At 39.6% G+C, this 70,193-nt stretch overlaps 7 protein-coding genes and 2 long non-coding RNA genes across 13 annotated transcripts in view; 3 read left to right on the top strand and 6 right to left on the bottom strand.

The window, feature by feature from the left end:
• Positions 1–1,773: 1,773 nt before the first annotated feature.
• Positions 1,774–2,976, bottom strand: LOC104443644 (ethylene-responsive transcription factor ERF105). The gene has a single exon (XM_010057145.3). It carries the CDS (start codon positions 2,919–2,921, stop codon positions 1,935–1,937), a length of 987 nt encoding a protein of 328 aa, XP_010055447.2. The 5' UTR covers positions 2,922–2,976; the 3' UTR covers positions 1,774–1,934.
• A 9,366-nt stretch (positions 2,977–12,342) lies between these two features.
• LOC104443643 (ethylene-responsive transcription factor 2) lies at positions 12,343–13,514 on the top strand. The gene has a single exon (XM_010057144.3). The coding sequence runs from the start codon at positions 12,492–12,494 to the stop codon at positions 13,329–13,331; it is 840 nt and encodes a 279-aa protein (XP_010055446.2). The 5' UTR covers positions 12,343–12,491; the 3' UTR covers positions 13,332–13,514.
• Positions 13,515–15,092: 1,578 nt separating this feature from the next.
• LOC104443642 (ubiquitin carboxyl-terminal hydrolase 3) lies at positions 15,093–18,938 on the bottom strand. 2 transcript variants are annotated; one of them, XM_010057142.2, is made up of 9 exons: positions 18,708–18,938; positions 17,824–17,955; positions 17,673–17,711; positions 17,275–17,380; positions 16,567–16,625; positions 16,318–16,392; positions 16,103–16,151; positions 15,829–15,905; positions 15,093–15,511 (listed from the first exon to the last, which is right to left on the bottom strand). In XM_010057142.2, exons 1-9 carry the CDS (start codon positions 18,783–18,785, stop codon positions 15,416–15,418), a joined length of 711 nt encoding a protein of 236 aa, XP_010055444.2. In that variant the 5' UTR covers positions 18,786–18,938; the 3' UTR covers positions 15,093–15,415. The 2 variants fall into 2 exon arrangements, with proteins under 2 accessions (XP_010055444.2, XP_010055445.2); XM_010057143.2 differs by lacking the exon at positions 18,708–18,938 and adding an exon at positions 18,332–18,662.
• A 1,089-nt stretch (positions 18,939–20,027) lies between these two features.
• LOC104443640 (polycomb group protein EMBRYONIC FLOWER 2) lies at positions 20,028–29,933 on the bottom strand. The gene is made up of 16 exons (XM_039313224.1): positions 29,769–29,933; positions 29,187–29,343; positions 28,647–28,708; positions 27,862–27,926; positions 27,132–27,184; positions 26,463–26,516; positions 26,320–26,379; positions 25,521–25,567; positions 25,285–25,418; positions 23,958–24,186; positions 23,771–23,819; positions 22,840–22,923; positions 21,917–21,996; positions 21,646–21,735; positions 21,359–21,522; positions 20,028–20,531 (listed from the first exon to the last, which is right to left on the bottom strand). Exons 2-15 carry the CDS (start codon positions 29,310–29,312, stop codon positions 21,384–21,386), a joined length of 1,272 nt encoding a protein of 423 aa, XP_039169158.1. The 5' UTR covers positions 29,313–29,343; positions 29,769–29,933; the 3' UTR covers positions 20,028–20,531; positions 21,359–21,383.
• Positions 29,934–31,007: 1,074 nt separating this feature from the next.
• LOC104430253 (ethylene-responsive transcription factor 5-like) lies at positions 31,008–31,493 on the bottom strand. The gene has a single exon (XM_010043005.2). It carries the CDS (start codon positions 31,491–31,493, stop codon positions 31,008–31,010), a length of 486 nt encoding a protein of 161 aa, XP_010041307.2.
• Positions 31,494–32,254: 761 nt separating this feature from the next.
• Positions 32,255–34,400, bottom strand: LOC104443641. Of its 2 annotated transcripts, XR_001987583.2 has the most exons (4): positions 34,347–34,400; positions 33,580–33,735; positions 33,043–33,103; positions 32,255–32,313 (listed from the first exon to the last, which is right to left on the bottom strand). It is a non-coding gene; the product is annotated as an uncharacterized LOC104443641 (long non-coding RNA). The 2 variants fall into 2 exon arrangements; XR_005551113.1 differs by lacking the exon at positions 32,255–32,313 and having other exon boundaries at positions 32,578–33,103.
• Positions 34,401–38,553: 4,153 nt separating this feature from the next.
• On the bottom strand, positions 38,554–40,343 carry LOC120294160. 3 transcript variants are annotated; one of them, XR_005551657.1, is made up of 3 exons: positions 40,086–40,343; positions 38,851–38,949; positions 38,554–38,616 (listed from the first exon to the last, which is right to left on the bottom strand). It is a non-coding gene; the product is annotated as an uncharacterized LOC120294160 (long non-coding RNA). The 3 variants fall into 3 exon arrangements; XR_005551655.1 differs by having other exon boundaries at positions 38,851–38,944; XR_005551656.1 differs by lacking the exon at positions 40,086–40,343 and adding an exon at positions 39,936–39,975.
• A 22,713-nt stretch (positions 40,344–63,056) lies between these two features.
• On the top strand, positions 63,057–64,961 carry LOC104443638 (phospholipase A1-Ibeta2, chloroplastic). The gene has a single exon (XM_010057132.3). The coding sequence runs from the start codon at positions 63,107–63,109 to the stop codon at positions 64,769–64,771; it is 1,665 nt and encodes a 554-aa protein (XP_010055434.2). The 5' UTR covers positions 63,057–63,106; the 3' UTR covers positions 64,772–64,961.
• Positions 64,962–68,098: 3,137 nt separating this feature from the next.
• Positions 68,099–70,193, top strand: part of LOC104443637 (pentatricopeptide repeat-containing protein At4g16835, mitochondrial) — a 3,127-nt gene continuing 1,032 nt past the window's right edge. The window contains exon 1 of the mRNA XM_010057131.3: positions 68,099–70,193. This exon is cut by the window's right edge and continues 1,032 nt beyond it. Within this exon, the coding sequence (XP_010055433.2) occupies positions 68,308–70,193 (1,886 nt within the window). The 5' untranslated portion in view covers positions 68,099–68,307.

Below are 70,193 nucleotides of genomic sequence, written 5' to 3'. Positions count from 1 at the left end.
TGTTTTACAACCATCAATACCACTCTCTCGAGACTTACATGAATAGCAACGCTTGCCAAATAGAACAATCTGCGCCACTATACTAGTAGCTTACCTCAATCAAAGTTATTTACAAACCTCAAGTCACTTGTACTCTCCCTAACAAGTGTAGCATCCTTAGCCAACTATGCTCCCGTGGTAGCTTGCCCACTAGGCTTGTCATGATCTCAGCGGACTTGTTGAAAACCTTCTCTTGAGTTTTACCCATGATCTAGGAATGTTTTCCCAATTTGGTAAGCAATTTGGTTCATTTCTTCCCCTCTTCCTTGCCATCCTTGAAGCTAGACAAGAGCCGCACCTTGTCTAACCCCTCTTAACCATGACGATCACTTCCCTCCCCCAAAGGACCGAGTGGACTACAGGCTTTCCCCAAATCACCCATCTGCTAAAGGGATCTTGCTTTGATACAACTTATCACGAGCCGACAAATTTTTGGCTGTGGAGTAGCCTATTCAATGCATGGTGAGCCAAGAACACCAGGTCAACTTTCCTTCTAAAGATTATACCTAAGTTCAGTATGACGAATTGCATCCTCATATCAGATTGTTCCACATCTAGTTTAGCTTAGGCATCCAGTCTCTCAAGCAAGACATACATTATATTTCGGTACTAACAATTTTCATATGAAACATTCCACAAATTTTATTTGTTGAGCACATATAGGTTTATTTTTTTATAATCTACGGTATAGGTACTACATGTGCTTTTGATTATCATAAATGAACTTCTTAAATTAGATAGTATATCAGAAATGAACTTCTTCAATACCCTATTGCTGGAGTCAGACTCCATAAAGCAATACTCATGTATGGATGCCCAAGCGAAGTAAACCAAGTTGAGAAGAGACCGATTTGAGTCCGGACCGTTTGCAAGGACCTTCGTGGCTGTCGTTGAATTCTCACATGCGCGAAACACCGACATGGTAACAAGAAAGTCAATGTTTTGATTATCAAGTTATAATGACATTCAAACCACATGTACATCTTTCGAGTCAAGATAATCATTTGGGTAAAGATCAAGTAAACATAGCTTTCAAGTCATCATAAGTTCTTGAGACAGTTATTAAGGTTCATTTGTTTAATGAAAAATCCATGTTTTGGAGAACATTTTTTTTTTTCAGAAAAGAATGCTAGTATTGCTTACAAAAATGAATGAACGAAAAATATTTTCATCATCCATGAAAATGTTTAGGTATAAATCGTTGTCGATGATGAAAACATTTTTTTGTTGGCTAATTATTCTCAACAATATAACCAATTATTTTTAAGAAAATAGTTTTCAAATCATTTATTTTTCATGAAATAAACACATAGCAAGAATTGCTTGGTTAGTAAATCCCATATGTCATAAAAGTGGTATAGTCTTTTGTGCATCCTCTGTACGACTAGATTTGCTCCACGGAAGGGATTGACCAAGCAAGTCTTTTTCACTTCCTTTACCCTTTCTCTTTCTTTGACTAGACAATGCATTGATTTATGTCGAAAATTATTAAGTTGGCATGTTTCAACTTTATTAATTATATGCATGAGGAAAGCCGGTGATATATTTATGTATGATATAATTAGTGACTCATATTATGAGGAGAAATACAAGGGGTAAAGAAATATTTACAGAAGCTTTGTGTGTATTTGTCGCTGCGATACGCGGTCGCCATGGCCTTTCCACAATGCGAAGACTACAATATTTGGTTGGATTTAGTTCAATCCCGATAATCAATTTTCCATTTTTAACGAGTGTTTCGATGGATCCTTAATTTTAGCCAAAAGATTGTCATTCGCCATGCCATACAATGCACCTCAAAGTGATCATTCATCTCAAAAACCATCTTCTGAGCACCTAGTCCTAACATCACCAAACTATGCACACCGTTGCTCCATAAACAAAGAAGACACTTCTCATTTGACCATCAGCTGCGGAAACCCTAACGTCGGAATCGGAGATAACGGCGGCAGCAGAGGAACGTCAAAGATCCCCATCGTGTCATCAGAGTCCCAGGTCCCCTTCCAACAAGACGGCGTCAAGGGAGCGTCCCTCCACATGCCGACGTCAGACTCCGCCATCTTCTCCTTCTTCACGATGACCACGTTCTCCTCCTCCTTCTCCTCGCGGGGTCGTTTCTTGCCATCGGCTGGGGCCACCAGCGACCTGGGCTTGCCGGCCTCGAGAGGGAAGTTGAGGATCGCCTTTGACCCGCGGAGCTTGAAGGCAGCTTGGTCGTAGGCCCTCGCAGCTTCGATGGCGGTGTCAAAAGTTCCTAGCCAGACGCGCGAGCCCTTCCGGTTCGGGTCTCGGATTTCCGCCGCGAACTTCCCCCAAGGCCTCCGCCGGACTCCTCTATAGTGCCTCTGCTCGTCGCGTGCTTGATTCGAACCTCCTTGAACCATCGGATTCGCCTTGGAGAATTGCAGCAACTCGACTTTTCTCGGCACCGCGATCTTCAGCGATGGCTTCTTGCTTGATTGCGAGGTTTTCGAGGCCGTTTCACCGATAATTACCGGCTTCGCTTCAAACCCCAAGAACGATTCCGTTTCGGAGCTCAACGATGAGCTCGAACTCGTCGCCACCGAAGGGATAAGGTCTAGCTTTTGAGGTTTCGCTTGGAAACTGAAGCTCTCGCTCTGGTTTTGCTCGAAGGCAAACGAGCTGACATCGAACTCGAAGAGATCTTCATTTGGGAGGCAATCGAAGTCGGAGAAGGAGACGGAGGAGAGAGATTCAGAGCGAGTAGGCTCGACTGCGGGTTCGAAAGGGATGGAGTAGGAGGATGGGGCGGGGGCGAGATGAGCCGGGAAGGCGGCGTCGGTCGGGGAGAATTCGCCGAGGAGGTGTTGCTCGATGAGCTGAAGCCTCGTCGACACTTCGGTGATCGATGACGTCGCCATTTCTGAAGGAGCTCGGGGCAGATTGAGCTTTTGAGTTTGAATGAGTGGGCTAGAGAGAGAGAGAGAGAGAGAGAGAGAGAGAGAAGAGAGGGATGGTAGATGCCGGATGAGAGTGGAAGAGAGAGTAGAAATGAGTACTTATAAAGGGAGGGAGGGAGGGAGGGAGGGGTTGAATTCAGACGGGGAGGAGCCTTCCTCGAGTGGTTCCTGCGCTTCTCCTTCTCCTTCCTCTCTCCTTCTTATCCTCTCTCTCTCTCTCTCTCTCTCTCTCTCTCTCTCTCGCCCTTTGATGTATTATTGCCGTTGGATCAACTCGTTTGTTTGAAGTCAAAGGGACCCTCAACGGCGAGGATCGCTATTGCATTAAACGCCGAGCCCAGGTCTTTCTGTCGTGTACTGTGCATCGTTTGAGAAAGAGCGTAATTGCGGTCGTCTTTTCTTCCTTCGCGGAGTTGACAATTCATGAGCCCTTTTTTTTTTTTTTGTCCACTCATTTCTACGGTGGTAATGCGTTCGACAATTTAAAGCAATGCAAGTTGCACCGCCTGAGGGTTCTGACTTCTGATCCGGAGCAAAATGATTACCGATTGGAAATCGCTTTACCTATTATCGAAAATCGTCTTACGAACGTGCTTGACAATGCCAAATGACAATATATCGACCGCGAATTTCAACTGTCCATTTAATGTTAGAGTCGGTTAAGTCATCAGACAAGTGTTGCTCTTATCTGACATTTGAAAAATACATGTACCTATGGACCTCTAGTGTGTGGTACGCAGTTTGACAGGTGTCTAGTTGCCAACGTCTTTTCAAGTCGACAAAAGCTGGGGTGACAAACTTTGGTTATTTTAAGTATTAAGATGACTCGATTGGCACTAATCAAGTTAATTAGTTACGGATTATGGTCGTATAGCTAAGTTAATATATGAACGCGTGTAATATAAAGATTATCAGTAGATTTATTGTCAGCGTAGGAAAAATCTTTACACGTTCATTATTGGACGAATGACAAGTGTTTTTGGACGGATACAAACCATTCAATGGTGAACGTGTTGCTTGTTCATTACATAAAACATCTGATAAGAAAAAATATATATATCTCGGAAAACGACGAAAACTTATTGAGGTTCTAGAAATACTTGGTTATGGAAAAGTAAGATATTCACATGTGTGTGCCCGTATGCGTACGTCAACGGTGGATAAAAGAAAGACAAGTCCACGATGAAAGGGGCAAAAACGAGAAAAGAAAAAGGGATGCATGCAATGCCTGCATTATTGATGGGGAGAGAGGTCCATGTGCGCGTGAACAAGAGATAAGGTAAAGGAACACAGAATCGAATCCATGATTTGGTCACGGACCCAAAGTAGTTTCGACTCACAGGCCACGTTATCTCCATCTCTTGCAAGACTTTCTATATCTTTATCTATTTCTTCTAGAAACAGTCCCTATCTAAGCAACTTTCTAGACAATGCGTGGTTTAATACAATACCCTCCTCCCAGGTGTACGAGATTCAGGAATTTGACGTAAGGTATAAGGAATTATAACGCATCATCTATTCACTAAAATCGTACCAAGCATCGATCTACAGTGCCATCTATCTAATGGAAATCGATGTGTTTAACTTGAGTCAATATAACAGCCCGGGATTTTAGGTGGATGGCCCAACAAATGGTCATCTACGGGAATTAGTTCATTGACTTCCCAAAGAGTAGTACAAGAATGCAATAAACTCCATCTCTTGCAAGACTTTCTATATCTTCCTCTATTTCTCCTAGAAACACTTCCTGTCTAAGCAACTTTCTAGACAAGGCGTGTTTTCTTACAATATCCACCTCACGGAAGTCCGAAATTTAGAAATTTGATGTAAGGTACGAGGAATTATAAACCATAATCTATTTGCTAAAATCACACTGAGAATTGACTTGCAGTGCTATATGTCTGTCAAAAATCGATGTGTTTAACAAGAGTCAACAAAACTACCTCGAGTTTTAAGTGGACGGCCCAACGAATGACCATCTATGGGAATTAGTTTATCGACTTCCCGACCAGTAGTACAAGAACCGTACTAAACAATCCCCCCCAACCCCTAATTGTACTTGCTCTCCCATGACATTACACGTTTTGGTTCGGGCATTAGCTCATATGATCACACTGATATCTCAACCGTGTGAGCGGACTTCGCGTGCCGAAGAAGAAGTACCATAAAAGTCAACTTCCCTTCGTGCAAAAGCAATAGAAAGCTCAACTCGAGGGTTTCTAGCTAAGGTGGAATTTTATTGGCAACAGAGAGGGAATGCGAGGACCCCTTTTGTCAAAATGGAATATTTCAAGAGCCTCTCCCAATGTGAAGCCTGTAGTATTGTACTGTTCATCGCTTTTGACCTGAGATGTCACGAAAGGGTCTTCCGTTGAATAACGGGAACAGAACAAGAACAAGCTGCGGTCTATTCCTGCTGTCGTATATTTTAATGATTGTTTCGGTCCACGATCTCCGACGCCGACAGCTCTCTTTTCCTTCCTCCAATGGTCGATTAATAAAATGACGTCGGAGGTGAGTGCATGATTTGGTAAGCTGTCCGAAAGCATCTCGCCATCTAATCTTTTGTCCCGTTATTGATTTGACCATGTCCCGCAAAAGCAATTGAAGCGAAGGAAGTCACGTTCGAGGAACGTATAGGGCTTTGCAATATTTGTTGGAGTCTAGCTAATAGGCACATAACCGTCCGAAAAAATTAAAGGGGCGGATACGGCGCATCTTCTTTTGTATGATGGTTATGACTTATATCTCCAAAAGAGTAAGTTTCCCGAATTTGGCACGGACCCTTTTAGTCCAGTCCTTACTCATCACCCTGAAAAAAGCTCGAATGAATTGCCTTTGATCAAATGAGAAAGGTGAACTTAGCGGGGGACGAGTAAATCAGCTCGGAAGACCGTTTGACCGTAGCTAGACTCATCGAAATGGGTTGTTAACCTATTTCTTAACTTATATGAGTGTTAAATAAATCATATATGAGTTAATTATATTAAATAAATCGATCGTAAATGGGTCTATACATGATATGATTGTTAGATGGGTCTTAAACGAGTTATAAACGAGTTTATAAGACCAAATTTACCTCTATTAATTCTCAGAAAATATAAATTTGTATTACTCTCTCTTCATGCTTTATCGCCCTTACTCAATCTCGCATCCGCTTACTCTGTACTTTCATCTCAATTCGAGTATGATTTTTTTTAATAAATTATGTTAAATATGAAAGTGTTTTAATAATATATGTAATCGGGTATAAGTCATTATATTTGTATTGCATGGGAATTGGTCGAAATGAACTAATGAATTTATTTGAATCAATCCAATCCAGACCAGACTTGACTCGACCCCACCCGATTGACAAGTCTAGCGGAAAATCAAAGAGAATCATGGTCAACCATTCCGTTTTAATTTGTCAAAGCCTGACGTGTGACCTAGCTCTCTCACCTAAATTAGCTAGGGCGAAAAGGTAAGAAACGACCAACGAAAGTTGCGATTGCGGCGCCAAAATTTTCAGCACGTCCTCCACTGTGAAAGATTTTGCAGTTGAAATCTATCCGCTCAAATTCCAGAAACAAGCGTGTGTTGCGATGATCTTAAAGCATCGTCAAAGATTTGATTTGTTGACTGCGTAAAATTATACAGGAGGAAAAGCTCAAAGAAACCCATATTTACTGGCACGTCCTAACTAAAGTTTGACACAGCCCGAGCATCTTATATACACTAATAGCCTCTTAATATGCGCCCGATTCGAAGTCCCTCTCGCGCCACTGCCGCCGGCGGTTCCAACACTATATTTGATAAGTGTCGACACCGGGCACGAAAATTGGGCCCGAGCATAAAAGAAGCCGATAGACCAAAACAGACCATGCACTTAATCCGCAAGGTCCACTAGCTAGAATGTCCAACCAGCTCATTCATAGATCATTATTATATGATAAACCCAGATAGCTCATCAATGGAATGTCTGAAGAACTGATCGATCATGAGTTTCCACTGGACAAAGTCTAAGTGAAGGTCACGACACGTGGCAATGATTGTTCGAGAGATGAAAAGAAGTGCAAGCTAGAGTCCAAAAGGTTCTGTCGATCCAGGGGTAACTATAGTAAAAAGATCGGAAACAGTTGCAGATTATCTCTAGTAGCACACGAGTCAAGAGACAATTGGAGATTCTTGCGGAGGAAAATTAAAAGGAATGTCCCATTAAAGATACATGAGAATCAAGGTAAAGTATATGTGATACGTATCTTAGCACACTCTCAACAAAGAAAAGACACTACAAACAAGAATCAATAGACAAAAAAATCGCGAGAGCCCATTGGATTTAGATGAAAATCGTTGATATTAGATTTTGCCCAAGTTTCAAATTCAAATTCGAATAAGATTTGGGTTTCCTAATTCTAGCACTTGTCCTTGATTGTAAAAACTTTCGAGTCCTACCTTGTAAGTTTTTCAACTTCCCAAGGCACTTCATCAATTTCCTTTAAAGGGTTTGTGTCCAATTTCGATCATCGAGTAAATAGGAAATCCAAGAATGTAGATCATATGTTATGATTCAATAAAATTCCTTGCAATTTTCTTTCTTCTTTTTCAATTTATTGTCTTCTCCTTGTATTTGGTAATATGAATTTTATAAAGTCGTTGAGGTTTAAAGGCATATTAAATATTATTTACTTTTGATCTGAAGTCAAATTCTTTGTACTTAAAATTATGAGAAACGGTGCAGAAAGGCCTAAAATTAGCATACACCCATTCTGTCAAAGAAAAAATTATTAATACCACGAAAAATTTTAAATCGGAATATCAATGACAAATTTACTTTAAACTAATTTTTTAATCATAAAAACTCCAAATTGATACACCTATAATCAAGTTACTTTCTATGATTTTCATTAAATTGAATTAATATCATAAAAATCACAAAAATAATACCACAAACCTTTCAAGCCCATGAACAGAAGATGGATTTCGAGTCTAAAAGGTGCAAATGACTTTTGGTATTACAGGTTTGGGAATTCCTCCTGTTCAAGAAATTCGCTAGCATTATTGATGAGAAAGGGAAGAAAATGTCAAATTTCAACAGTCCCTTTCAATGCCCCGTCCATTTTCGACCATAGAAAAATTCAAGAGAAAGTACTATAGATATATCTCAACTAACCAAGTGTGTATCTCTACTTTTTATATATCAAATAAATATTTGAACACCCTTCAAGCCCATGAACAGAAGATGGATTTCGAGTCTGAAAGGTGCAAACAACTTTTGGTATTACGGGTCTGTTCAAGAAATTCGCTAGCATTATTGATGAGAAAGGGAAGAAAATGTCAAATTTCAACGGTCCCTTTCAATGCCCCGTCCATTTTCGACCATAGAAAAATTCAAGAGAAAGTACTATAGATATATCTCAACTAACCAAGTGTGTATCTCTACTTTTTTATATATCAAATAAATATGTGAACACCCTTCAAGCCCATGAACAGAAGATGGATTTCGAGTCTGAAAGGTGCAAACAACTTTTGGTATTACGGGTTTGGGAATTCCTCCTGTTCAAGAAATTCGCTAGCATTATTGATGAGAAAGGGAAGAAAATGTCAAATTTCAACAGTCCCTTTCAATGCCCCGTCCATTTTCGACCATAAAAAAATTCAAGAGAAAGTACTATAGATATATCTCAACTAAACAAGTGTGTATCTCTACTTTTTTATATATCAAATAAATATTTGAATTTTACTTTTGGAGACTAATTTACACCTTTACGTCAATTATCTTTGTATTCTTTCCGATGATGCCCTCCCCCAAGTTCTAAATTCTCACATCCACCGCAAACACCCAAAATCAACTATAGTCCAAACCACCTAAAGTCTAAGCAAGTTGCCAAAATAACTTTAATTTGATCTTTCAATGTTCGGTTTTGTTTAGACGTATCTATATGGCACTTGCAAAATTAGAGTTTAAGAATATGTGTGTGGTTATTGGGTCGAAAGTGACCGTATATTTTTATTACTTTTCCATGAATCATCAACTATAGATAAGAAGTATATTTAACCCTAAAAAATTGTCGATATCACAGGTCTCGTGACCCTTCTCGGATCAAAAGTACGGCTCATTAATTGACAAGTGCGCCGGTTCCTACTCTTGGCCCATCGTTTTGATTTCCAGTTACTTGGACTTTTTAAAAATTAATTAGCAACAATGAAGCATGTTCAATTTTAAGAGTTCCTTTCACAAATCCTATGCCATCAAATAATCGATAATAAGTAGGCATGAAAGAAAAGTTTTTTCCTATGAACTTGCCCATCTCAAAGAATAGGAACTTCCAATGGAATTAGGAAAAATAAAAAAAGGGCCATCGCAACTCAACAAGTTTTCTCTAATTCCACTTTTACGGCACAAAATAAATCAACGCTAACCACATTTAATTTAGCTAAAGTATATGTTGACAAATCAAGTCATGGGGGGATCAATAAGGAGAAAAATAATTTAGGAAATTCTTCCACATGTGATTATGAATGCACAAAGGTACCGCCTTATTTATATAAAGAGGATTAAATAAAAATAATGCATGTTGCATTAATTTAATGGCTCAAAGATCCAAATTGAACACTTGTGATCAACCAAAATCCCCTAGTTAAATAATATATAATGGATATGTTATATATTTCATTATTTTGGTTTCAGATAGAGGACCGGCAAGGGGGGAGTTATCCTAATTTTTCCTTTTCTTTTTGGCCGCCAAAAAAAAGAAAAGAATTTTCGCACGTGGGTGTCCGCACACGTGCGGCGACTTGTTCCCAAGGGATACCCCTAGTATAGTATTGAAACCGAGACCAATCAAAGTCAAAGTCAGGTTTGACCGGAGGCTGGTCAGCTTCAAAGGGTTTTACTCGGCCGACGTGGCGCTTCCCTCGTCGTCCTCGAGAGATGTGCGTTCTACATCGGACGGCACTAAATTCGCTTTGAATACTCTTCATCTTCACACAATCCGATGCATATTGTCGCTCTCCTTATCCTTTCCAAGTTGACTATTATGCACATTATGAATTTTCTAAACGGCATCACCCAAAAGAAAATGAATAAGAATTTAGACATTTCCATTGAACATTTACTTAAATCAGCCTATCGGATCGGCTAACTATACAAATCAAACTACGTAAATATTGATTGTTCTAATTCAATTAATCAAATCTTTTATTTTTTTTCTGTCAACGAAATATTTGTCAAATCCATAAATCGAATTTGAATGGATGATCCATTAAACATCTCATTACTAATTATCTCATTTTTTTTTCTTTTTAGCGCCTGAAGAAAGCATCACAGCAAATATTTTTCACGTGTCGATGACCTTTTTTTTTTTTTTTTTTAACTATACATTTTCTCATGTTGTCTCAACTAAACTATGTTAACCCGCCAGGTGCTTGGTGGAGGGCAATATGGCTCACCATCAATGAGATTCAAATGCGAAACTTCTGTAACTAATCAGACTTTTTCTTTTTCCCTAAACGTGAAATACCCAATCTGAATTTTACATGTGGGTTCATGGCTAAAACGACAAAAACAATCACAGCGTTCTTGCTCAGCAGTCAAGTTTACTACGAAACTCGGGGGCACTTTGTAGAAGGGTCGTGTTAAAACTATCTGAGAAAAAGTGGGCGGATCCACTCACATGCCAGAAAATCGACAATCTGATCACATCTTTTTTTTCTTGGGGGGCAGATAGATACAGACGGTGCTAATGAGATCTCCATGAAAAAGAAATGGATTTGATCGGAGCTCTCTCCATCTCCTCTTTCTCCTCTTCAAATCACAAAATAAGGTTGAAAGGCCACACGAAAGGGAGGGGGCCTCCTCTTCAAAAGGTGGATCTTAAGAAAACGATTCGTGTCGCTAGTGGCCGCCACCAAATCCCCACCAACCCAATCAAAAAGCAACCTTTCATTTCGATGGAAGAAAAGCAAATCCCCATCGCCACTCGAACAATGACGCCGATTAAGACACTAATACCAATCTAATGCTTGGAAAAGAGGCCAAAATCAATCGCCCTCTCCTTCCTAGAAAGGGCTCAAAAAAAAAAGGTAGGAAGCTCGCAATTTGATGGGGTGGCCCGCCACCGCATATATGTTAATGGGGCAATTCGCTTGGTCCGAATAGTTATCCGCAAGAGAAATAATAGAGAATGATGTTTAACGCACATGTGTCCATTAGAGCTTTTAAAAAAAAGGGGTTAAAATATATTATCCCATGCGAACGATGTGACTGACGACTGAACTCAGCTTATCAAATGATTTCACGAATGTCTATTGTATAAGATCGCTTTGCCATGATTTAACAACCATTTAAATGATGCGACATAGTTTCTTCATACTATTTGATATACTTAATATCGAATATTTCCTCGTACGTCAAATCTAAACCTGTCAAAATGAGTGATGGGCTCATTTTTTTATTCATATTCAATGAATTGAGTTATTATATGAGTTAATCATAGCTAGTAATTGAGTTATAAATAGATTGAGAATATGAATGTTAAATGGGTACAATTTACTTAATCCTAGCTCACTTCTATAACTCTCTCTTCACTCTTTATTACCCTCACCATCCCATACTTGCTCACTCCATGCTCTAATCTTAATTTAGTTATGAGTTTTTTTACATTGGGTTATATAACTAAGTCCTTTAGCAATATGGTCAGGTCAATCGGGTATGAGTTGATTAAGGGTTGTGCGGGTACAAGCTTCTAGACTTGCATTGCAATGGAAATGCATCTATTCGAATCGCAGCAAGAGATGGAGATATTTATCCTGAAATCCCGAATGTCCTTCACGAGTATGAATTCGGAGGCAAGTTGTTCCATGTGAACCCTCTGAATTTTCTAATGACCTCGAATATCTTTATCGCAAGTGGACGTGCTGATGATGGACTCGAAGTCGCTGCGTGACGAAATAGAGAAAACTAATCCGATCGCAGCATTAAACAAAGAGCAAAATTGAACAAGAAGCGATTGACCGACGACGAGCATTGAGGGGCAAGTGGACAAAAACGAGATGGCAAAGATTTGATAATGTTATTTCAATGGCGATTAGAGCACGTTTCTATAATTCCACCCGAAGCCACTATCCGCACACGCACGGAACCTTCATGGAAACCCGAGGGGGTCCCCTAGAAAATCGAACTCGAAATGACGGAAATGGCAAAACGATGATGTTGAAAAGTAGGTGCAAAGCTTCCGAGACAGGAGTCGTCAGGACAAGCCTCCAGGTACATGAATCTCTCCCCCTTCTGTAGGGCGACCCTACCCATGTCGGCTGCAAGCCCCCCCTCGGGCCTTACCCGTCAGCTCGATCTCCCCCTGTATATATACCCACCATCTTCTTCAAACTCTTGACAATTCCCTTGCAAACTTACAACGCCCTCTCTCTCTCTCTCTCTCTCTCTCTCTCTTTCTCTTTCTCAAGATATTAAGTGAGTTGGCCTAAGATATTGACGTACCCAAGATTGGATTTTTTAGCATTTCTAGCATCGAGAAATCCTGGGTTAGAAAGATGTATGCACAGAGTTTCCAGGAGTCCGACCTGGCGCTTCTTGAATCCATCAGCAGGCACTTGTTGCTCGACGACTCGGAGAGCCGGCTCCTCTCGAGTTGTCCGAACGGAGCTCAGTCGTGGACCGCGGGCCTCGGCGGTGACCCGTGCCCGTATGTGGCCGAGAACTACTGGGGAGGGCTCCCTCTCAGGGAAGACGACCCGGACGACGTGGTCCTTTACAGGCTCCTGAACGAGCCTGCCTCCTTCGGCTGGGCCCCGCCGGGCTCGCAGGAGGCCCGCCTGCCCGGCTTCGCGGCTCAGGTTTCCGTGAAGCCAGAGCCAGAGTCCTTCCCGACTTGGTCGCCGGAGTGCGTCGCGACTCGGCCGCCGCCTGTGGCGGTCCCGGCGACGGGGAGGCACTACAGAGGAGTGAGGCGGCGGCCGTGGGGGAAGTTCGCGGCGGAGATCCGCGACCCGGCGAAGAACGGGGCCCGGGTGTGGCTCGGGACTTACGAGACCGCGGAGGATGCGGCGCTGGCCTACGACCGAGCTGCCTACAGAATGCGCGGCTCGCGGGCCTTGCTCAATTTCCCGCTCCGGATCAATTCGGGCGAGCCCGAGCCGGTCAGGGTGACGGTGAAGAGATCGTCGCCGAAACGGCCATCGCCGGAGTCGTCGGCTTCGTCATCGTCATCGCTGGACAACGACGCTGGGAAGAGGAGGAAGAAGGCGGCGGGCCCGTCGGTGGCTCCCGCGGCGGCACGCGTGGCCACGCCAGAGAATGAGACGAAGGGATTCCAAGTTGGACGACAAGTGGGAACGTCCACAAATGGCGAACAGCTGTTGGTTAGCTTATGATTTACATCTTTCCCTGTAACGCAACGTGGGTCAGGACAGAGAGGGAACCTTTGTGAAAATTCTTTTGTTTTTTTTCTTTTTTGTTTCTTTTCGGGTTGTGTTTTTTTTTGCTGTGGATTGTTTTGAGACAATGGGAAGCGAAATAAGACACAAGCAAAGACGGAAAGGGGCTTTTCCTGGGAATTCTTGGGCTGGTCGTTTCTGATCTTTTTTTGGCAAGTAGGGGACTTAGCATACATACATGCCGACCGATGCATTGTCGTTTCATTGAAAGGAATGACCGAGAAAATTCTATTCCATGATCATGAGGCCGAACGTGTGTTGCGCAGTATAAGACAGTGATCGACAACTTAAGAGATGTGTGCATTCACGACATCAAAGGATTCGAGATTTGGCACTGCTCGAGCGGGGCTCTGCCTTGCCTCGATACTCATTCACTTCGAATTACAGGAAAATGAACATACAATGTATTCCTTCGCTCAACGGCGGCATACACATATGAGAAAAGGAGGGAATACTTTTAGAGTACCGTATTGATTTCTCCGATCAATACTAATGTGTTATGCCCAGCACTGACGAGACAATGAATTAAAGTATGACTTCTATCTAATCAAAATCAATCGAGGGTCCTTCACTCAAACTTTGGTATCGTTTAAGGGCATTCGCCCTGCACATTACTTGAATCCATCAACAATGAGATGATTATCAAGGAAGTGTTAAACTTATTATACGAATATTCAGTTAGAAACTTTCCATTTAACAATTTAATCCTAAACCTATGACGATTTGCCAATGCAGTTCACTGACGTGAAGGACGATCGTCCTACGTGAACAATATTTGCAATTTTTTCTGAATTTTTGTCTAAATTTTGTATTCTTTTTTTTTTTCACCTTGGGCCTAGGGCACAAAAGACAATAATGGAAAATAAAAATTTATAAAAAAAATCACAAAGATGTCTATATCAATTCGAGTTATACCATGCAAGATGGTTAATATCCATGTTAATAATATCTAGCTAAAATTAGTTTGAACAATTATATTGGCAAATCGTCAAAATATTTGGACTAAATCAATCAAATTAAAAAAAATTGAGAATCGATTTGACATTCATACAAAAAATTTACTGATTTAGAACATTTTTTCGAATTTTTCCCATCAACAGTGTTAGACCGGTCCGTTCATAAACGAGTTCCTTCCTTATATGCGTCTAGCAGATGCGACTGCTACATAGTCGCTCCACAACTATTATTTACATATGCAAGCCGACCATGAGGTTCACGATGGCCGATGGCCAAAAGCTCCGACGAGACAGCACGTTGTATCGTTCCCCTGGCGGCTCCATACGAATTCTTCGAACCATTATATGTGTTTACTGCTCTCAAATCGCATAGAAAAGTCTAAGGTAAAACTCTGCACCACCCACTCCCTCTGTCCTCTCTGTCCCCGGAAGTTTTGACTCGACTTTCTTCCGGCTTTTGGTAATGTCAACGCGTGATTTTCATTTCCCAAGCTTCATTTCAAAAGCGACGACCCTCCTCTCACATTCGCATGTCTTTTGCAAAGTTCTCAGGGAAGCCAAGGAAAGAAATTCTCTCTAGAAATGTAATTTAACCTTGACGTTCAACTTCCTCGCTATCACGCATGTCGTCGTTTTTCTCCCTTCCCTTTCCATATCATCTCATGAACTAGTACCGGTTACGTCACACAAACACCAAAAGCATATAGCCGAATCATTTTATGCGCTGTGTAAAGTAACGATGTCATTCAAAATGGAGAAATTCATGGCCATGACGAAGCATCAAAAGGAGGCTGTCTCCTACGCAAAGCAATAAACTTAAAAGTTTCAGCTGCATAACATCCATTTCACCACTTTTGGACACAGCAGGACCATCTAAACCCAAAGATTCGTTCATAGGCCTAAAAGCGAACGATCCACAAGTGACGGATTACAGGCCCTCTGGTGAGTAGCAAGTTATTCTTAAAGATGCTTAACATGATACTATGAAAGAACTGACATCCTTCTGGGAAAGCAACAATCAGTACGTCCACAGCAGGGGTAACTTGACGAGCTCCATTATAGACATTATATGCCTGAAACCTTCTTATAAAGGGCTATGACGTTGAAATTGAGTGAATCTGGATTTTTCTGGATCATTTCTTGGATGACTTTAGCTGCATCCTGTCATGCAAAAAATTGGTTAGATAAAACTCCAGTAGCATGGGTGATGATGGTAGATAACCGGTACCAACCCAAAAAAGGAGCAATAATAGACGTTGACCAAATTGCTAGTTCATATGAGTTAAAGAACATGAAACATCCCTATGAAGCAAGTTTCTCACACCATAAAACCCATTCCTTTCCCAAAACCCCTGCCCTTCCTCCCCCAGCACCACAATTACGTCAGTATAGTTTCTAAAGAACCAAACAAATCCGAGTTAACAGCTAAGGAAGCAAATTAGAAGACAGAGTCCAGAAAAAATGACAGCAATAATGACCTGCAATAAGCTGCTTGGTGAGGATGGACCATGTGATATAGGACTGGACTTTCTTCCATCCAGCTCAAACAGTTCACCTACATATTTGTGGAGGCAACTGATCCCATTAGATCATCAGACTTTAGTCAAGTGGCCGGTCAGAAAAAAAAGTTTTTTCTTGCAGAATAAAAAAGGGCGCAGAGAGAGAGAGAGAGAGAGAGAGAGAGAGAGAGAGAGAGAGAGAGAGAGAGAGAGAGCACAGGAAGAGAAAAGAGGAAGGGGGAGGACTGCTTACCATCTACACAAGCAAAGCAGATAAAATGTGTATCAACAATCTCTGATGCCTGTCAAGAATAATTAGTGGGACAGGATGAACAGTCAGTGCTCAAATTGAAAGTTAACAAGGAGAATTTAGCTCATAGCTCCAGAACAATCCTATTACCATGGATTAGTGTAAAAGTGATCCGTGACAATCTATATCTAAACTTCATGAGGATAATAAAACCTTACCTCTGTTTCACCCGATGTAGCAGCTACTGAGTGGGCGACTTCCATGTCTCTATCATTCTCCAGAAATACAGCACGCTAAGGACGTAGACGGAGAAGGATGCAAAGACTATGAGTTAACCAGAGGAAACCATTGCTAAACAAATTGATGAAACTCAGTGAGCACTTTGTGCTTATTCATTTGTGCGCACATGAGAGAGAGAGAGAGAGAGAGAGGGGGTGGGGGCGCGGGCGCAGAGAGAGAGATATTACCTGATGAGGATCCATATTTGCAGTGGACTTGAAATACTTATCAAAATAGGATCCCTCCACTGAAGGAGAAGAAAAGGAAAAATATATGTCAAAGGGAGTTTAGATGGAGGCAGTCATCTAATTTAGAAATGTCTAATTAAAATGAATATTTATCCTCTACGAGCATAGCCATCATTGCAGATATGAGATTGTATAATCCACAACATAATTCAAAATTTTGCCTCCTAGTCATGAAAAAGTTAGTATGAGTTCGTAAATATGATAGCTCTAATCCATGTAAAGAAGATGTTCAAGTCCTGTCCTTTTCTTCAAAGAGCTCTGGATGACAGTAGCAGTTTTACTTTCTTTTCTTTTCCCTTCTTTTATCGTTTGTACCTGTTTTGTTCTTTTAACATCGCTAAGGCCATCTCCTAAGGTTTAAATGTATCTTAGACTGGATGATTCCAACACTTAAGGGTCCTAATAGTATCATCATTCCTCCAAATTCTTAATAATTCTTCCCTAGGTCAGTGTGATTGGGGTGTGAAGTGAAAATGTAACACCAGTCAATCGTCCTACAGAAAGGACTCATGATTCCTATGTTTACCTTCTACAGCTCTTTTAACAAGAACTTCTGAGGTTTTGGAGGATGTATGCTTCTTCACAAGCTTATCATGCACTTACAAAGAGCAGAGACAGTCCAAATAAAGGAAACTAGTGGAAACTTACCAAGCTTGATCTCTGAAGTGATGTTCCCAACAGCATGCAGAAGTCCAACTGTTCCACAAGCATTGCCCACAGTTTGTTTCATGAAATAAACTTTACTGCTACACTCCTAACATCAGGATGATAAGCAGAAGTCATGACCAAAGTTTACCAAAATTTTTAGAAAGAGAGCTGAATAAATATTGTAAAATAGCTACTGAAAGCCATGGGTACTCGAAGCATTATTGCACGCCATCATAGATTAGTAATTGGCAACAGAATAAATAGAAGTAAAACACAGTGGGTTTCATCCATTATTAATTTGAAAGGCATCATTGAAAGTATGTCCGAAATAAACATTCTTCACTCTTCACCTATCAATACATTTATGACATATACATAAAAGGATGAAGAAACCCTACCTTCTTCAAACTTTCTTGCTGTTTTCTCTCTTCTTCCGACTAAAACAGAGAAAGCATCATGTGAGTCAGCATTAAGTATCTTGTCTCCCTTTATCCACAAGAAATTGACAGACATACTAAGAAGGATGGAAGCACAACGAAATCTAGGCACCTGCGCCGTGATGGGATAGAGGAACAAAACAGCGAGTACAGGCTTTGGGACCATCTCCAAGAGTTCGTCATCTAACCCAAAGACGTCGACGCACTCGACCTCGTCCTCCCGAAGACCAAGGCCCCACAAGAACTGAAAAGCAAAACAACCCAGATAGCCATCCGCATAAGAAAATTTTCTAAATAAATTAATCTGCCCGCAATACCAACCAACCCAAAGACATCCATGTATTTCATTCTACATATGCACAGTGGGTGAAGCAGAAGACTGACTAAAAGTCTATTTTTTTTTTTTCCAGCCAATTGGCTAGAGGTAACCATAAAAAAACTACAGATTTTCCACACTTCACTAGTTTCACACAGGGACCAGAGCAACATAGCCAAAATCGAACAATCTGGACAGAACCCGCTTCTAGAATGGTGTCATTCTTGTATTACACGCAAAATCATCAACCAGTTTATTTATGGACCCAATAATCGGAACCAACTTCACTATTAAGCGCAATCACCTTAAACATTCACCTAAGCAATTAGGATCAGGACTGCCCCCAGTCACTTCAGCAACAACAAAAACTAGCCAGTCGCCCAGATCAAATCCACACTCATCTCCACGAAGAAACGATCATTCGCTTCGCCCAGTCGACACAATCCCCAACTAACGACCGTCGCCCCGTTCGTTTCGCGCGATTCATCCGCCATCGAACGCCCGATCGCGAATCCACACCTTCCTTCCACCGAGGTCGAAATCGAAGCGCCGCTCGGGCGTCGCCGATTCCCGTTCCCGTCGATCCGAACTCGCGCCGGCACCGAAAAAGGCACAAAAAAAAAAAAAAAAAAAAAAAAAAGAAGAACAAAAGAGGAGGAGCAGCAGCAGACGCAACTTACCTGGTTCATGACATCGGGGTTGGCTTCGAGAGGAAGCCACCGCTTGCCGCCGGATGGGCTCTCGTCCGCCGTCGCCATCGAAAGTGACCACCTGCTTCGAGCTTCGGCAACAGAGAATGCGAAAAGGAGGTGTGAGAATCTCCCGATGGAGAAAGGAAGTGCGCAGCGCAGGGGGTTTTCGATTTCGGTTTCGATTTCTATTGCGATGGCAAATGCCAAGTGACGCGACGGGCTTTCTTTTATAAATATGTTTCGGTTCGAGTTGACACGTCCCCGAGTCCCGACTCGCTCGAGGCTCCTCTATCGAAATGAAGATGGATTAATTAATTAAATCTAATTCATTTCTTTCCAACTTTAATTAAACCCCTTTGCTTCGCGAAAAATAAAATGATTTGAGAAATATTTTTTCAAAAGTGATCGCTCTTATTATTTTTAAAATAATGGGCCATGAAAGCGTTTTCATCATCTACAATGATTAATATCTAACTATATTTGCGGATAATAAAAATATTTTTCGTACTAATATACAATATATATAATTTTTTTTAGAAAAATATTTTTTTCAATAATTCATTCTATACAAAACAAACGAATCATCAATGTGACAAAATCGAGCTCGAGATTAAGCGGATTCGTAATCAATTGCTTCATGGTTGCGTGACTAACATCGAATAAAATTCATATTAAGTATATTGAGAGTGACCTATGAACTTCATCTATTTTGAAAGACATCACTTCAAGGAGGTATTTAAATGTTGGAAAAATAAATGACTTGAAAAGTATTTTTTCTAAAAATAGTCGCTCTTATTTTTAAATTAATTAGCCGATGAAAATACTTTCATTATTGGCAATAATTTGTATTTATCTTGTTCAATTTTATAAGCGACATAAATAATTAGTTTTTGAAAAACAAATTCTCAATCATTCATTTTTTATTAAACAAACAAAGCATGAGTGTGACGAATCGAGCTTGAGATAAAGCGGATTCATAATTAATTGCTTCGTGGTTGCTTGATCATATTAGATATACTGAGAGTGAATTATGAACTTCGTATATTGAGCGACACCATTTCAAGGAGGCATTTAGATAAAAAGTACTTTAACATGTTCTTGAAAAGGATAATTTCTCGTATAGATTCATCATCATCTGAATTCACTAGGCCAATGTGGAGAATTAAAGTTTCTAAGATCGCCCAAGGAGTAGGATCAGTCGAGGCCCAAGAAAGCCGACCTAGACACCACCCAACCGCTTAAGAAACATACCCATCATCACCTCTTTGTTGTCAACAAATTGGATTCGTCCATCATCACGCATTGTCATGAAAAATGGCGGCTTGAAAATCAAACAATGCGCGTGCACTGCAATCTAGTCTATGCAATCTCAATGGTTCAGTCTAAAATCAGCAATGAGGCAGAAACATCATCAAATATGATCAAGAAGCTACTCGAATTCAAATATGATTTACGTGCTTCCGAGATCTTGAAATCTTCGGACCCTCTCGGCTAGAAACAGGGTAAAATCATTAGGTGGCAGCGGGTCGTGGGGAACTACGGTAAGCGACATAGGAAACAACAAGCAACAGAGCAGCAACGTCACCTGTGCAGCGACAAAGAGCAGCAAAATCATCGCCAATGGAGCCCCGTCGCTTGTGCTTCCCATGGCCAGCCGCAGTGTGACAGCGACAAAACAAGAGGAGCATCGACTCGTGATTCTTTCCGAGGAGGAAGAAAGCCAAAGAAACAAATGAAATCGCTCAAGAAAGAGAGAGCCAAAGTCGACGAGACAAGAATAGAAGGATAAGAATGAAGTCGCTGGTCTGGACCCTGGAGAAGAAAAATTAGGGTTTCAATTATCCCAGTCCAATTCCCCGGACCATCTCTCCCTAGAACCTGGAACCAAGCCAGTTTACACCGATCTGATTTTCCGACTCCTGATTTTATCCTGAAATCATACTCATCCCTATTCGGGAGTAATACTTGTTCATACAAATAAGCTTGTTTGGTCGAAAAAAATCGAGTCATCCTCGCAAAGCTTTTACATACCCTAATGATGCGACTATAATTAGTCGGATACCTGAAGAGAAACTAATATGAGAATCCACTGTAATGACAAAATCTAAGCGCCTCTCTCTGGGAACCGAACCCACGACCATCGATTTTCATAGCCGAATCCATAATTATAGACTATTGTTATTCCCCAAAAGGTGATTAATCTTGGCAAGCGTAACCTAAATTCCACAATGACACTAACCGAAAGCCTTAAAGTACAAATGCTACTATGGTTAAATATAGAATTGGACAGTGTTCTTAGTCTTGATTTATTCGACTTAATTACCATCAACTCGAAGGGGACACTGATCTTCTGTCAAGCTAATAAAGGTGTCAAAATGTAAAAGCATGCATGAACAGGTCCCCCTCGAGTCTCGCCACATTGACTGTACATAACATGATGTTATCCATGAAAGATGCAATCAGAGGAAGCGCAAGAGGCTTACTTGAGAGAGCCATCTAGAATCGTTTCCTGAGGTCTACAACACTCAGATCCAAGAAGACTACCACAATTTCCACTCCGGTTCTATATGAACAACATTGATTCTTCCCTAGGTGGATCATTAGAATGAAACTAAATCAGATGATTGAATTTGGGTTACCTCTAGTCAACTGTTGAATGCTAAGTTAATTCGCAGGATCAGTCTTTCGCTTTACATCGGGTCCTCCATTCCGATAGCGCTCGAGGATCACATTACAGTTGTTCATTGTGGATGCGTCAAGAAGGCCATGATTCCACAGTTTGATCATAAATAATCTCCAGCACCTGAAAAGCAAGAACCAGCAAAATTTGACCAAGCTCGAATAACATTTGATTTGGAGGATTAAGGGGCGAACAGGTTCTCATTCAGTGTAACAAGCATTAGAGCCAAAGCACAAGAGACACTACCAAAAGAGAGGTGGAGTTTCGACAAGCTTCTTGCTGTTATGTTTTGAGAACGCTTCGCATGCCCACGGTACATGACCATCTGCCAGAACCCTGTGCCAATCAAGAATGACTTACACGGGATATATTAACTGATAAAAGCGAGTTGGGAAAAAAAAAAAAAGGCGCCTATTAGCAGCATTTACTGATGAGAACAATCTGAAAAAGAAAATTTCACATAATTTCCGTTTTTCTCTATATGACTGATAAAACATGAGAGAGACTTGATGATTACCTCTGTTTTCTGACAAACGAGTTCCAGAGATGCATGAGATCTTTTTCATCCTTGGTGACATCCACAAAATCATCCAGCATCTGCAAACAAAAGATTTAACTAGTGATCGATACTTCCAATTAAGAGGTTGAGAAAAGATTGTTCCACTGGGTGCTACCAAGAACTCTTGATGGTCTTAATAGACAGGTGATAGTTTGAGCAAACACTTATCAATTTTCGCTTCTCCACTGAGCAACTCATGTATGAAAGTACCCAAATATCTCGTGTGACACATCCCTAAATTGTTGAGTTAAAGGGTATCTAAAACAAAAGTATTCTTAAAATCACCCGGTTTGGCAGTTTGGAATTCCTGAAAGTAATTTTTGAACAGGGAAAATCACAAATTCTCGCTCTTCTATGTACGTATGGCCCATCCCATTAATTTGCAGAAGCAGATACTAGAAAGGAAGCAGCAGATATCCCCTCCATTAAATCTTAAGTGCTGTGAGTAGACCCTGTTGCTGAATCATATATTTTTTTTGAGCCATGAATGAACTAGGAGAAAGCTGTTTCCAGAAAGCAGCTTCAGTTAATCTATTTCTGCTCCAAGATGAAGAATCAAATTAAAAGCTCTTTTTATGTTTAAGGTCTGTTGGCTACAATACAAGATCATCCACTGTTAGCTGTAGAACCAATTCTGAAAAGGAGAAAACACCAGGCAGACAGAGAAGCTACAAAGCTGCTACTGATTTATTTTAGAACATACAAAGTCAAACTGATAAGCCCAAAAAATCATCGCAATGCTTCCAGCTATATGTCACCTTCTGTATCTAACATCAGACAGAGATTCTACTTCCAATCTTTAGAAAATTCCAGTTTTTCAATTAAATCAGATCTGAGTATGTCAATACTCTTTCATATCATTAATTCGAAAAAGTACATACCCTTCGATCCTCAAAATCTGCAATGTCATCATCTACTTCATCCTCACTGTCCCGCTCTGATAACACTTGATCCACTGCCATAGGCTTCAAGAAAAGAAGCAAGTTCATTGAAATCATGTCAGGCACATTATTTTGGTGATGTATTAGGATGGCATGAACATTTTAGTGAAAAGATTTCCAGACCTCGAAGAGAGATTATTTTTGATTAAGCAGAATATACTCTTCAAGGAGGGAGATGTTTTTGGCCGAGAAAAGAGGAGCCAAACATGATAATTATCAACCCTTAAGGGAACAACAACAGTAACAACATCCTAACTGAGGATATTCCTACATCATTACGGTTTAAGGAGGGTTATACTCGCATGGAACTCATAAGTGTGGTTGCAAGAAGGCTGTTTCCATGACTTCAAATTTATGACATCCAGGTTATCATGGAACAATCTCAACTAGAAACAGCACGCCTGGTGAAAAACAACAAAAAAAGGAAGGAAATAAACAACATATCCTGCCAATCATTATGCCACACCTAATCCTATAGATTCAAAGACTTGATCATGATTTTCACTTGTATTCAAATTAACAAATTTCAATCCGGAAATCTAGGAAGACTTTCACAGAGATAAGAACATGATCATGTGGACATAATTGCTAGACAACTAAACTATGCATTGCCAAAACTGTAAATGGAAAGGCTAACGGCTGGGTGAGTTAGTTCCATTAGGCATTACAAAAAAGGTCACAACTTTCATTACATAGAATTGCTAAAATAAATAACGAAATGCTTCTGCCTGACAGATTTTTCTCAGCATTAATTGTTTGCAAGATCCACAGGTTGAAGAGCAAAAAGTGAATATATGGAATGGCAAACCATAGAGGGATCCAACTGATAAAGATAATCTAATTCAAAGATGGATCTGAGTTTAGCAATCACCTGAACTCTGTGAGAGTGATAGAACTGGCGTCTCAGCAATTGCCCACGGCTGAAATAAATATGTTACAATAACAGTGAGCCATTAGTAGACATAATATGCACTCCAACTAATCTGTTCAGGCAGAAGTTAACAGCCCACTGAACGTGCTTCAAATGGATTACTTGTCAAAGAATTGGGCATACGTACTTTCTAGATTCTGAACGTTCCACAACAATTTTTTTTGTTTTTGACATTTGAAGAATAGCCGGATCACTTCCAGCTGATGATTTTATGCATTCATGGTCTATAGAAGATTGAGCCATTGAAGTTGGAGTCCCTGAAACATTGAAACTGGATGCAACATGCTCTAAACACTCAGCTGTATTAGGATCGTCAGGATAGGAATTTTCTGCTTCATGCACTCCATTCTGCATAGCTGTGACAGATAAAATAGGTCAGTAGATTTTCCAACCATCGAGAGAAGTCACCCTGATCACATTATACATTGAACCTTCAAGGCTGCATGCATGCAGGAAGAAATTGTATGATGAAAATTTGACTTTGATCAGGCAAGATATTGTCAGTAACATTTGATGACTGGTGATTGCTAAACGAATAATCACTGCCATATTGCCCCCATCAAAATAATGGCTCTTTCTCCTTTCCCATATCTTTTTGATGATTTACAAGTTCATTTCTTAGCTATGTGAATTTGATATGCATACTCTCCGATATGTTCATTCCATTTTCAAACAAAGTTAATGGGAGAAACTTCGCTATAAATGCTGCATGAATTAGCAACTATCATATACCCATCGGTACGCTTTACCAACTTTTCTAAGAGCAATTCATGATGATGTGAAATTAGTCAGAATGATAACAACCAAAATAGCAATTTAACTATCGGCATAGAATTTGATCAACATGAGGGATGCATATCCTTTTAAGTTAAAAAGATAAGAGCAAAAAAATGTTTTTCACTGAGTACGTGAAATTGACCATGCTAGCAAAGTAAAATCTCAAACCTCAAACCAGGGTAAAAGGATACAAATAATCTTCATCGAATAGCTAAAAATGAGCAACAACTCATCGGCACACCAAGCATGAGAGGCATTGTAAATCACTATTCACACATCAGCCGGTACCTTTCAAACTAAGGAAATGAGGATAACAAAAATATGTTAGCAGAATTGTGTTTCTTCATCAAGAGTGATTTGTGGCAATAGCAACCAATCCTTCAAAGGATACTACTAAAGTATGCTAATACTCTAAAGACACTAGGTATATAAATTCAAATTTTCATATTTCAATTTTGATGTCCTTATATGAAGAATTAAACAGGAAACTTCTCACTTCTTTTCCGATCCCCAAATTTCTTTAACAAACTGAGACAACAAAGAAAATTTCATTATGCATCAAGTCTACGAGAAATTAAAATATCGACCATATATAAGTGTTATTGAAATGAAACATGATCATGCAGGTGGCTGTTTACTAGTTGTTATGCTTTAAGAATTAATAGCGAAATTATCACCATTTTCAACTTCCTGAAGTCCTTTCTGCAACCCCTCACTGGCCAATTGGGATGGATCAAATTCCAAGAACTCAACTTGGACATGCTTCCTATTTTGAGCAGAATATTTTGGCTGACGCCTTCGTGGTTTTGAGCTGAAGATATAGTTTGTATTAACCTTTAATTCTGGTATTATTCAAATATGAGGAATACAAAGGATAGTGAAAAGAGTGGAATTGAAAGAATGAAAGACTAACCAGAAGAAGAATGTCCACAATTTAGGGTCTGTTTCTTCAGTCCGAACCTGCACAAACATTGAATGCAACAAATTGTATGGGCATTCAATTATCTAACAAAGAGTCCTTTTCAAGTAAGATACTTCACAAAAATGATTTCCTGTTAGACACTAGTAAAGACTGCATCATGTTCTAAAGTCATACAAACAAGTTTTTGTTCAAGTTTCCTTCATGTCAACTTCCGATTAAAGGATAGCCAAAAACACCTTTTCACTTAAAGCTATAGTTGGGAATTGAACAAGTGGCTGGGTTTCAGGGGTCTAGGGGCCCTGCAGAGGGGTTGAAAGACCTATAACTTAAGAAGAGAAAAGATGAGACATTGCTTTTCGTCAAATACATGCTTATCCCATAAGACATTGCATTTCCTCAAAACCCATCACCACAATGAGGAAGTGCCACATTTCCCAGCCACTCCTCTTCATCATTCAGATAAGGCAAAAGGACCAGCAAAATGATTCAGTTGATTTACTCCTCATCTACGACAATACAGCACTAACAAGTTACAATCTGGCACTTATTCTATCTTAATGTATTGAAATAGTCACAGACAATTCAAATAATCTCTGCTCAGTTCTGATAAATTTTGGAAAATGAGGGGCAAAAGTTTAATAGTAAGGTACCCAAGTGAAGCCCACAAACATAACATCCCATTCATTATAATGGAACCAATCAATGCATAAAGGTTATGAGCTAAGAATTAAACATCCAATAATCAAAGCAATTGACCGTAAAAAAGTTATTTTGAGTGGAAATATATTACCTCGGATCTCAGCATATCAACTTTAACAGACACGTTCACTGCCTGATACTCTTCATAAACCTAAAAAACCACTTTCAGTTTAACAGCAGGTGCTGGAGGAAAAAGTAGCATTTTATTTATCAACCAGGCAACTGGTTACCAACCCAAAACTCGAAGTTGAACAAGTCATGCGATGAGCATAAATGCAACCTTAGACCCTGAAAACAAAGATGTCAAGGAACGGTTATCTTGCTTAATATATCATGCAAAAAAGTTGTCAGGTGAAAATTTCTCAAGAATTGTGCTGTTGAGAAGTATTTTTCTGAAGGGTGAATAAAAGAGTACATTAGGTGTTGCTCAATTGAGAAGTACACAATAAGTTGGCATCAATAGCTGGGTGCAGTTGCATTATAGAGAGAACCCTTATTTTGTATGTGCCCAGAACAACTCAAGATATGGCCGAAGTTCCAAAAGAATTGGAAAGCAAAGCGAACTCTAAAATGAGGCAATTTAGATAGTTGAAATGCCAGCTGGATTTAAGAGCCTAAAGTACAAAGAAGCCCTTGTCATGTGAAACCCAAGTTCTCTACGCATAAGACGTACGTCATATCAAATGAAACTTCACCAAGATGCCAAATTCTAGTTTGTTCAGAAACTCCATGGAGTGATGGAAAGTATGCAAAATGCCTAAAAAAAGAGCAGTATTTCTTTCTTATTCAAACAAATAAAAGCTCAAGTTTATTCATCAAAATTATGCAAACATGTATGAGTTGAAAAGAGAGATAAAAAGGTGAGAGCATGATACTAGAGAAACCAATGATGTAAAACCTTACCTTAAAGCTTGCACATTGCATTAAGCAAAATGGGCAAGAGAAATCTTCAGTTACTGCATTTTTAAAACAAAGGCACCAATTAAAAGTTTTTACTACCAAAGCTTGGCCCATCCTTGTACAAATAGAGCAAATTTCGACAGGAAGAAGATAAAAACAGTAGCTTCAAAGAGGCACTGCCATTCATTAATGTCCCTACTGTGCTTTGGGAGGCAGACACATGTGAACTTCAGTCTAAAGCTCTGAAGCAAAGAATATTTTTCAAGACATGTCATGTAAATTTTCTCATTCTACACCCACTCAAAATCCTTTCCTCTTAAAAATATTGATGCTTTAGAAGCAGGCTGCAAGGATAGAAAGGTTATTTTGAGACAAAAGTAGCAGTGCTGCAACACAGCAACTCAGCGAGTTTGTCATTAACTTGTAGTATCTTATAGTCAGAGAGATACAATCAACTACCAAAGTTAGTAAGATAATGGGGCGAGAGAGAGAGAGAGAGAGAGAGAGAGAGAGAGAGAGCAAAAGTTCCAAGGTCTATTTCTACTTCTGCATTTCCACACTAACTATGTTCGCATTGCATGTATTCTACCTTCTTCTCATAAGAAGAGTAAACCGATATCTAGCCCTAGCATATGTGGTGTAGTCGCTTTATGTTGCATCATAGAAAATTAATCACAACAAAATGTTGAGACGGAGAAGATGCAAAATTCAAACTATTAATGAATCCATGTACCTTCAATCTTTTGATGCACGTTGTTGCGGTCCCTATAGTTGAAAATGACTATTCCAGCCCTCAACCTAGACAATTAGCACAAAAATGGTAAACGTTACAGGAACCCCAGAATAGAAGAAGAATCACACGAAGGACAATAATAAAGTGGACAGACATTTTCGATAAAGAAAAGAAAAGAAAAGAGAGAGGATGGCTAGAATGAGAAAATAAACTTATTAGGATAAGAAAAGAGAGAACATGGCTAGACATGTGTCATCTTGGCCCCAAAAAAAGAAAAGGGGAAACGGCTGCTGTTCTCTAGCAGTTTAGTCAACTAAATGAGAAAATGAGAACAAAATTGTTGCATGCCCTGCTACTTGTGCATCAAAATAAGGAACCAACAACCGCAACAACATAAAAACCGCCACCTTAAGAGGTCTTTAGAAGCCATTCGATCACAAACGAGCTTGATTTACCATTCTTTTTTAGAAATAGCCACAAATACAAGGACTTTGTACATTTTGTTTCTCTTGTGTCAAAAGCCCATATATGCAATAACATTTCCCTATATGAAACCAAAGGCCCGTGAAATATTCCTATAAATTACGGAATAGTAAATACACACAAACTCCTTTTCAGGGTATCAAAGTTACATAGAAGAGCATGAGCTTGGACAGAAGCACTGAGGGAATAGCCACTAGAAGCACTAAAGTACTGTAATTTCAAAGAATATAACTGGAAAATAAGATCCCTTAGCGATGATTGAGGAATAGTAGCCTAGTATGTAGTTGGATGAAAATTCTCACCTCTTATTACGCTTACGCCTTGCTTGTATTTTGAAACGCAAACATCTCCGGAGGAAAGAAGGCTAGAGCACAAACAGATGCTTGATCAGCATGTTAGGATGGATGGATCCAAAAAATCAGAACAAGGAACATATCTTAGAATTGTGAAAGCCATGAAAACCCGAGGGACTTTATATCTTACCCCTATGATGATAGCATACAGATATCATCTGTTCAACAGGATCAGGATAAGGTAAGGAGTTACCAACACCTAAAAATTATCTTTTGGCTAGCCCAACTTTTGAAGAGACCAGATGTTAATTTTTTTTTTTTTTTCCCTTTTGATAGTACCACCCAAGAGTAGAGTTTAAGATATGTTATAAAATGATTTACACTACATAAATATCTACAACAAGGGACTATATCACAGGTATTCCCTCCCTCGATATACCCATCTACAGTCAAAGCTGATCATCCCAATTGGTGTTTCCAGGGAAGTATATATATTAAGGAAAAGCCAAAACATAGAGTATGCAAAAGAGAGCATTATGAAACAATTACATTATGTATGGCACGGCGGTGTAGAATGTTGTATAGCTCAACAGGCTTGCAATACACCAGGAGATTCTCTTCTGCTGCAGTTGCATCTTCATCAGAAAAATGTTCACAAGAACTTTGATGGCACATTGTAACCCAAAGTAAGCAACGGCAACCGAATCTGTTTCGTGAATATAGACATTTGTGAGAAGCAGGTAATCTTACTAGTGAAAAGCAACTAATCGACAATGTTAGCAATGCATTTAGTAAAAGGATTGCAGTGTAAAAACAGGAAAAAAAAAAAAATCTCGTCCCCCTCAACGAATCGACATTGTAGCAGCAACAGCCAACAGATACCGAAATTCGGGCCCCGCGTCACCAGATTTGCACGCAATTCTGATGACGAGAAGCGCCTCGAGCGACAATCGTGCGACCGGTTCTCCTCCCTTCTTTCGTTCCCGTCGCGACCGCCGACGCCGCGACGAAACGGCATCGTTTTCGTCGCCTTCGCGCAGCGCATCGAGCGACGATGACGAAGCGACTCGAAGCCTTACTCGAATGGAAAATTGCGGTTCGAGGAGGAGAGGAGATTCGAGGTGAACTCACCGGTCGCGGCGATCGGGGGAGGCGGCGATCGATGAGGTTTTCTTCGGAGCTCCGGCGAACGAGCTGCGAGTGAACAGTCGTCGCCGTCAGGTCAACCAACGGAATTTTGATTGATTTCCGCTTGCCTTCTGCCGTTGGTTTTAAATTATTAGATTGACAGGGGCATGAGCTGCCGCGGCTTTATTGACGTGTTGGTTCGCGTTCTCAACCTCATCCAGGGGGGAAGAGGTTCGAAACTTCCCGCCCATGGAAAGTGAGTTCCTATGCTAAAGCATAGTAATTAAATAATTAGGTTCATCCTTATGTTGCAAAGAAAAGTACATAAAGCATTTTGAACGTATTTTATTTTTTTTACCATTTGGTTTCGATAGAGTCATATTTCACAATATTTTTGTGAAATTTTCTACAACCATCTCAATACTTCTCATTGGTAAAATAGCAATGCCATTTAATCATTTGCTTAGCAATTTATTTATAACCCTACATGGTCCCGAAACTAGTCAAGTTCACATCAAGCATTGTGACCCTCAATGTTTGTTAGCAGGCATTACTGTGATTAAAAAAAAAGAAAAAAAAAGAGTGCAAAAAATTCTCTCTTTTTTTTTAATAAGTAAAAAGTTCGTTATGAGAAACAAAGAAATTGAACAGTAATTTCCTGAGTCTACCTAAGTCAAATATCTTGAGATGTGCCTTACATTTTAGGGATAGACCTCTTCGTGGACCATGCATATAGTGTTAATAAATTGCCAGTTTTTTGCAAACTATAAAAAATAGTTGGCAATTTCAATATAGTGTTAGTAAATTACCAACAAGTTACTAGAAAATAATCACTTGCCATTTTTTTTATCAACGGTTTTTTCTACACTTATAATAATTTATAGAAATTTAGTAGCATGGAAAAAAAATCATATCGTTTGGTACAGAACAATGGAGTTCTGCCTTCACGAGATTATACCGAGTCACTACCTTGAAAAGTCTTTGCTCTTTTTCATGGATTTCATCTCATTATATGCCTAAGTTTCAAACAAACATACCTTTTTCTTGACAAGAAATTTTCAATAGAAGAAGGAATCATGTTTTTTGTCCAGTCCTATCCAATATTAATTTTACAAGTAATTATGTATGTTATGTGCTGTGCGTAGATTGTAAAACCCTACTTCCTCACGAGGTCCTCCTTCTTCACGATGCTAGTTGAAGGGAATTCTCTGAAGAAATCACGGAACTCGTTGTCTCCTCCTCCTACTCCTCGGGCCAGTCCCCTTCCAGCTCCTCCTTCTTCACGATGACCTTGTAGTCCCCTTCCAGCTCCTCCTTCTTCACGATGACCTCGTTGTCCCCTTCCAGCTCCTCCTCCTTCACGATGACCTTGTAGTCCCCTTCCAGCTCCTCCTCCTTCACGATGACCTTGTTGTCCCCTTCCAGCTCCTCCTTCTTCACGATGACCCCGTTGTCCCCTTCCACCTCCTCCTTCTTGCCATCGGGAAGGACGTTGAGGGTCGGCTTTGTGTGGTGCTCCAAGGCGGCTTCGTTGTAGGCCCTCGCAGCATCGATATCGGTTTCATAACTTCCGAGCCAGATTTGCTTGCTGTTCTGGCTCGGGACTCGGATCCGTGCTCCGAACTTCCCCCAAGGCTTCTTCTGGACTCCTATATAGTTCTGTTTGCCGCGTGCTTGATTCGAACTCGGCACCGCGACCTTCGGCGATTGCAAGGTTTTCGAGGCCATCTTAATTTCCGAAGGAGCTTGGGGCAGATTGAGCAGAGAGAGGGTGGATGCTGAATGGGAGTGGCAGAGAGAGTCGACAGTATCTATTTATAGAGCAAGCGAGATAAAGCGAACCAATCTGGATAAACAAGATCACCAATTAGAAACCTTGATGTTGATTATCAAGAAGAAATCAGAGATATTTTTTGAACAAGTGCAAATTTGGGACTAGAGTGCTGGACGCATGTGCAAATTTAGGATTAGAGTGAAAATTTTTAAGAATTTTATTTTAGACACAAAAAACTGGGGACAAATTTAGCAAAGAATATTTTTCAAGACATGTCATGTAAATTTGCTCATTCTACACCCACTCCAAATCCTTTCCTCTTAAAAATATTGATACTTTAGAAGCAGGCTGCAAGGATAGAAAGGTTATTTTGAGACAAAAGTAGCAGTGCTGCAACACAGCAACTCAGCGAGTTTGTCATTAACTTGTAGTATCTTATAGTCAGAGAGATACGATCAACTACCAAAGTTAGTAAGATAATGAGGGGAGAGAGAGAGAGAGAGAGAGCAAAAGTTCCAAGGTCTATTTCTACTTCTGCATTTCCACACTAACTATGTTCGCATTGCATGTATTCTTCTTATAAGAAGAGTAAACCGATATCTAGCCCTAGCATATGTGGTGTAGTCGCTTTATGTTGCATCATAGAAAATTAATCACAACAAAATGTTGAGACGGAGAAGATGCAAAAATTATTAATGAATCCATGTACCTTCAATCTTTTGATGCACGTTGTTGCGGTCCCTATAGTTGAAAATGACTATTCCTGCCCTCAACCTAGACAATTAGCACAAAAATGGTAAATGTTACAGGAACCCCAAAATAGAAGAAGAATCACACGAAGGACAATAATAAAGTGGACAGACATTTTCGATAAAGAAAAGAGAGAGGATGGCTAGAATGAGAAAATAAACTTATTAGGATAAGAAAAGAGAGAACATGGCTAGACATGTGTCATCTTGGCCCCAAAAAAAGAAAAGGGGAAACAGCTGCTGTTCTCTAGCAGTTTAGTCAACTAAATGAGAAAAATGAGAACAAAAATGTTGCATGCCCTGCTACTTGTGCATCAAAATAAGGAACCAACAACCGCAACAACATAAAAACCGCCACCTTAAGAGGTCTTTAGAAGCCATTCGATCACAAACGAGCTTGATTTACCATTCTTTTTTAGAAATAGCCACAAATACAAGGACTTTGTACATTTTGTTTCTCTTGTGTCAAAAGCCCATATAAGCAATAACATTTCCCTATATGTAACCAAAGGCCCATGAAATATTCCTATAAATTACGGAATAGTAAATACACACAAACTCCTCTTCAGGGTATCAAAATTACATAGAAGAGCATGAGCTTGGACAGAAGCACTGAGGGAATAGCCACTAGAAGCACTAAAGTACGGTAATTTCAAAGAATATAACTGGAAAATAAAATAAAAATCAACACAAAGATCCCTTAGCGATGATTGAGGGATAGTAGCCTAGTTTGTAGTTGGGTGAAAATTCTCACCTCTTATTACGCTTATGCCTTGCTTGTATTTGAAACGCAAACATCTCCAGAGGAAAGAAGGCTAGAGCACAAACAGATGCTTGATCAGCATGTTAGAATGGACGGATCCAAAAAATCAGAACAAGGAACGTATCTTAGAATTATGAAAGCCATGAAAACCCGAGGGACTTTATATCTTAGCCCTATGACAATAGCATTCAGATATCATCTGTTCAACAGGATCAGGATAAGGTAAGGAGTTACCAACACCTAAAAGTTATCTTTTGGCTAGCCCAATTTTTGAAGAGACCAGATGTTAATTGTTTTTTTTTTCCCTTTTGAGAGTACCACCCAAGAGTAGAGTTTAAGATATGTTATAAAATGATTTACACTACATAAATAACTACAACAAGGGACTATATCACAGGTATTCCCTCCCTCGATATGCCCATCTACAGTCAAAGCTGATCATCCCAATTGGTGTTTCCAGGGAAGTATATATATTAAGGAAAAGCCAAAACATAGAGTTTGCAAAAGAGAGCATTATGAAACAATTACATTATGTATGGCACGGCGGTGTAGAATATTGTATAGCTCAACAGGCTTGCAATACACCAGGAGATTCTCTTCTGCTGCAGTTGCATCTTCATCAGAAAAATGTTCACAAGAACTTTGATGGCACATTGTAACCCAAAGTAAGCAACGCAACCGAATCTGTTTCGTGAATACAGACATTTATGAGAAGCAAGTAATCTTACTAGTGAAAAGCAACTAATTTTCTAAATAATCTTACTAGCGAAAAGCCAGTGCATATATAATCTCCTCAACAGATGAAAACTCCAACACAGCATTTGACTTTCTTAAAAGGAGAAATCATTAAACTACCCATCGTATAGGAAAACCTCATAAAAGGACCTTCAATCAATATCTCTCGAATTTAATTAACACTAACCAACCGTCCGATTTTTCGGGCCATAGCAGAAGACAATGTTAGCAATGCACTTAGTAAAAGGATTACAGTGTAAAAACAGAAAAAAAAAAAAAAAAAATCTCGACCCCCTCAACGAGTCGGCATGTAGTAGTCAATAGACGCCGAAGTCCAGACCCCGCGTCACCAGATTCGCACGCAATTCTGACGACGAGAATCGCCTCGGGCGACAGTCGTGCGACCGATTCTCCTCCCTTCTTTCGTTACCATCGCAACTGCCGACGCCGCGACGAAACGGCATCGTTGGCGTCGCCTTCGCACAGCGCATCGAGCGACGATGACGAAGCGGCTCGAAGCCTTACTCGAACGGAAAAATTGCGGTTCGAGGTGAACTCACCGGTCGCGGCGATCGGGGGAGGTGGCGATTGATGAGGTTTTCTTCGGAGCTCCAACGAACAAGCTGCGGGTGAATGGTCGTCGCAGTCGGGTCAACCAACGGAATTTTGATTGATTTCGCTTGCCTTCTGCTTTTGGTGTCTTAAAATTTGATAGATTCAACCCTCATCCGGGAGAGGTTCGAATCTTCGCGCCCGTTACCCGACATAAAATGGGGGTGCTGTGGAAGGTAAGTCCATGCAAGCCCGTCTGATTCTTGGGCTTTTTTTTTTAAGAAAAATTTAAGGGTGTTTGATTCAGTATTTGAAGATGAGTCGTCCTTTTAGAGATAGGTTCTGGCAGAAGAGCCTTAGACCCAGAACGAGACCCAAAAGACCTTATAGAGTAGGTTTGGAAGCAATATGGGCACGGGCAGTTGCTCGATGCTGTGGACTCGAGGCTCTGCGGAATGTTCGACGAGAAACAGGTGAAAGCCTTGATGATTGTGGGGCTGTGGCGTGCTCATCCCATTGCTAGCTCCCCGGCCTCGGATTGCAGAGGCGATGGCTGTTTTGAACGGGGAAGCAAAGCCTCCCAAGCTCTCCTTAAAGATGCCACGGTCCCCGTATGACATTGATCGGAAGGTCTGGTCTGGATGCTTTTGCTTTTAAGCAAATATGTTGCTCTGGGCGCGAGCAATGAGATGCCTCTCTTCGGGTCTCGCGTGTTTGTAGGTTCTTCTTCAGGCAAATGATGCCTCTTTTATTGTTTATACATGTGCATGTCATCTACGAACCAATTTGTTTTGAGCTCGAAAGGAAGTGTATTATATGCGTGACTTGATTGATTGATGGTTTGGATTGGTATGATAGTAGAATGAGGATTTACTTCGGGAGTACCCTCTCATTATTTGCTCGCCTTCAGCATTGCGTGGCTGCGCATTAGTGCTTGGAATGGTGTGATAAGGTACTAGTGGCCAATTAGTGAACCGAAGGATCCTTTGCTCCTTGCAGCCAATAGTAAGACATTGTTGGGAATGAGGTAAATATAATGGCATTATAGACAACACAATGGCATTATATTGTTAGGGAAGCTATGCGTTAGATTGAGTGGTATGATATTGGAACTCGTGTTGTGCGTGTATTAAAATAGAAGTGGGAGGATTTAACTCATATGCCATGCCAAGTTATCCATATGAAAAGCAAGTGCAAATTGTGGTAACGGCAATGACTTTACACAATTATATACGGAGAAATAACATGACTGATATGGATTTTGAACAAGCAGAATTGGATCACAATTATGAATATTCAGTTGACCATGATGATACAAATGAAGGGATGGGTGCTTCAGATTCGTATGCATCTCCAGACATGACACATTTACGTGATGAAATAATTATAAGTTTACAAAATCATTGAAGTTTGTAATATTAAATGTAATGTATTTCTTTTTTCCTGACATATATGACCATGTTTACAATCATAAAATGACTATTTCTAGTCAAATTTGTATAAGAGAACTTGGTTTTATTTTTTTTAATGAGGACCTCCATTTTTATATACAGTGCTTACTTAAATAAATTAGCATTCACAATTGGCCGCTTCATCGTCCACCGAATAAGTTTACCTTTTTTTTTCTATATCATTTTTATCTCTTAACAATCAATAGCCCAACTTTTTATTAATATACTAGAATGATCATTAATTAACGAAGATGATTAATACTATAATAATTATAAAAAATCATTCAAAATTGAAAACAAACCTAAAAGAACCATAGGCCAAAAGTTGAGCTTTGCATCTAATCTATAATCAAATTCTTTTAATATAATTTTTAAATGAATTTACTAGTATGTATATTTTACATTACTCTCAACATGAAAATGTAAAATGTTATATAGTCATTGTTTCTTTTTTGCAATTTTAAAATTACTAAAAGTAAAAAACTTAATTTGGTCACACCAAAGGGTTTTTCAAATATATGTTTACCAAACAGTCTTGCATTTCCCTAAAGCACTTTTCAGTTAAGTTTATCAAATAGTCTAGTATTTCCTCAAAGCTCTTTAGGCTAAAGACATTTGAATTTGGGAAAAGCATTTTCCCAAATGTTGAACCAAATAGGGCCGCACTAGTGGTTGCTGGCTGTACGGCGGTTCCGGGTCATAAAAAAAATGATACTATTTTGATTAGAAATTGATTTTTGAAAGGAAAATAATTTTTTTATTTCTATTTTTAGATAATATTCTAAGTAAAAATTCATGTTTAATGACGAAGCAAAATTTCTATTTTCGGAATAGAATTTCGAACCAGAACATTTTGTTATCGCTTAGATTGAGTGCTCAAAGCTGTTACGGTAAGTCCTTATTTAAATTTCAAATTCCCAATGGACCAACGAAACTTTTATGTCAACAAACAAGCTGAGCAAAATTGAGAAAATATGTGACCGGTAATCAATTACCCGCCTCTTAACATTTTCCTTGAATATGATAAATTCTCATTACCCTCTCAAAATTCACAAAATTTCTCCTTTTTGGGCGTGGCAGATGGCAATCATGACTAGTGGGTAACTAATTAGTAGAGAGGACGAGCGATAAAAAAAAAGATTTTATTTCTCATTTTTCTTCCAAAAATGAAGAAGCAAAAAATGTTTACTTTTCAATTATGTTCCTAACCTATTTCTAAATTGAAATTTTTTTCTAGAAATTAAAAAATAAAATTAAGTCACCAAACGAATTTTTATTCCAAAAACAAGTTTAGAACAAAAAAAATATTTTTGAACAGAAATAGAATGGTTATCATGCGCATCCTAAAACTTATCACTAACTTGCAATTGAAAAATACACAAATTAACGCATAGTAATTAAATAATTAGGGTTCACCCTTATGTTGCAAAGAAAAGTACCTAAAACATTTTGAACGTATTTTAATTTTTTTACCATTTGGTTTCAATAGAGACAGTCTTCACAATATTTTCGTGATATTTTCTACAACCATCTCAATACTTCTCATTGATAAAATGGCAACACCATTTAATCATTTGCTTAGCAATTGATTTTGTAACCCTACATGGTCCCGAAACTAGTCAGGTTCACATAACGCATTGTGAGAAACAAAGAAATTGAACAGTAATGTGATTAAAAAAAAAAGAAAAAAAGAGTGCAAAAAATTTTCTCATAAGTAAAAAGTTCATTATGAGAAACAAAGAAATTGAACAGTAATTTCCTGAGTCTACCTAAGTCAAATATCTTGAGATGTGCCTTACATTTTAGGGATAGACCTCTTCACCGATTCCAACGATTTCATGCATGTTTAGATAAGAGATGGGGTCATTTGTCATAAAAAAAAATTATTTGTCAGAGTGCATTAATTCGTACCTACTATCAAGTACAAATTGCACATATAGAAACATGTAGATGATAAAATCGACTAAAAAGAGAGAGAGAGAGAGAGAGACGCCAGAAAAGTGAAAAGGAGAGAGCTTTTTCTGCAATTTCATGCAGTTTCCTGGAAGTGGAGGGGGAGAGAGAGAGAGAGAGAGAGATGCCAAAGTTCATTTGAAATGCATCTTCATCTTCATCTTCTTGGGCTTCGAAGTTTCACACCGTGACAAGTTCAACTTTTTCTTGGCTAGCTATGGATGACGAAATCTTAAGTCAACTGTCAAACATTCGATATATCCAGCTTGGTCACTATATTCAAAGCGTGTCTCTCGCGGTCCTCTTTTTTACCGTCCATGGAAAAAGCCTCGAACAAAAGTCTAGTTTCACAAGCTTGAAGAGAGTGAGCATGCATAGTGTTAATAAAAATCCGCGTCTGCGTCCCAGCATCATGCCAGGTTCCCTTCCATTTCCTCCTCCTCCTTCTTCATGGAGGAATAATGGAACTCTCGTGTCGGGTCCCCATCCACCTCCTCTTTCACCTCCTCCTTTTTCACCACGCTAGTTGAAGGCGCCTCCTCCTTCACGATGACCCCGTTGTCTCCTCCTCCTCCTCCTCCTCCTCCTCCTCGTGGCGTTTGCCATCGGCCAGGGTTGCCAGCGGCCGGGGCCGCTGGAGGCTCGGGCTCGCCAACCTCAAGAGGGAAGTTGAGGATCACCTTTGATCCGTGGTACCCCCGGGCAGCTTCGTCATAGGCCCTCGCAGCATCGATTTGGTTGTCAAAAGTTCCAAGCCAGATGTACTTGCCGTTCACTCGGATCTCTGCTCCGAACGTCCCCGACTTCCTCAGCCGGACTCCTCTACATTGCCTCCGTTTGCTCCGTTTGCGTTTGTTGCGTGCTTGATTCGAACCTTTTTGAACCGTTTTCGACTCGGGGAAGTTGAAGATTCCTTTTGATCCACGGAACTCCAAGGCGGTTTCATCGTAGGCCCTCGCAGCATCGATTTGGTTGTCAAAAGTTCCAACCCAGATGTACTTGCCGTTCACTCGGATCTCTGCTCCGAACGTCCCCGACTTCCTCAGCCGGACTCCTCTACATTGCCTCCGTTTGCTCCGTTTGCGTTTGTTGCGTGCTTGATTCGAACCTTTTTGAACCTTTTTGAACCATCTGATTCGACTTAGCGGATTGCGATATATTCCTGTGCCTTGATTACACTATTTGACCAATTAATCGGATACCTAATCTTGTTCATTTTAGAAAAAAAGATTTTTGTTAGGCAGTTTAGATCGATTTTACATCTATCCACTATTCATGCATAGCAAACATTAAAGTAACAATCATAACTATTAAGATCCTAATTACAATAAATTTGAACACGTGCAATTAAACATAATTAAATATACAAATTAAACATGTGATATAATCAATATACAAGCAAATAAAAGCTTAATTAAACCGTACATTTTTTGGATTTTCGAAATCTTTTAATTAAAAAAATAATTATTATTTTTAAATTTTTTAAATCTTTTTAATAAATAATTTGAATTTTTTAATTAAGAAAAGGCGAATTGATGGGCCAAGTCGATCGGCCCGCCCGAAAGACAAGGGACCGGACCCGGCCCGATTTGGGGAGGTCCAATTAGCCGCCGGGCCTGACCCAACTCGTCGAGCCCCAATAGGATTGGGCCCGAACAATGGGCCCAGCTTTAGCTCAAAATGAGCCCACCCAAAAAGAAATCTAAATAAACTAATCTGGCCCAACACAAAAGAAAAATCTAATATTAGATCGGCCCAAAGGCCTGTTTCGCCCGGGCGCGGCCCGCGCCCGACCCGGCTCCTAAACCGCGACCCGATCCCTACGTCTATTTGTATTTCTGTTCAAATACAAATAAATTTATATTCTTTTTTTATTTTTGGTAAACTTGTTCAAAAATAAAAAATAAATAGAAATATTCTTTTTTTAATTTTTTAATATTTTTATTTTACTTTTCCTTTTTTTTTTCTTTCTTTTTTTCTTTTTTGCCCTATCGCTGCCATGCCGACGAGGCGGAGCATCGCCGAGCCGGCCATGACCGAGGCCGGCAACCGGCCAAAAAAAGAGAAAAAAATTATTCTTTTCAAAAGTGTTTCCGAAAAAAAAAAAAATTATTTCCGTTATAACTTTGTCCTGAAAAAAAAAATGTTCATAAAAAAAAAACATAAACATGCACGCCCTAAAAGAAACCCTACCCGGATCCGACCCGCCTTCTTCTTCACGGACCCGACTGGAACCCTCGATCTAGCGGTGGCGCCTAGGGTTCCGGGTGGGGAAATCGGTGGCGACGACTCGTCTAGCGGCTGCTGGCTTCTCGAAAAAAGAGACGGTGACTAGAGGCTTACCTGATACAGCAGCGTCGGGTGGCGGCGGCAGGGACGGTGACGGTGAGCCTCCTCCCTCCAGATTTGACCTGCGCGTGCGGATCCTCTCTTGGCCGTTGCTTGCGGGCTTCAACTTCGGCTTGGCGGCAGCAGCCGGTGGAGCGGAGGTGCGGCGTCGCGGGTCGCAGGCGTCGGTTAGTGTCAACGACGCCTGCCTCCCCCTCGTTCTCTCTGCCCTTTTTTCTTCTGGTTCTCTGTTGTAGGCTTTTTTTTTTTCTCTTTTCCTGCAGGTCCCGTGCGACGAGAAAATATTCCCGTGCGACGGACGCCCGGGAGAAGAAAAGAAATGGGGCGGGTCGGGCCAAGGCCAGATCAGGCCCGACCCGACCACCCTTAAGCATTTCGTTGTTTTTTTCTTTTTTGTGACAATTTTTTGGATTTCTCTTTTTTTTAGCAACTAATTTCTAACTTTTAATGCTATTAAGTTTTAAGTAAAATCGTAAAATTTAGGTATCAACAACAATATATTGTCCTTATTCGACATTTGAAAAATACACGTACTTTTGAGGCCTCTAGTGGGCGATACGCATTTGAGAAGCACCAATTGCCAACATCTTTTCAAGTCGAGAAAACTAGAATGACCAATATTGGTTATTTTAAGTATTAACATGACTCGATTTACACAAAACGAGTTAATTAGTTATGGATTATGGTGGTATAACTAGGGGTGAGCATGGTCCGGGTTGGTCCGGGCCACCCCCTAACCCTAGGACCAACCCATACAGTGTCGGTTCTCAATTTTTAGGACCGAGGACCGACCCTATTAAGCCTGGGACCAAGGATCGGACCGACCCAATGGGTTCGGTCTGGTTCCAGGGTCAACCCGGGACCAATCAATAATAAAAAAGCAAACCTACAAATTCAAATTACACATCCATCGATAATGTGGCATTGTGCAATTAAACTATAAATACCAATACATATTTAGTAAATTTAAGATGACACAATAATAGAAATTTCGTACCTGTTAACCGTTCATCGAGATATGGGACAAGATGGAAAGTTCTTATAATCATCTATCTTTAATATTCATAATACCATATGCAAAAGCGTTTTCCTACATTTGATTGTAAAGTCCACTCAACCAAAAAATGAGCTTCACACCACTTGACTAGCAAATCACCGTAGCAACTGCAGTACTACTCTACTCTTAAAAAATTTCTACCATTTGACACAAATTGAAAAGTAAAGTCCAGCTGAAATTCATTAATAAAATACAATTAAACCATAAAAAGTTCAAAATACTTAATATAAACCATGAATATATAACTGCACATCTTGTTAATTCACTTGAACTTCTAAATACTTGAAAACAAAACAAACGACTCATAATTAATACTCAACAAAAGTTTTAAATTGAAATTACTATTAGTACTATTGATAGAACATCTCAATATAAAATAATATAACATACATTTTACTTAGGTTTGAATATATAAAAGAATTATAAATAATATAATATAATATACAAGGTTGGTCCGGGATTGGACCGACCCAAAACTCTTAAGGCCAGGACCAACTCCTGCACGCGTATTGGTCCCGGGTTTCGGGACCAAGGACCGACCCGGTCCCCTGGGAATCGGACCAGGGACCCGGCGGGGTTGGGCCGGTCCAGGGTCGGTCCAGGGTCGACCCTAGACCGCTACTCACCCCTAGGTATAACCAAGCTAATGGTAGAGTCAACCAACTGGCCCAGCCGGGTCCGTTCAACAAAAAGCACCGTGCAATTTTCATTGATGGGAGAGTTTGGCAACTCATTCAGCTCGAATTAAGGGCTTATCCTACTTATTTTCTGGTCGATTTTTTTGTCCTTTTTTCTTGAAAAAAAATGCGAGTTACATGAAGCGTGGCCCCGCTTGATTGGCCCACTCGTCATGTGTGCTTTTTCATGTCTTTGAAGAGGAGAAGGTTTGGTTGGGTTTAAAAAATAATTGGGATGATTTATGTTTTTTCTTCTTTTTATTTTATATTCCGTTTGTTTTGTAAAAAATAAATATTTTAAAAAAAATTCCCCTAAGAATAATCATTTATGTTATTTGAAATAATTAATCAATAAAAAATGTTTTCAATCTTGCGCTGGTTATGGAAATTCTTTTTATTCATGCATTTTTTGTAAGCGATACAAGCTATTATTCTTAATAAAATATTCTTTACATAATTTATTTTTTGTGAAACAAAAGTATCTAATCCGAGTCTATTACTCTTGTGTAATAAGAAAAGATTTAACAACGAACCCCGGTTAATAGAGCCTTATAGGGGTTACAAACAAATCAAGCTAAAAAACGTAAGCAAAAACTAAGATCCATGAAAAAATTAATAAAAATAAATAAAACAAGAAACGGAGAAACAAAATGAAACCGACCTTTTGAAAATCACTCAGTGGAGCTGAAAATTGAAATTTATCTCTAAAAATCAAATTGGCCAGATACATCCGGCTCGAACATTTCGACGCACATTTTAGGTTACAGCAAGATTGGGCAACAATCGAAATGGAAATATGTTTTTCGCGGGACGTGGGAGGGTGATTCCGATCATTTTCAACCTTATAAAAGGACCGTCAATCAATATCTCTCGAATTTAATTCTGAGAAAACACTAACCAACCGTCCGGTTTTTTCGGCCATAGCAGAAGACAATCTTAGCAATGCATTTACTAAAAGGATTACAGTGTAAAAACAGAAAAAATAAAAATAAAAATAAAATCTCGTCCTCCTCAACGACGAAGCGACTCGAAGCCTTAATCGAATGGAAAATTGCGGTTCGAAGAGGAGAGGAGATTCGAGGTGATATCACCGGTTGCGGCGATCGGGAGAGGCGGCGATTGATGAGGTTTTCTCAGAGCTCCGGCGAACGAGCTACGATTGAACAGTCGTCGCCGTCCGGTCAACCCACGGAATTTTGATTGATTTCGCTTGCCTTGTGATTTGGTGTCTTAAAATTGATAGATTGATGGCAGACGTGAGCTGACGTGGCTTGATTTTCAATGAATTCTAATTTCTTTTTAGTGATAAAAAAATAGAACATTTTGAAGGTGCGAACCATTTTGATCAGAAATTAATTTTTAAAAAAGAAATAATATTTTTATTTCTATTTTTGAATTAGTTTCTCAGCAAAAAATTCGTATTCGCTAACGACATAAAATTTCTATTTCCACAATAGAATTTCGGACCAATAATATCTTATTGTTGCTCAAAAGGAGTGCTCAAACTATTATATTAACACCTTATTGAAATTTCAGATTCTCAATAGGCATGTCAATAAATAAGTTGAGCAAAATCAAGAAAAGATGCGATTAGTAATAAATTACTAGCTCCTCGACATTTTTTCCTCAAAGATGATAAATTCCCATTACCCTCTCGAAATTCACAAAATTTCTGCTTTCTAAGGGTGGTGGACAACGACCGGCAACCGACGGCAGCTAATGGTAATCGACTAGTAGAGAGGACAAGCGATGAAAAGAGTTCTTATTTATCATTTATGTTCCGTAAATAAAAAAGTAACAAATGTTTACGTTTCAATTCTGTTCCAAACCTATTTCTAAATTGAAAATTTGTTATATAAATTAAAAAATAAAATTAGGTCACCAAACAAATTTATGTTCCAAAACAAGTCGGAACAAAAAAATTATTTTTGAACAAAAATACAATGGTTATCATGGGCGTCCTAGAACTTATCAAGAACTTGCAATTTTGGTCCTAAAATTTTAAAAGTTGCAAGACTAAAAATTTGTCAAATCGGTGCAATAAAATTATTCGATTAACTCCGTCTAATTTAGTTAATGAAAAACACTAATTTTTTTTAATTATTTCTCTCTCCTATGTGGTGCTAACATGGATAAAATATGAAACACAAAGCCAAAATGGCGTCATTTTCATCCAAATCTATTTGTTTAATCTTAATATATTTAAATTAGAGGTCTCACTCGTGGTTAGCTAGGGTCATTGCCGATTGGACGAGGTCCAACGACCTCAGTTGACCCTTGCCTCACCATCATTGACACCTTTCAACGATGGTTAAGCACTAGCTAGTTTAGTGCTCCTTACGCATTTTTTTATATCTAATTTAAACTTAAAAAATCAAATTAAGACCAAAATGGCATCGTCTTGGTCATATTTTTCATATTTTAGCCATATCAAATTGCTGCGTAAGAAAAATAAAATAATTAAAAAAAATCTATGTTAGTATTTTATGTTAGTCAAATTGGACAAAGGTTAACCGAATGACATAGTTGGACAAATTTGACAAATTTTAGAGCTTGATTACAATTTTTATAAATTTTAGGACTTTCAATACATTTACTCATTCTTTTTACTACCGGACTTTATTTTTTTCATCCAATACAAATTCCATCGTTCATATACTAGTATTTTTTTGTCTAAGAAAAAAAGATATGAATAATTTCATAATTTTCTTAATTTTTAAACCAAATAGAGTGATGTAATTTTTGTATTGATGGAAGGATTGCTACACTTTCTTCATATATGGGCAACAAGGCCTCCCTTAAAAAAATTCTCAACTTTATATTCAATCTCAATTTTGCTCCAAACTTTTTTTTTGGATAAAAAAATCTCAAACTTTCACTCTAGTTCCAAATTTACCCACCCACCCACCCAAAAATCATTATTAGTTTCCTTAGAATTATCAACATTAAGGTCAGTTAAACGATAATTGTCGAAACCTCGATGTTGATTATCAAGAAGAAATCAGAGATATTTTTTGGATGAATGTGCGAATTTAGGACTAGAGTGAAAAAAATTGAGAATTTTATTTTAGACACAAGAAATTAGGGATAAAATTGAGATTGGACATAGGGTTTGGGAATTTGGAGGAGTTATTAGTCCAGTACCACGATGAAACGACACGGATATGTGTTAATCCAAATATTGGACTTGTGAAGACGAATTATGCGGAGCTAATGGTAGGCCCAATGGCTTACTAGCATCGAGCCCGAAGAGAAATTCGGGCGGGCCTGGAAATGGCGGAGTCGTCCAACTGGGCCCAAGTGGGGCCCGTTCAACTCGTTCGGCCCGAAATGAGGGCTTATCCTGCTTAATTTCTGGTCGATTTTTTTTTGTCTTTTTTTCTTGAAAAAATGCGAGGAGTTATATGTAGCGTGGGCCGGCTTGATTGGCCCACTCATCATGTGTGCTTTTTCATGTTTCGGAAGGAGGTTGGGTTGGGTTTAAATACGTGGGATAATTTATGTTTTTTTTTTTTTTTAATCTTATATTCCGTTTGTTTCACCGAAAATAAATATTTAAAAAAAAATTCTCCAAATAATAATCATTTATGTTGCTTAAAATAATTAGTCAATAAAAAATGTTTTCAGTCTTGACATTTTCGTTGGTGAGAAATATTTTTCATTCTTGAATTTTTGTAAGCGATATAAGCTATTATAATCTATTTTTCGCACAACGAACGCACCCAGTCCAAGTCGATTACTCTCGTTTAAAAAGAAAAGATTTAATAACGAGGCCTAGTTATTAGAGCCTTGTAGGGGTTACACACAAATCAAGCTCAAAAAACGCAAGTAAAAACTAAGGTCTGTCAAAAAAAAGAAATTACAAGAAACGGAGAAACAAAATGAAACCGACCTTTTGAAAATGATGAAAATTGAAATTTATCTCTAAAAATTAAATTGGCCCGCTCCATTCGGCTCGAGCATTTCGATGCAATTTTTAGATTACGACAAAGATTTGGCAACAATCGGGCCTGACTTGTGAACTTAATTCGAGCTCGTCTGGTGATCACTAACTAATCGAAATAGAAATTTGCTTTTCGTAGGACGTGAGATAAAGCGATTTCCCCATCCGCATGGGGAGTCAAATTTCAAGACTTCATGGGGCCGAAAGAACAGTAAATTTGTGGTCAAGAACCGCCACGGCAATACAAAGTCTAAATTGAAGTCTTAACTAAGCTCTAAAAGCTCTTCAACATTTAAGTGCAGGTCCAAGTGCAGGTCCGAATTGAAATCTATTTAGTCTAAGGGAGGATATGAAAGTGAAAAAAGGGAGGGAGAAAAAAAGAGAGGAAAGAAGCTAGACTTTAGAAAATATTGATGTGAGAGTGAGACCCTTTAGGAGTCGGAGACGTGCTAATTATTATTTGTCTTTTTTATTTAGATGAAGAGAGAGTAGAAAGAAAGGGGGAAATCGATTAGTCAAAGGTTTATGATGTTGATTTCAAGGTCCGCTTGGACGAGATATTTGTTTTGCAAAAAACGAAAAATTTGAAAGAATATTTTCAGATAGATGATTGATTGATTTTTTTAATTAATTAATTAATGAAAAATATTTACATTATCGATGATAATTTACATTTAAATATTCTTATACGTGATGAAAATATTTTTTGTTTATTTATTTTTAAGTGATACAAATAATTATATTTAAAAAATATTCTCCCAATCATTGTGAAATGATTACTACTTAATTGTCAAAACTTATTTATTGGTGAGTTCAAGAGAAGGGTTTGAGCTGGGAACCATGACAACCTTGAGGGATCTCCCCTAAATTATGAAAAATACACAAATTAATGCATAGTAATTAAATAATTAGGGTTCATCCTTATGTTGCAAAGAAAAGTACATAAAGCATTTTGAACGCATTTTAATTTTTTTACCATTTGGTTTCGATAGAGCCATTTTTCACAATATTTTTGTGAAATTTTCTACAACCATCTCAATACTTCTCGTTGGTAAAATGGCAATGCCATTTAATCATTTGCTTAGCAATTGACTCATAACCCTACGTGGTCCCGAAACTAGTTAAGTTCACATCAATCATTTTGACCTTCAATATCTGTTAGCAGGCATTAACGTGATTAATAAAAAAAAAGAGTGCAAAAAAATTTTGCTTTTTTTTTAATAAGTAAAAAGTTCATTATGAGAAATAAAGAAATTGAACAGTAATTTCCTGAGTCTATCTAAGTCAAATCTCTTGAAATGTGCCTCACATTTTAGGGATGGACCTCTTCGTGGACCATGGACCCCCCGGGCCAATTACCAATTTGAACGATGTATATTTAGATAAGAGATGGGGTCATTTGTCATAAAAAAAATTATTTGTCAGACTGCATTAATTCCTACCTACTATGATGTACAAATTGCACATATATCGATAGAAATTTGCAGATTATAAAAACATGTAGATGATAAGATCTACTAAAAACAATTTATGGTAAGGTAGAAAAAAAATCGCCCAGATATTCGAGTTATTTGTCGAATCATATAAAACAGTTGACCGTAACTTTTTTGAAAAATAATAATAATTAGGCAGAGATAATTTATGCATAAGAACTGGGAGTTTGGTAAGCTATAACTCCTGTGCCTTGTCCTGTGCTCTGTTAAAAATTGGGACTTCATCCATTTAAAAAAGCAAAAGAATAGGACGATTTGCCATTTTGTTGACAAAATGCGCTTTTTAAAAGAAAGGTTTCAGATGGAGAAAGAATCGATTAGCCTTCTCCCTTCAGTCGAGTAATTTCAAGGAAGAAATCTGCGGTTTGAACTCGAGAAGAGCCAGGCAAATTAAAGGGTGACAAAAGAAGACTTTACATCAGATCAATGTCTTTTCGTTCAATGTAAAACCACACACATAATAATAAAAAAAGAATCGAAGGGGTCTAAATTCAATTCAAAAGCACCGACATATGTAGCCATACAATCGTGTTTCTCAATGTCAACATTTTAAGATGATCATCAACCGATCTAAAAAAATTTAAGCTGTTAGATAAATATGTAGTTTAGCATATTAATGCTTTAACATGTTGAAGTCTAGATTTCTCGGACTTTTCCCAACACTTGTGCAACATGCGGGAAATTTATATGGTAATTTGTGATTTTTAAGACTATTTTTTGAGAGGAGAGGTATGTAATTTTCTCGTTCATATACCATTCATTCATTATTAATTAACGAGTAGTTGTAAATGGGAATTCCCCATCAGCAGCCAATACAGATAAAATTCAGCAGATCATCTTAAACAGGATTTAAAAAAAATATGATAAAAGAGTTAGTCATTCAATAGCTTAAATCCTGTTTAAGTCATCCGTTTTGTGTGTTTTTCCATATTTTGGGCGCACGAGTCGGAGTCGTTCTTCTCCACCTAATTCTAGCGTGACCTATGTGGCAAGACCGTTGACTAATCCAATTGGGGTCAACATAATATGTGGTCGAGTGGTTAGATTTCATGAGAAGAAGAAATGTCAAGTCAATTTCATGGAAATTTTTTTTGAAGTGGGTGCCGACAGATCAGATCTATGAAGAAGTGGGTAAGCGTGAAAAGAAATTATGTCGGCGTAACCTACTGATGATTACTCAAAACTTTTACAAAGTTACCAACTCTTATTGACAGTTTACAAATTTATATCTTTTTTCTCTTCTTTTTTAATTTTTTGCCAACTTTTATTTATCTCTCTTAGCAACAACACTGTGTTTATCACAAACGCTCATCGAAATAAATTTGCGATTGACACATGACTAATTTCAATTTCGCCAAATCAATTGATAAACAAATCTCGATGACCATCATGAGCATTTGTTATAATCATTAGTTGAGCAATCTTAGATGCCAAATCAATCCCCTTTGGTCATTATAACTTTATACTAACGCTACATCAACATACCCTCAATACTAGGAAAATTGTCCCAAAAATCTTAAATCTATTATATTTTTATTAATTATGTCATAAACTTTTTGATTTTGTCAATTGAGTTCTAAACATTTTTTACACTTTGCCAATTTAGTCAATCTGGCCAATTTTGACCGAAAATTGTTGACATCAATGTTGGCCTTCCTATATGGCACGGTTGATGCCAATGAACCTCGTGTGGCACAAAGAATAAAAAATGAAAAAATGAAAGAAAAAAAGGAAATTCAAAAAAATAAAAAATAAAAAAATTGTCTAGATTAGCTTATGTCACGTAGAACAATCGGCATTCATGTAAGCGATTTCCAAACAAAATTAGCTGGATGAAATTCATTGGTAAAATATAAAAAGGTTCATGACTTAATTAATAAAATTGAAAAGTTTAAAACTAAATTGGCAAAAGTGCATAAAAACTTATGATTTTTTGGAATATTTTTCCTTCAATACTACAGTAGAAGTCTAATTATATGGTTTTGAGATTTTTCTAAGAAGACTAGCTTTTTAAAAAGGAACAGATGGGAACATATCTTTATGTCCTTTTTTTCCTCTTCTTTTTGAATGTTCATCGGTCAACATTGAGGAACCCTACTTCAGTTTGGCATCGTGAATTCATCCGGATTCGCTGGCATGCGAAGCCGATCGTATCCCGCTACACTGGATTATTCAAAGATGTTGCCTTTAGCAAAAACACAACGCCACCTTCGCGCTTTATTTTAATCGAATCTCATGCATGTACGAATGTCAAACTTTGCAAGCACATGATCGGGCACCTTGTCCCGCTCGAAATATTCCGTCCAGAGTCAACCTGGGGATGCCCATCTCGTCCTCGGTCCGTCGTAATTAGGCAGGCGAGTTCAAGAAGGGGGAAAGTTGAAAAGAAAAGAGAGAGAGTGGCCGGAAAGGAGGAAAACAGATGTGAAAGGTAGAGAGCCTTTTTCTGCAATTTCATGCAGTTTCCTGGAAGGGGAGGGAGAGAGAGAAAGATGCCAAAGTTCATTTGAAATGCTTCTTCTGCTTCATCTTCATCTTCAACTTCTTGGGCTTCCAAGTTTCACACCGTGACGAGTTAAACTTTCTTCTTGGCTAGCTATGGATGACGAAATCTTAAGTCAACTGTCAAACATTCGATAACTTCAGCTTGGTTTCTATATTCAAAGCATGTCACTCACGGTCCCCCTTTTACTTTTCGTGGAAAAAACCTTATATCTATCAATTGCGTGAGTCTCGATCGGCATGAAGACAAACAAAAGTGTAGTTTCACGAGCTTGAAGAGAAGGTGAGCATGCATGGCATGCATTGCGAAAGCCTTTTTGTGTTGTGTATGTATTCCCAAAATTAGTGTCTATTGGTCCTTTGCACACGCCATTCATTTGGATAGACGGTGACCGAATGCGTAAATTGAGAGCATTTATTGGAGTAACATGCGGTCGTCCACACGGTCAATGTGGTGTCGCAAGTCCTATTTTATGGAAGAGTAAGTTTGGTACGAGGAACATAACATGTTCGTTACAACACCAAAGTTGTTGTAGTTGCTAGGGACCATTTGAGGATTCTCAACTAAGAATAGGAGGTCACATGTTAGGATTTGGGTCAAAGTGACATGTATAGGTCAAAAGGTTTGAACTCAATCGATTCATAAGGCAATGGTGACTGAATGTGTAAATTGAGAGCATTTATTAGAGTACTATGCAGTCATCTACCCGATCAATGACCCCGGTGTCGCAAGTCCTATCTTATGGAAGAGTATTTTTGGTACAAGGAACATAAGATGTTCATTACAACGCCGAAATTGATGTAATTAGTGGGGGACCATTTGAGGATTCTCGGCTGAGAATAGCAGGTCACATGTTAAGATTTGAGTCAGAGTAATTTGTATAAGTCAAAAGATTTGAAGTTAATCGGTTCATAATCGGTTCATATGGCAACCGTGTTTCATGAGCCTTCACATAGTGTGATTTGATATGCTTCTAGTCGATCAAAGATGAGTAACTCAATAGAGAAGTTTGGAACTGTAAAAAAATAAAGTCTGACCGAAAAATAGTTAATAATTTAATTGGATAAAAGTTGGTATATTGCTATAGATAAGGTTGGAAATTTTGTAGTATAACTGTTTTAACATTAAAAAATTTGCTAAGTTATGCAAATAAAGACAGGTAAGTTAGTGAAAGAAACAATCATTATGCATTATATAAAAAGAAATTGAGAATTTCTTGAAAGTGTCGGTAAGTTACTAGAAAGTTACTTAGTGAAAAAGTAATCGATCATCTTTTTTACCAATGACAATTCCTTGACACTTATGAACATTTATTTTAAATTATCCGTACAGAAAAACAAAATTGTATTATTTTAGCATGGAATGTTAGAATTTTGTTAGTTCCTAAAACTGTGAATGAATGTAGCTAACAAAGCGGCTATCGTCACATATGTCCATTTCCTCGAAACAAGAAAATAAACTTTTCCACAAAATAATGTCAATCGAGGTCCCGCAAGCTGCGCAAGTTTCATCCGTGCATGACGGGAAAAAGCATCATCAAATCAAGTGTCGGCCTCGTGCAACAGCAGGCGAAGTAATAAATGTTAATGCCAGCTCTTTCTATCGAGCGACAATTGACTTCTGTAGAACACTTAAGGCGGTTAGGTAATATTTTTATTAAAAATTTGTTCCAGAAAACATAAATAGAAAAAATTATTTCTGCTCCAAAGAACAAATTTTGAACAGAAAAAAAGCGTTTAGGTAAACTTGTTAAAATAAAAAATGAACAAAACATGTTTAGTAAATTTGTGTTCTTTTTTGTTTCTTTTAATTTTTTAATATTTTTATTTTCTTTCTTTTTCTTTTTTTCTTCTTTTGGCCGATCGCTGGCCTCGGCCATGGCCGGCGGCCTCACCTAGCCTTGCCCCACGCCGGTGAGGCCGCGCCGGCGAGGCTCGGCCTCGCCGGGCCACCGCTAGGCCGGTGGCTGGGTGAGCTCGGGCTCGCCGAACCTACACAAGAGGAGATAGAAAATTTGTTCTTAAAAATTATTTGAGAAACAAAAAAATATGTTTTTCTTGTTTCTCGTTTCTCGTTCCAAATGTGTTACTGGGAACAAAAAAAATAGATTTGGAACAAAAACGCAAACAAATGCGTTTCTGTTCTTTTTTTTGTTCCCTAAAAAAATAAAAAATAGAAATTTTGTTCATAAACAGAAAAAATGAATGTTAATAAATAGGGCTTTAAAGACTTCGCGAATCCATCCCCTTCGATATACGGATTTAATTCGTTTGGAATGCCGTCACATCACTCATTAAAGAGTTCCAAATTTCCCGGTAGACCTACCAAAGAAATTAAGTTTTCCGGTGACGCGTAGAACCATGATTATGTCTTCAAAACAATCTTGTCACCCTCTCTCTCTCTCTCTCAGACCAACCAAAGTGCGACTTGAAGAAGAAGCTGCAACGAGCGGATGACTTGGAAAAAGGCATTCCACATCGCACGGCCACGGGAAGGCGTTTACTCCTGGCCTCCTCTCCATCGTGAGTTTTCATATTGCAAAAGTCAACTTTCTTACTCCGGCCAGTGGGAAACAACCCTCGATCGTCAATGATCCACTTCGTGTACGATCCAATGAGGTCTTCCCGTACGCTCAGCGACACAATCAGACTGTATCCGAATGGTGGACTTGGGACACGCCCACTTGGACCAGAGTGATGATGTACTTCGACGCGTAATTACCGACCTTTTGGATCGGAATCACTCATTAACATCGACAGTTCTGTTGTTTTATTCTTAAAAATATGAATATATTCCTTTGTGTCAAAAGAACCGTTTGAAGAAAAACTTGCCGTGAGACTTAATCGAAGAAGTTGGTGGGTCACTCTCATTGAGGTTGATAATTTCTGAAAGAGTTGGTGATCTAATTTAGGGTATTGTGAAAATATAGAAATTAAAGTGTATAAACGATGAAAAAAGAAAAATGTTGGCAAATTAAGAAAACAAATGTGGGTGAGTAACTTAAATGAGGGTTGACAACCCAATACCAAGTGGGTTTTTTATTTGAAAAAAAGTTGAGGGATCGCGTTAATTTGAAATGGCATTCTTTGAAAAGAATTAGCAAAAGTAAGGTATTTTTTTATCAAGATAAATAAAAGTTGCTTACTTATTATGAAAGATTGTAAATTTGAAAACACTATGAGTTGATAAGCAACGTAAGTTAGAGTTGGCAACCGAAAATCCATTGGTACATTAACCTAACAAAAGTTGGTAAGTAACTCTAACTTAGGATAACAATTTCGTATTGAAACTTAATAAATTCGAAATGCCAGCAAGTCGTGCAGATAAAAGTGTATAATTTGGTACACAAAATCAACCATTTACAGACCACTAAAAATCGTTTAAAACAATACCCTTTGCTTTTTACCAATATTTATTATAATTTACCGGTACGGAAAAGAAAAAAGGTACGCGCTTTACGAACGAAATTTTACGGTCCTTCGTGAGTACGGGTAATGGGAAAGGACAAAACATGAAAAGGTCTTTACTTTCCAGGGGATCAAAATCGCACTCCATGTGGTCAGATATCGACAGTAGAAGTCCAGAAGATTGCGGGAGCGACGCCCTCGTTGCCCTCGTGGGGCGGTGCGACCAAAAACACTCTTCAATCCTCGTCGCTTTCTGTACGACCAGTTGTCTGATTGATGAAATGCCCGCATCGACATCATCTCGATTTGTAGCCGAGGTAACTCGTAGTATGGATCCCATGCTTCTGATTAAGAAAAGTCGTGCACGAGGCGAGGTTCACATCGATTCTCTTGACATGTTCGGGTCATGTGCTGTGTATATAGCGGAGGCGATGTTGTGTCTTACTTTTGTCATGAATCGAGGGTTTTCAGCGAAACGTGAATTGACGTTATGATTCTTGGAAGCATCCGTCTGTAAGTTACAGTCGAGTGAAGTGATTGCCGAATTACCTTATAGGAGCCAAAAAAACCGATATTTTCATAGCTATGACAGATGGGACGTGTGTTTAAAAAGTGGGTGTGCCCTTTGTGGCGCCAAAATAGTCTTGACATGCCATCATTTCTATCTATACATAAGGGCGCAATAATTTGCGGAAAGTGCCAACTTTAATAGGGTGAAGTGAAATTCGTAAATAGACACACTTGTAACTTTGATAGGGAATATAAGATCCGCCCATTACCAAACTTTCCAAAATGTACCTTCTTATGTAACCTACGCGAGATGACATCGTGGTTTTCGCATGTGGGTCACACCATGCCTCCATTGTTCGAGCTACCTTACGTGATCGTGACTATGTTAGGAAAATATGGCTTCGAATTGAGTAGAACAAAGAAGTCAGATCTTCAGAGTAATCAAGTCGGATTTTGAGACGTGATATCACTTTCTTTAAGGATTTATTTACCCCACAATGTTGCTAAAAGTCACCGGTAAATATTTTCCAGGATACAACAAAGTCTAAAAAATGATAATACTAAATAGCAATTATTGTATTTCTCTAAAGTCTCTCTAGGAAACAATTGAAAGGATGGCTGTAATTTTCATAAAGAATGCTCGAAAAGATAAAAAAGATCACTCTCGTTCTTATGAGAATTGACACGTATATATATATAAAACACTTTTAAAAACACAAGTAATTCTTTGTGAAAAATTGCAAAAAATGAACAAATGTGTCTTTGAAAATTGCCCAATTGAACAAAGACGTCCATTCAGAAAAAGTTGAAAAACGAACAAATGCAACCCTTCGAGAAAAGTTGCAAACTAAATAGGTATCTTTTCCAAAAGTTGTCTTGAAAAGGCACAAACAAAATTCGGAATAATTAATTAATAATTTTTTTAAATAAAATTTCGATTTTTTAAAGATAATTTCGAAAATTCTCAAAAACAAAAAGCAATCTTTGAATTAATTAAAATTAATAACATAACCATAAAAATAAAAAATAAAATAACAAGGGGTTAGTACTAATTAAACCGCCAAGTGCTAAGTGCGCCAAATTTGCGCAATTATTCATGGGTATGGTGGGGTCTAGTCCACACCCAATCATTCTTTTAAGTATACAAAAGAAACCCCACACTTATTAATTGACCAACTTTCTTCCATTTCTCCTATGCGAGACAAGGAAACATGCATTTGATTTGATTTGTTTTTACCAACAAACTTCAACAGACTAAAGGGTAAATTTCCCTATCATCAAACCTACTCCTCAAGGAGCTTCTTCTCCCTCCCTCCTTTGCCTGTTCTTTCTCCCATCCCCTGCCCCGCTCCGTCCATGACCGTCTCAGTCGTCCTACCTTGTGGGGCACATGGTCGGCGTTGGTCTGCTTTCGCCGAAGGCGACAGACACGACGAGTCCATCACACGTAAAAACTCCCTTCCAAAAGACGACCAGACCTTCATCATGCCATCGCGTCTTGTCGCGTGCATGTCGCCCGAACCCCTTCACTAAAAGAAAACCTATCACGCCCCCTTGTCTCGTAGCGTTCGCACGCGTTTGCATTTGCACCTCGTGCATCACATTCTGCCCACTCGTATCCCCTTTTTTCTTCCCCCCTTTCTGCAGAAGTATAGTGGACTGCTCTCTCCACTGCTCAAGCATGCCCCACGTTTAACATAATAAGTCGAGATAACTCGCTTTTCATGCCTTTGATTATTGGTGGATCGGCCTAATGATGCATTGGACTGTGCCCCCACTCCACTCGCTTTCAGCTTAAACGAGGATTTCAAAGGATATAATCATGTGCTAAACGGGAGATTATTGCATCACATTTTGGGCTTTTGCTTTTTCCGAGTGATCTCGACCCTAATCTCTCCACTTTTCCCGCCGCATTGCCTGGTTCGGCGTCGGAATGTTCTGCTCCCATGACTCAAAGACGAAGTGCGCGTGGAATATAGCATGTGGCCTTTGCCGTCACCGCGTGGAACAATACACTATAATTAGTAACTAAGAGCTTGTTTGATAACCATGCTATTCACATTTCCAATACTCGATTATTTTTTATTTCACATGACCTAAACCGCCCCTAAGTACCCATATCTACTACAATACCTACGATCTCGCATACAAGATCATACCTAATTGTACATGGTGTTAAGGAAAAGCGAATCCACAATTGCATCAAAGGCCCGTTTTGAATAGGGGCATGTGGTACAAGTTGGAGCTTTTTTAACCTATATCATGTGGCCTTGCTATCGCGTAGAGTACTGCACTATAGCTAGTAAGCTAAAGGCTTGTTCGATAATCACTCTACGTCGTACTTCCATTGCTCAATTATTTTCCATTTCATATGGCTTAAACTGCCCCTAAGTATCTATACCTACTACAGTACATACGGTCTCGCATACAAGATCATACCTAATAATACATGGCATTAAGGAAAAGCAAATACACACGATTGCATCGAAGACCTGATTTGAATGTGGGCATGTGGTACGAATTGGAGCTTTTTTAACTTGTAGCATGTGGCCTTGCTATCGTGCAGAGTGGTGCACTATAGCTAGTAAATTAAGAGCTTGTTTGATAATCATGCTACTTCACACTTCCATTTCTCAATTAATTTCCATTTTATATGACCTAAACTACCCCTAAGTATATGTACCTACTACAGTACGTATAGTCTTGCGTACAAAATCATACCTAATAATGCATGTCGTTAAAAAAAGCAAATACAGACGATTGCGTCGAAGACTCGATTTGAATATGTACATGTGGTACGAGTTGGAGCTTTATTAACTTGTACCATGTGGCCTTGTCGTCATGTATAGTAGTACAATATATCTATTAAACTAAGGGCTTGTCTAATAATCATGCTATTCGCACTTCTGTCGCTCGATTATTTTCAATTTATACGACCTAGATTGCCCGTAAGTATCTGTACCTACAATGGTTCGTACGGTCTCGCACACAAGATCATACCTGGTGATACATGGCATTAAGGAAAAGTGATTACATGATGGCGTTGAAGACTCGATTTGAATATGTACATGTGGTACGAGTGGGAGCTTTTCTTAACCTATTCATATGACTTTTAGAGACTTACTCAATTCTCACATGGCCCACGTTTGCTCTTTATTTTTTCCATCTCTGCATAATTTTTTTTCTTGCTTTTTGAAGAGATTTTAAGCAAAAGGAACAAAAGATTAGTTAATCTAAACACAAGAGCACAATCTTTTCTAATTCCTTTTTCTTGGTAAACAAGAGCACGCCCTCTTGGCATTATTTTCAGGTAGTGACCTAGGATGGGTCATACCTTGTTGCTTTAGTTATAAGCCAACAAAAAGAATGGCAAAAGTCAGCTATCATATGATGCGCATGGTAGATGATGGTGTTGGATATGCTCAAATTTGGACACACATCGTCAGAAAGCAAAATCATTGCTATACAAAGAGATCCCAATGTATTCATTTCGGATGACGATGCAAGATTTCATGATTGGTTGTTGATTCTTTTTTTTTTTTTTGGGTTGTTGATTCTTTTATTTTGATAAAGTCACGAATCTGTTCTTGAGGGGCGGGCGTGTGTTGAACCCTATCGATTATGCTCCGATGATCCACCTTGATTTCTAGAATTTGGTTTGCTTCGTAGTTTTGAGGGAAAATTGTTCACCTACTGCACTTTTGTCAGTTCACTTTTAAATAATATCATATTTTGTCAATTAAGTTCAAAACATATTCATATTTTGTCAATTAAATTCATCTAGTCAATTTTGATTGAAAGCTGCTAACATGGACAGTGAACATTCTACTATGTTGATGCTAACATGGACAAATAATTATGTTTTAATATATTTTTTGAATTTTTATTAATTTTTTTTCTCTAACCTCATGCTTGGTGAGGTCACCGGCCAACCCTCACTTGCCATGAGCAAGGGTCAGTGACCCTTGCCTAGTCTCGACGAGGGCGCCAATACCCTCGCTAACCACAAGCAATGTTGTCGACCGGTAAGGATCGTTGGCGACCTTGCTAGCCTAGGATTAGGGAAAAAAAGAGGAAAAGGAAAAAAAAAGAAATTAATAAAAATATATTATTAAAATTTTCAACATCAATGTTAATGGTGTCATGTAGAATGATTGGCATCGTTAGTGATTTCCAACTAGAATTTCAATATTGATTTAAATGGTAAAATATGAAAAAATTTAAAACTCAATTAATAAAATTTAAAAATTTAAAATTGAATTGTCAAGAGTGTAATGGATGTAAGATTTTTTTTTTTGTTGACAATTTTCTCTTTGTTTTATTGCAACGAACTCTGAGATTTGCCATCATGTATTATGTTGAATCCGAAAGAAATTTTCTTTTGACAAAAAAACGAAAAAGTCAGAATACGTGGACGAATCTCAGGTGCAAGGGGGAAAATATGGGCGGGGAGGTAGGGCGAAAGTAAAATTAAATGAAATTGAAATTATGTGATCCCAAAGTCTCAAGATTTCTGTGTCCCCTTTGAGGACCCATCATGAAAAAGAAAAGCTGATTTTGCATGTTAAAATTGCTTTTGTCGCGCCTTTCATGTGCTGTGACCTTTTATTGCGCACAATCATTTTTGTTCTTTTTTTTGGTTCGGAAAGTCGTATTATTTTAATATATTCAAGAGTAGCTTAGCCATTAATTTGATGACTAAGGATTTTCGGAAACGCGATTTCAACCGTGATGCGACACCACGAGACACGGTTGCTTTAGTGAACCGTCCGCAATTCTCACATTTATTCAATTTTTTATATTTTATAATAAAGTTTAGATAAGAACGAGGTCCATGAATAATGTACATATCAATGTTAAACTAACTCCACTAGGAATGACTTTAATTTTTTTTTAGAAAAAGAGAATTTTTTCTTTCCTTGCTGGTGGATTGTTGAAAATGTCGCAAGTGATGAAAACATGTTGATAGAAATGACTATTAGAAAAATTATCTAAAAAGTCTTAAACTTATTATATTTGTGTTAATTCAATTCTAATTTTTTTTAATTAATTCAGTTTTAAACTTTTTGACAATTTGTCATTTCAGTTCATCTGATCAATTTTAGCTGAAACTCGTTGGCGTGAACGCTGATCATCTTACCTTGTGTTGCCAACACTAATGTGAAAAATTTTTAATCATATTTGTTTGAATTTCTTTATCAATTTCTCTCTCTCTCTCTCTCTCTCTCTCTCTTCTTTATGGAGGCTTGAACTCTTCGTCTCTACCCAAGGTTGAGCTTGCTAGCAACCGGGTTGGCGAGGCTCGCCCTTACCAGATACAACGAGGCTTAGCAAGGATCAAGCCTTGCAACTCGACCTAACCGTTGGCAAGGTCGACCTCACCCAGCGATAGCAAGGTCAAGCTTCACCTGGCCTGCAACCTCACCGACTTCACCAGATCTAGCAAGGCTTAGATGACGTAAGAATTTTTAGTCTAAACTTTTTGACAATTTGCCAATTCAGTCTATCTAGTCAATTTCAGTTGAAAAATGTTGGTGTTTATGCCGACCGTCCTACATAGTGTTGACATGGACAATTTGATGATATTTTAATATTTTTCATAAATTTCATCTCACTGTACTCTTGACAAGAAATTTTCAATAGAAAGCATCAAAATTTTTTTTTTGTCTTGTCCTATCTTATATTTGTTTTATAAGTAATTGTCTGTGATATGTGCTGTGCACAGAGTGTGAAACCCTATTTCGTCACTCACGCGTTCCCACCCAAGCCTTTGAGAAAGTGAGGAATTGAATTATCCACTTCTTTCTTCTGAAGTAAGAAACGTGGCTACTGAATCAACCTCAAGTGATTATATAATCCATACATTACATCTCTTGAACTACATGTAATCTTTTGGCTCAAGAAAGAACCAAAAGACAAGAAAGAAACCTACCCATGACTTAACTTATCGTGTTGAACGACTATTGTGGACAAACTTTTCCGAAAAGCGCCGATGAACTTCCCTAGTCTTGATCACTTTCAGGCATGCCTTTGCCTAGTTGTAACCCAGCACAAGAAACCTTGTACTAGTGAAACTCGAATCGGTCAAGATTCCCCTCCGTGAAGTTTCGTGCTTGCTTCCTCCTTTTGACGCTTCTCGTTTCTTGTCTCCAGTTTTCCAATGACAAGACCTAATTTTAAGCGCTTTGGTAGTATAAAGTAACCTACTGTCTAGATCTTTCGTTATTCTATCTCTCTGTCTCTCTATTTCTAAATTCTAGGATTTTGTCGTCTTGACTTTAACTTGTCTCGCGTCAATACATTATACGTAAGGGAGTATGTGATCGGAGATAGAAAGAGGTGTTCGGTGAAGTTAGAAGTTCTGTGCGTGCGCTTGTAAACTTGGCAACGTCGCCAAAGCCCTGGACAACCTCCGTTTTCTCCAAGTAATTTGACTTCGAATGTTTTCTTTGACTTTTAACTTGGGGAGATCTCCCTTTTCTTTTGTTTTTTTGTTCTTTAAGTTTGACTGAAGCCCGCCACCCTTATCACCTTTCCCGAGACACCCCCCAAAAAAAATAATAATAAATAAAAAAATCCTCATCTTTCGATTATATCTAATCTATGGTATCTTAACCCCGAAGACTCCTTCTACATAGACATGAACTTTCATGTACACACCCGTACATGCAATGCTCCTCCCGTGACATTTATTTAATCAGGCGAATAGACGTGCCCTTTTACTTTGGTATTACAAAATTGATGCATGACCTATTTTCAGGATTTAAGGAGATCCTATACGAACGATTGTGCGGGATCTGAAAGATTCAGTGTGATCACATGGTATATGGTCGCATTAGAAAAATGTTTGGCGTGCTCAGTTCACTGTGGTATTGCTGCAACTCTCACGTACACTCAACGTAATTAATTATAAATTAGCCAAGACAAAAACCAGAATTAATTACATGTGATACCCAATGGGAGCAACACGAGCAGTGTGGATAGCTTGCGATGTGCCGACCAAAATGAACTTCCGTTTTCCTCAATTCTCGGAAATAGTATGTCGATATATGAGGCAACCTAAGCATCAAGTTTTTTTCCCCCTTTTTGGGTCTTAACCTACATATTGAAATCAAAGGTGCTTTCTCGTGCAAGGAAGCGAGTTGACTTTTAGCATAGTGGCGGTTAAATGAGAAAATATGAGGTCGCAGTCAAATCAATTTTTCAGCTTTAGGTAGGTTCGCATTGTAGCTCTCTTTTTGCTGATAAAATAACTTTTTTGAGGTGGCTAATGAAAGGATAGTCGAACAATCAATCTATCCTATCATTTATAATAATAAAAATGTACATAATATTTACTACTTAATGAAAGCCCAAAGAGGGACACAGAGCTAAAGTACAAAGGGGTCATTATTGATTTCGCGTCACCCCGTGTTATGCCAAATTTATGTCCAAATCGAATCGTGTTGTAACTTTGAAGTGGGAACACAAAATCTGTTTATCTATCATTATACAACATGAAACATTGAACGTCTTAAAAAAAAAAAACATGCCATTGATTCACATTTGCCGTGGCGGCGATGGCAAGTGGGTGGCCGGGTGGCCGACTAGTTCAACAACGAGCAATGAGAAGAGTTTTTATTTCTCATTTTTATTCCAAAAATTATAAGGTAGAAAATTTTTACTTTTCATTTCTGTTTCAAATAGATTTCTAGACTAAGAATTGGTATAAGAAATAGAAAAATAAAATTACATAACTAAATAAATTTTTGTTCCCAAACATGATCCAAGAAATAGAAAAATAAAGAAACGGAATAATTATTATGCATGCCCTAAATGTATCGGATTAATAAAAAGCCACATGATTATATTTATAATACGCGTCAAAACATTTTATAAGTGATATGGATCCGATCATGTACCTTCGCTAGGACATGCTTAACTCATCTATTTTTTGATTGGCTTATAAAGTAGGTACACAATGAAGGGAAAAAGAGAAAAAATATACTGAAACATCATTATCCACATAGTACATATCGGAAAAATTCGATTAAATTACCATAATTATTGGTGAAAATTACCAAAATAAGTGCCAATGTTATTATATGGATGCTAATTTAATTATGAACATTTCAATCTAACTAATTTGGTCCTAAGCTTTATCGAAATTTTTTTTATCAATGTGGTCATTCCAACTAATTTTGACCAGAAATCATTGGCATTGATGCCAGTCATTCTGTATGGCACAAGCGACGCTGACATAGACAATTTGTACAATTTTTTAAAACTTTTAAAATTTTTAAAATTTTTATTTATTATGACGGACCACTAGGTGAGGTCTTGCAAGCCATTGCCCTTACCTTTGGTCAACAACCCTCTATCACCGAGGCCCATAATCGGGCGGAGGAAAATAGGAAAAAGGAAATAAAGTCAAATAAATTACAAAAAAAAAAAATTGCAAAAATCGTTGACATTTCCAAGCAAAATTATTAAGAAGGACTAAATTGACAAAACGTTAAAATATTAATGACTAAATTGGCACACTTGAAATATTTATCATTGAATTGGCTTGCTCAAGCGGACAACGACTCTTAAGGACCAATCCCATGTTTTTCCAAAAAAAGAACCGGCTTGTCGTGACCAACAACGAGCAGCAGTTGACGGGGGACCTGAGCTCACGTTGATTATGCCATCGCAACATTTTGCGTATTCAGCAGGAGCAGCAGTTGAGGAAAGAGCGCGTCCATTCATTTCATCGTCCGTCATGTCCAAGAAAGGAGCAGTTTACTCCCTTCGTTTTTTTCTTTTTGTACCGTCTCTCCCTTTTGGCTTTACCAATAAATTTGATTCCGAGTCAATTCGATGGTAGCACCCATGGAATTCTCAGAGAAGAGACCCACCATCTTCGGCGTGGACTTTTCTGGATGCCCTTCTTCTCCTCCTTCTTTTCCCATAATCTTCGCCGCCGGAAAAAAACCAAAAATTGGGGCCTGATCTACAAGATCGAGTGACGGGGTTGGCGATCTCCTTCTCGGATGGTCGGGGCCCCCCGATCAAACGCGTCCCTTTGCGAATTTGCGAGTTGATTTTTTGAGTCGCACGGATACATGTGGTCCGGACCTTACCCTCAATCATTCAAACGGGAGAGAGAGAGAGAAAAATAGTCAAAATGCAGGTAGCTTCGAGGACATTCCCCTCCTCCAAGCTCGGCCGCGTCCAACATTCCATAAAATTAAACATCAAACCATGCTTTTTAGCACATAAAGTAATAAAGTCTCCACGTAAATTACATAAATAAAGACGAAACCAGATGCAGATTGCGTATGGGGCGGAGGCTGATCCGGAAAAAAAATTAGCTCTATAAATACCGCCTTCCGTCCTTTCCATCTCACTTGGTTTCTGTCTCTCTCTCTCTCTCTCTCTCGCTCTCGCGCTCTCGTCTGAACATGGCGGTCAGTCCGGCTCTTCCTGCTCACAACCTCAGCGTCTTCCAGGCGAAAATTCCGAGCTACAGAAGCCGAATATCCCCATTGAACCCGGTCACGAAGCCCAGGTGCGCGCTTCTGGCGAACGCCGAGGATGTCGCGAGGACGAGGAGGATATCGGTGGGCACCGAGTCGACCAGATTGCACCTCGCGAACCTCGATAGGCTCCTGCAGAAGCCGAGCACCCTCGATCCGCAACCGCCGCCTCTTCAGTGGGATATTGGGGATGTCTCGCCTCCTCCGTCGAAGGAGGAGGAGGAGGGAGCCGGGATGGGCCTGCTGGAGGGCCTCAACTTGGGCAGGATCTGGCCCGGGGCGAAGGCGGCCGAGGAGGTGTCGCCGCGGCACCTCCACCGCCTCCAGCGGCTCCTCTCTATGACGCCCGAGTATTCCCCTCGGAATAGCCTCGCCGCCCGGTGGCGGGAATACCACGGCTGCAATGACTGGGAGGGGATGCTCGACCCGCTCGACGAGAACCTCCGGAGGGAGGTGGTGCGGTACGGGGAGTTCGTGCAGGCGGCCTACCAGGCCTTCCACACGGACCCCGCCACGTCGGCCCAGGTTGCCCCGCCGCCGCGCCATGTGGCGCTCCCGGACCGGTCCTATAAGGTGACCAAGAGCCTGTACGCCACGTCATCGATCGCCCTGCCCAAGTGGGTGGACGACGTGGCGCCGGACCTGGACTGGATGACGCAGCGGTCGAGCTGGATCGGGTACGTCGCGGTGTGTGAGGACCGGAGGGAGATCCAGCGGATGGGGAGGAGGGACATCGTGATCGCCCTGCGCGGGACCGCCACCTGCCTCGAGTGGGCCGAGAACATGAGGGCGAATCTCGTCGACATGCCTCACGTCGGCGGCCCGTTGCCGGGAGCGCAAGGGCAATCCAAGGTGGAATGCGGGTTCCAGAGCCTGTACCGGACGGGCGGGGCTCACGTCCCGAGCCTGGCCGAGTCGGTGGTCGAGGAGGTGAAGAGGCTCCAGAAACTATACGAGGGCGAGACCCTCAGCATCACCGTCACGGGGCACAGCCTCGGCGCGGCCCTGGCGCTCCTGGTGGCCGACGAGCTTAGCACGTGCACCGCGGAATCATCGTCGTCCTCCTCCTCGCCCCCGCACGTGGCAGTGTTCTCCTTCGGTGGGCCTAGGGTAGGTAACAAAGCGTTTGCAAACAGAATGAACGCCAAAAACGTGAAGGTCCTGAGAATAGTGAACAACCAGGACATAATCACGAGGGTCCCTGGCACGTTTCTGAGCGAGGACCTGGAGCAGAAATTGAGGGACACCAAGCTGCAGGGCGTGCTCGACGACAACATGCCGTGGGACTACTCCCACGTCGGCACCGAGCTGAGGGTGGACACAAGGATGTCGCCGTTCCTGAAGCCCGACGCGGATGTGGCGTGCTGCCACGACCTGGAGGCTTACTTGCACTTGGTCGATGGGTTCTCGTCATCGAGCTGCCCGTTCCGGGCCAACGCCAAGAGAAGCCTGGGGAGATTGCTCAAGGAGCAGGCGTCCAATGTGAAGAGATTGTACACGAGCAAGGCCAAGGCCTTAACCTTGAAAATTGAGAGCAGAAGAGATCATCAGGGCATGCCCTTGTCAAATTGCTTGCCAAGTCCATCTTAACCCACCAAAATGTAAAGAGAAAATAGACCCAAAAGAAAAAATCAATCTTGATTTAGGTACATATCTTTGTACACACACAAAATCTGGAAAAGGGTAAATTATAAAGAAGCCCATCAGATTTCGATCTTTAGCTGTTTTGTTCTCACTTCTTCCTCAAAAATGAATGGAAGGCTGCTCCCTCTTGATAGTCTCCTAAGAAGCAAATCTCATCCATTCCCTAGTTTTTTCAATGCTCACCAGAAAAAAACATTCCATTTTCCATCTATGGATGATCAACACCCAACTCGTGTCATCGAGGCGAGTCTACGTTTCATCGGACTTGTGATGGCTAGAACTAAACCACTGACGTCGTGATGCCTCTTCCGACTCACAAGTGTACCCATGATTTCTCCATTTTCTCGATTGTTAATTGGATTCCTATCTAATCTGGAGCGTAGTTCAAAAGGTTGGAATAAACATAGACCTCAGAGCGAAGATTTTGAACGAGATTAGGTGAGTTCAAAAGATATTCTAAAGCGCACCAACCGGTGGAAAAGAAGACACTGCTCTTATCTCAGTATTTTCCACTGCGAGGAGGGCACTAAAGTCAAGAAGCAAATACACTAAAGTTCACTAATTACCCCCTTCTCTTCAATTTGATGGTTTTCCATGTCCCCCACCGACAGCAAAAATGGTCGTGACTTATGCGGCCAGTGAAAGGTGAAAAGAAGAACATCAAAATCTTCTTTTGACCTTCGGATGTTGCAGACACGTCCATGGAAATTTGGGAAAGTGGCCGACGACCGCATTAGCCAACAACCCGCGCCATAATATCTTAGGACGGCAAGATATCGGCTGAAGAAGAAAAAAAGAAGAAAAATTTGAATTTGGACAGGAACCAGCTACTGTATGGTTCTTGATGAAGTGGTTGAAAGGGTAGATGTACCATGCAGTAAATTGTGCAGTTCCGACTGCCGTCGGGTCTGAACTCGGAGTAGTCATTGGATGTTTTGCCAGCCACCCATCGTGAAGCGATAAAGGTCGTTGGATCGTGGGAATCCTGCCTTTTTTGGGGGGGCCAGCACCTTTGTTGTCGGGCTTTTCATTGGCTGCATGTCGAGATGCGAATTTGTAGTGGGGTCGTATCTTCAGCAACGAAATCTCCCCCGTCCCCACCATGGCGCTTGCAGTACGGGCCGGGGACGAGTATACGACGTCCCTAGATTACGAATACGTACGAAAACGGGGTTGTTTGGATGCTGTAAAATGCGAATGTTCGATGGAAAAAGCATGCTGGGGACGTCCCTTTTGCTGTGCAAAACAACGACGCGAGGAAAGATGTGCGTCCCACGCCAGAAGGACTACTATCGATCATGTCTTTTTCGGCTTCTCCTTCCTTTCAGCCTTTGATTCCCAACTCGGTCACGATCTCTCTCTCTCTCTCTCTCTCTCCCCTCTAGCTTGCCATCCAACTCAGTGGCTCCATCGAGCTCCTCTCATTCTCTCGCTCCCACGCTCACGCCGTTGTCTCCGTCGAATTTCGCTTGGTCTTCTCCCTGCCTGCGTCGCTCTCCCGTGCTCAAGCTCTGGGTCTTCACCAGCTACTCGCTGAAGAACCAGTACGAGTGACAGGGCAGTTAGTGTTAAGTCGTGTAACCATGTGATTATTTTTTGTTGTAGTTGAGCGTGAGCTCAAGCTCTAGCTTCATGTGGTAATGGATGTGAAAGGGTCTTCTTTCTTACAATTGTTTAAATATATGAGAGCCTAGTCTAGTTATGCTCCTACGCTCGTGTGGACTGCTCGATTGAGTGTAATAAAGTGGCGATGTGCTGTGCGTTAGTTAGTTGGGGTATTACAAGAATTATATGTATTTGTTGAGCTGGCTCGAGGTTAGAAAGTTCATAATTTAGGAAAGAGTTTGCAGCTTCGATGCTGGAAGAGTTTCTGTTAGCTTGAGTTAGCGTTTTTTCATATTTCCATCTTTATTGATCTCGAGTTGGTTACTTGTCGGTGCGTAAAAATCAAAGCCCAGTGTCTAGGATACTGAGAAGTTCTGATTTTCTGTCTTCTTTCCAGTCGAGAAAGGATGTCTCTTGTAATGCAGTTTTTGATTGCTTCACTGGAGTAACTGGGGATAATGATTAATGTCCTGTAATGCGCCTGTCAAATTGGAGCTTGAAAATTAACCATATAGTTTTCGAGTCTCGAATCTTCAAGGTGCGGACATCTGTTGCTTTACGTTCTTTCTACTGGGCAATCGTCGAGTGGACCAAAGCAAATCAGTGGACTGATCACGCAACCAGTATTAAACCTGATCGCTGTTAGATACTCCACTGTTCTTCCAATTTGAAGATTGCTGCATGATAGCATGGTCAGATATGGGTGTTGGCTGGGCAAGTCTAGTCTCTGTTGACGAATTGTAGTTCTTACTGCAGTCTGTTAGGATGAGTTAGTCCTGAAGATCGTCGAAGGTTCTTTCCATCTTCTTAACTTTCAAGATGATGATGTAATGTGTCTAGCTTAGTTGGTCCTATGAATGATATAGGCTCTCATGCTGCAACGAAAATTTCTTGCTCCGAGCCCTGAGATTGCAGATTATATGGTGGCTTACCCACCAAAAAGGAGCTGTGTTTTTAGTTTGTATTTCTGAAGGAGAGGTGTAACAAAAGAGAGTTCCACAAATGGTTTACTTTCACAATGGGAAACTTCCCTTTTTAATGTTTTGCCACACCCGGTACAAAGTTGGTAATTGGACGGACAGGCCACACTACAAAAGACCTGAGGATCTCCTTTCGAAATACTTGAAAATTCTTTTGGGACTTTTGGAGCTTCCTAAATGCACAGTTTGGTCGGCTTGAGCCTACATTATTGTTTCCGGTACCTTTTTCTAGTTCTACATTTTTTTTAGAGCGACCTTCAATCTAAAATTCCTCGACCATCAGCCCAGGCGGAAAAAATACTCTCTTTTTTAAATTCAACCATTTCAAGTTGTCAAGCTACGAAGGCTTTCAATTTGATTGGCCCCATCAGCATTGTATTTTTGTCGAGCATGCTACAAAGATGACACATCACTAAGTCTCGGTCGATTTTGAATTTAGTTAGACTTCTTTGAGCATATCATTTTGTAAGCCAACCTTAGAAATTGCGGGATGAGAACTCTATAATTGCCATTACTTTTGTATGTAACTTACTTGAATGCTATAATTATTTTGCGATTATTTGTCATAATTTCTAAAAAACGTTCATTAAGTATTATAACTTTCAATTGATCATTTGTATATTAAGTTCACCCAAGTGCCAGAAATCTGATGAGGCAGAGCATTGGTGTAAACGATTATGTAAGTTCATCACACTCAAGATCGAATGAAAAATTGGGTGCACATCCCATGGGAGTGCTGGAAAAGTCTGAATATAACTACTTGTCACGATCTTTGTATGTGACCGAATTAAATCTCTGCAGCTCTACAGTTCAGTCAAATCTTTCTCGCGGAGCAAACCCGCGTCGCAACAAATGTTATCATGCAATACACAGAACAATTTCCAAGAAAAATGAGTGATGAATCTATCAAGCCGCACCAGAAAGCGTCACCTCCCAGGCTCCTTCAAGTTAAAGATCCGATCTTTGATCACCCTCAGAGCCGCTCCTCTCTCTTCCTTAGCAGCCGAAGACCCACGTACAGATTCGAACGATGAACACAATTCAGCGAGTTTTGGCTATTCCCATGTCCCCAGAACCCCCCAGTTGGTATCCTCCGGTGACGTGAGTGATCGGCGTGAATTCGATGAGGTAGTCGAGTCGAATAAGCAGATCGCTCGGTGCCTTCGAGCCAATGACTTGGATTCTGCTCTCAGAGTGTTCGACGGCATGAGGGTCAAGACGCTTGTCACTTGGAATTCGATTCTTGCCGGGTATGCCAAGAGACCGGAGAAATTTCAGGAAGCCCGCAGGATGTTTGATAAAATTCCTGAACGAGATGCTGTTTCGTATAACATCATGTTGGCTTGTTATTTGAGGACTTTTGGCCTGAACACGGCTCGGGCCTACTTCGATAAAATGCCCGTGAAGGATGTCGCCTCTTGGAACACGTTGATATCGGGGTATGTTCGGAAGGGGGAGATGGGTCGGGCGTGTGAGTTGTTTTCTGCAATGCCTGAGAAGAACAGTGTCTCATGGAGTGCGATGATATCTGGGTATGTGGAGTGTGGTGACCTGGAGTCAGCAGTGAGATTCTTTGAGGCTGCACCAATTAAGAGTGTAGTGGCTTGGACAGCGATGATTAATGGATATATGAAATCTGGAAAGGTCGAAGCTGCGGAAAAGCTATTTCAAGAGATGCCTGGCAGGAATTTGGTGACATGGAATGCAGTTATTGCAGGTTATGTTGAGAATAGTCGTGCTGAGGAGGGTATGAAGCTATTTAAGAACATGATGGGATATGGAATAAGACCCAATCCTTCTACTTTGAGTAGTGTTCTACTGGGCTGTAGCAATTTGTCTGCCTTGCAGTTGGGCAAGCAAGTTCATCAATTTACCATTAAAAGCCCATTAAGTAGCGACACAACCGTGGGCACTTCATTGATCAGCATGTATTGGAAGTGTGGAGATTTGAGGGATGCTAGGAAGTTGTTTCTTGAGATGCCTCATAGGGACATTGTCTCTTGGAATGCGATGATATCAGGGTATGCTCAGCATGGTTTAGGACAAGTAGCTCTTACTTTCTTTGATGAGATGAGAAATGAGGGAATTAAACCAGATTGGATCACTTTTGTTGCTGTATTAGTGGCTTGCAACCATGCCGGGCTGGTTGATCAAGGAGTAAAGTTTTTTAATTCTATAATAAAAGATTATAGAGTTGAAGTGAAACCGGATCACTACTCCTGCATGGTGGACCTCCTGTGTAGAGCTGGAAAATTAGATGAAGCTATAGATTTGATAAAGAGAATGCCTTTTAGACCCCATTCAGCTATATTTGGAACACTTTTGGGTGCGTGCAGGATCCACAAGAACTTGGAGTTGGCTGAATTCGCTGCCAAGAGTTTGCTCAATCTTGATCCTACAAACGTGACTGGTTATGTTCAATTGGCCAATGTTTATGCAGCAATGAACAGATGGGAAGGAGTCAGTGAGATTAGGAAATCGATGAAACAAAATAAGGTGGTCAAAACACCAGGCTATAGTTGGATTGAGGTAAAAAGTGTTGTTCATGAGTTCAGATCAGGAGACCAGATTCACCGTGAACTACCTTTAATACACTCAAAACTGGATGCCTTGGTGAAGAAAATGAGACTAGCAGGATATGTGCCAGATCTTGAATGTGCATTGCATGATGTGGAAAAAGAGCAGAAAGAGCAGCTTCTCCTTGGACACAGTGAAAAGTTGGCTATTGCTTTTGGGCTCATAAAGCTTCCACCAGGAATACCGATCCGGGTTTTCAAGAACTT

The sequence above is a fragment of the Eucalyptus grandis genome, chromosome 5, assembly GCF_016545825.1.
Source record: "Eucalyptus grandis isolate ANBG69807.140 chromosome 5, ASM1654582v1, whole genome shotgun sequence".
In the NCBI taxonomy this organism is placed as follows: Eukaryota; Viridiplantae; Streptophyta; class Magnoliopsida; order Myrtales; family Myrtaceae; genus Eucalyptus; species Eucalyptus grandis.
Note: the sequence above shows the minus strand (reverse complement) of the source record. Positions and strands in the feature narration are given on the sequence as shown.

Excerpts from the sequence above, each read along its gene's own strand:
- LOC104443644 (XM_010057145.3), bottom strand. The coding sequence starts at position 2,921 with ATGGCGACGTCATCGATCACCGAAGTGTCGACGAGGCTTCAGCTCATC.
- LOC104443643 (XM_010057144.3), top strand. The coding sequence starts at position 12,492 with ATGTATGCACAGAGTTTCCAGGAGTCCGACCTGGCGCTTCTTGAATCC.
- LOC104443642 (XM_010057142.2), bottom strand. The coding sequence starts at position 18,785 with ATGGCGACGGCGGACGAGAGCCCATCCGGCGGCAAGCGGTGGCTTCCT. Across the intron at positions 16,626-17,274 it reads CACTTCAGAGATCAAGCTTG|TGGAGGGATCCTATTTTGAT; the intron begins GTAAGTTTCCAC and ends CTTCTCCTTCAG. Across the intron at positions 16,393-16,566 it reads CAAATATGGATCCTCATCAG|CGTGCTGTATTTCTGGAGAA; the intron begins GTAATATCTCTC and ends CTACGTCCTTAG.
- LOC104443640 (XM_039313224.1), bottom strand. The coding sequence starts at position 29,312 with ATGTGCCATCAAAGTTCTTGTGAACATTTTTCTGATGAAGATGCAACT. Across the intron at positions 25,419-25,520 it reads TTGTGGACATTCTTCTTCTG|CTCAAAACCACGAAGGCGTC; the intron begins GTTAGTCTTTCA and ends CTATATCTTCAG. Across the intron at positions 24,187-25,284 it reads ACTTCAGGAAGTTGAAAATG|CTATGCAGAATGGAGTGCAT; the intron begins GTGATAATTTCG and ends TATCTGTCACAG.
- LOC104430253 (XM_010043005.2), bottom strand. The coding sequence starts at position 31,493 with ATGGCCTCGAAAACCTTGCAATCGCCGAAGGTCGCGGTGCCGAGTTCG.
- LOC104443638 (XM_010057132.3), top strand. The coding sequence starts at position 63,107 with ATGGCGGTCAGTCCGGCTCTTCCTGCTCACAACCTCAGCGTCTTCCAG.